Below are 72,089 nucleotides of genomic sequence, written 5' to 3' on the forward strand. Positions count from 1 at the left end.
TGGGAAGGGTAGATATGGATATGATGACCGATGCACTAATACCACGTGTAGCCCCTCTTTTGAGGAGTGATTACCGTGTATTGCATTGATGTGATCCATATTACAAACAAACCTAGGACCCCTTTACATTCATCAATATGCTTAGTTATAACTCTTTTCAAAACTTTTGCTTTATTTAATCGTTTTCAAACACTTGTGTATTCAAAATCCCCTATTATTTGAGACTTATTTGTTTACTTGAAATTGCACAAATTCACAAAAAATTATCTGGCCGGGAACCACCCTAGTGGATCTTGAGGGGTGCCTAACACCTTCCCCTTGGGATAATTTCAAGCCCTTACCCTATCTCTGGTTATCAAACGTAGTTGTAGTTGAACCCTATAGGTGCCCTAACGCACCTTAAAATCGTTAGGTGGAAACTCTTCAAAAATTCCAAAACCCCTTTCTAAAAGGAAAGAGTTATCCCAACCAAAATGTCATAAACCCGATTCCGCAGAAGGAAAAAGGGTGCGCGGCATCACGTACAGGTAGTGATGATGAACAAAGGGTTCTCCAAGAGTCGGAAATCAAATCAAGAAATGATTTTACCTTGCAAGCTATGCATTAATAATTCAAAAGGTGTAATTTGCAAAATTCCAAGAGATGAGGGACACCATTGCTGAGCAAAATGATACAGTAGCTGGGCTTAGGAAGAGAAATAATGTTAGGCCCCAAGCTTGGAGAAATGTACCCCTTGCTCCCATTGTAAATCAAGAAAACCCTATAGATGATTTTAATGATATTGATTTTGATGGGGTGAGAAGCGATAGGAGGGGACAAAGAGGTAGACTAGAAGATTATAATATAAGTGGTATAAAGATGTATATGCCATCTTTCAAGGGAACAAGGGATAAAGACTTGTACCTTGGTTGGGAGAGAAGGTTGAAGCCATCTTTGACTGCCACAACTACACTGAGTGTAAGAAGGTTAAACTTGTTGTTGAGTTTTCTGACTATGCTATTATTTGGAGGAAAAAGCTTACTAGGGACAAATTGCAAGAAGGATAAGCACCAATTTCTACTTGGGCTGAGATGAAGAGGGTTATGAGGAAGAGATTTGTGCCATCACACTTTCAAAGAGAGATATAACGACGTCTTCAAACATTGAAGCAAAGGTTCATGTTTGTGGATGAATACTTTATGTCTATGGATATGGCTATGATCCAAGCTAATTGTATGGAGGAAGAAAAGGCTGCAATGGCTAAGGTTTTAAAGGGTTTAAATAAGAAAATAAGTGATGTAGTAGAATTACAACAACATGTAACAATACAATGAGTTAGTTGACTTGTCTATAAAGTTAGAAAAGAAAAATAAAAGAAAACAGACTAGCTCGTGGAAAGGTCAGTCAAACACCATCTCCAAGAAGCCATGGCCGAATCAAGAGATGAATAATTCTTCTAGACCTTAAGAAGACAAGGGTAAAGGTAAATTTGAGAACAAGGAGGAAGGTTTAACCATAAGCCTTCTACACCTTCTAGTTCTATTCAATGTCATAAATATAAGGGAAGGGGACATTTGATGCATGAATGTCCAAGTAAAAGAAACATCATTCTTAGAGAAGATGGATGATATAAGAGTGAAAAAAGTGAGGGTGAAGAAGAAGAGGGAGATATGAGTGATCAAGGCGATATAAAAGATACCTCATACTGGTATGATTGGGTGGCTAGGAAGATTATGAGTGGAGAATACGAGAGTAAAAAAGTGAGGAAGAGGCGACAAATGTGAGTGATGATGAAGAAGAAGCAGAACTACCTTTTATTGATGGCATGATTGGGGTAGCTAGGAGGATTATGACTATCAATTTGGGAAGCAATAGTGAAGGAAAAAGGGAGAATATGTTTCATACTAGGTGTGGGATAAAGATGAAAACTTATTCTATGATCATTAATAGTGGTAGTTGTGCTAATGTTGTGAGTTCATACTTCGTGAAAAAAACTGGGACTTGCATGCATGAAACATCCTACTCCCTATAGACTCCAATGGTTAAATGATAGAGGTGAACTAAAGGTGAACAAATAATGCATGTTGTCATTCAATGTTGGTAGATATAAGGATGATATTTGTATACGGTGGAAATTGGAGCTACCCGATTTTGGTCTTTGATGGAAAAAGAGATACCACGTCGGAAAACCAGGACGTCGAGCTTGGGGTCGAAGTTCCTTCCCAAGGTCGTGGTCAATAACACTTACTGAGGTCAGAAGAAGGCATGCTTCGAGGTGACGCCGGTATGAGTCAGTAACGAAAAGAGCGAGATACCCGCAACAGGCCGGAGATCACGGCGTAAATTTTAGAATGGATTGATCTTCAGTGGTTAAACTGTTGTCAAATATGATTTCCTACTATAATTGGAGTGTACCTTATTTAGGACTCCCCTATAAAGGGGGGATCCCATCCATTTGTAACACATTGATTATTACTCATTGATAAGAAAATATACGCTGGTTATTTCTCTTGCTATTTCACTTACTGTTAATCAGAGTTGTTTTATCATTTCGTTATTCCCATTATCATACCTCGAGGTTATCACAATTCGATGTTGAGATTTAGCTTACACACTGGTTTGATCTATCTTATTCCCTAATTTATCTATTTAGTTCCTTGTTTATTAATTGGCATTGAATTAAATCACATATCCTTAAAACCACAATACAAATTTAATTGTTACTCGAGTTTTAGGATAAACAGTTTGGCACCCACCGTGGGGCTAAGGATAATAGTGATTGTTTCAGTGCTGATTCTGATAACACGCGTTATTTTCACACTTGTTCTTGTCAAGTATTTTTGCTCTCAGGTTAAAGTATGTCAAACTCACAAAACGCACCAGTACATGGTGATGATGGTCTCAGATTTCATGGGAGAAATGACAATGTAATTGCTCCAGGAGCCGGGGTGCTACCGTCTAATCTCGGGGGAGCGGTGGTCGCCAATCCAGTCGATATCAGTTCACACGTTGCTCTAAATGTGGACCTAGGTGCGAACCCCGAGGGGAGTGTATGCAGGGAAGGCCGATCTGGTAGACAAGGTACACAAGGCAGAGAAGACGAGGGAGTTAGCCTCCAGGTAAAATTCAAGATGCTACAGGCTCAGTAGGCTGCAATTGCTCAATTGCAAAATCAACATAGGGCTCAAAGTGTGGTCAAAGCCATAAATCACTCGCCGAACTGAGCCAGTGCCAGAAAGGTCGAATTGTAACAAATCAAGGGTTGATCCTGCAATAATGAAAATGCTCGAGGAGCTCACCAAAAGAATTGAGTCAGGAGAGAAGAAAATAGATGATAATGGTAAAAAAGTGGAAACATACAATTCCCGAGTTGATCAGATACCGGGGGCACCCCTGATCCTAAAGGGATTGGACTAAAGTTTGTGCAAAAGCCATTTCCTCAGAGTGCGGCTCCGAAGCCCATTCCTCAGAAGTTTCGTATGCCGGATATACCTAAATACAACAGGAACACAGATCCTAATAAACACATCACTTTGTACACATGTAGAATTAAAGGAAATGACTTAGATGGTGATGAGATTGAGTCCGTTTTGCTGAGAAAATTTGGGGAAACTTTGTCAAAGGGAGAAATGATTTGGTATCACAACCTGGCACCAAATTCCATCGACTCCTTTGCCATGTTAGCAGATTCTTTCGTGAAGGCACACACCGGGGCCATAAAGGTCGCAACAAGAAAATCGAACTCTTTTAAGATAAGACAAAGGGAAAACGAAATGCTAAGGGAGTTCGTATTCCGATTTCAAATGAAACGCATGGAGTTGCCACCGGTCACAGATGATTGGGCCGTTCAAGCTTTCACCCAAAGGATGAACGAGCGGAGTTCGATAGCATCACGACATTTGAAACAAAATTTGATCGAGTATCCAGCTGTAACTTGGGCAGATGTGCACAATCGATATCAATCGAAGATCAGGGTTGAGAACGACCAATTAGGAGCCCCTTCCGGTTCAGTACATCCAAATAGGTTGGCAGTTAAACCTCGGGAGACGTCAATAGAGAGCCAAGGTTGAACAGAGAACGATATCAACCATATACCACGGATAGAAGGACCAATGGTTAAAGACGCAATCCCTCCCGGAATGATCGAAGAATCAATCGAGGGCAGAATTCTCGGGGACTTATGAGCAAAAGTGGTTTTGATAAGCATGACGATCCCGTGGAGGCACCTCGTTTAACAGATTATAACTTCAGCATCAACGCATCGGGCATTCTATCGGCGATCGGCAGGATCAAAGATACTAGGTGGTCCAGACCCATACAAACCGACCCTTCCCAAAGAAACCCAAATTTGATGTTCAAGTATCATGGCACGCATGGTCACAAAACCGAGGATTGCATGCAACTGAGGGAAGAGGTAGCCCATCTATTCAACGAAGGTCACCTTCGAGAGTTCCTCAGCGATCGAGCTAAGAATCATTTCAGGGGAAGGAACGCCAACAGGAAAAATGAACAGGAGGAACCCCAGCATGTCATTCATATGATCGTCGGTGGGGTCGATGTCCCACAGGGACCCATATTCAAACTCACTAAGGTGTCAATCACTAGGGAAAAACGAACCTGAGATTATGTGCCCGAAGGCTCCTTATCATTCAACGACGAAGAAGCGGAAGGCATTTCTCAGCCACACAACGACGCTCTGGTAATTTCTATCTTATTAAATACAATTCAAGTTAAGCGTGTTTTAGTGGATCTAGGTAGCTCAGTAAATATCATCCGATCGAGGATCGTGGAGCAACTCGGTCTATAAAATCAAATCGTGCCCGCAGCTCGGGTCTTAAACGACTTCAACATGGCTAGTGAAACAAGTAAGGGGGAGATTATTTTACCAGTGAACGTAGTTGGAACCATTCAAGATACCAATTTCCACATGATCGAGGGCGATATGAGGTATAATGCCGTACTCGGAAGGCCTCTGATCCACAACATGAGGGTAGTCCCCTCGACTCTCCACCAAATGATGAAATTTCTTACGACGGACGATGTAAAAATAGTATACTGGGAGCAGCATGCCGCAAAGGAAATGTTTGCAATCGATGAGGTAACATCAATATAAACACTATCAACTTCAGACAGGTCGAGCATCAAAGGTAAATAGGAAGCCAAATAGCAATCACAGCCATCGGCCTCGACCGAATCGGGAAAACATGAGATAGAAGAAGAAGAAGAGGATTTTCTAACCCCTCAAACCTTTACTGTTCCCAAAGACTCCGACGCCACCAAACCAACAGTCGAAGAGCTGGAACAGGTTATATTGATCGAGCACCTGCCCAAGCCAAAGGTATAACTGGGAACGAGGTTAACCCCTGAACTCAGGAAAAAGCTTATTCACTTTAATATTGATAACATGGATTGTTTTTCTTGGTCCCATTTAGATATGCCAGGGATTCCACCGGAGATAACAACGCATCGGCTAAACCTTGACCCCAGGTTCAAATCGGTGAAACAAAAGAGAAGGCCCCAGTCCGTGGTAAAGCATGCATTCATAAAGGACGAGGTAACTAAACTTCTCAAAATAGGTCCATTAGGGAAGTAAAATATCCCGAATGGCTAGCCAATGTAGTTGTAGTCCCTAAATAAGGGAACAAACTTAGAATGTTAGTAGACTATAAGGAGTTAAACAAGGCATGATTCTTTTCCACTGCCTAACATCGATCGCATGATCGATACCACGGCTGGCAACAAGATCCTTACCTTTCTCAATGCCTATTCCGGGTATAACCATGTTTACCTTGAAAATGGTAATAACAATTAGATTTGATTTTGTGGTTCTAAAAATATGTGATCTATTTTTATGCCGGTTGTTAAACAATAGATGCTAAGCGAAGGATTGGAAATTAAAACGATAATTTGTAGACAGCTTGTTAACCAAACCGAATAGTTAGGAATCGGGGCCTCGAGCTTGCGTATACGGGGCCCCGAGGTCGAATTGGAAGCCCGATTAAGGGCAGTCGATGAAGGACTAACAGTTATGAGAGCTGTGATTGCGACACTTTATGACCAATAATGAGCAATAAATGAAGAATAATTAATAGAACATAATGAATACAAGCAATAAATGTAAATAAAGAAACCAAGAGAATATGTTCAAGCTAGAGAGCAGAGAATGTTATTGAATGTAGTGTATTGTCTCTTGAGTATCAGATCTTTCCTTTTTACAAAGTGGCAAGGGTCCCCGTTTATACATGAGGGGAAAATCTCAATATGACATATGCGTAATTATTACATAAAGTGACTGGGACAGCCACTTAATCAGCCTGATGCAGGCTGTCACTGTTAGTGTAGACATTGTCAGGAAAATACTGCTCCTAGGGAACTCCCCGCTTACTTGTGATAACCACTAGTTCATTCTGCCTTGACACCGGGCACGAATAACCCTCGAAGACTTCAAACCCCGAGCATTTTTTGTTGCTTCTTTGAGACCCTCTGACAAAAATGTCGAACACTTCCATCTCTATCCCCCAGGAAGATGAGCCTTTTTCCTCCGCGCTCCCCTCAGAGGGTAAAGCAGTGGCATTTCTTAGTGCCGGAGAATGCGTTCCGGAGGCCTTTGAGATGTCCTCTGATTTTAAGGTCGAAAGATCTTCCTCGAAGACGGGGCAATTTGAGCCCGCGTCTCGATATATCAGTTTCATAACGGACCTTGAAAGGGTGAAAATCGACTATCGTTAGGGGGATGCGGTATTAGTGGAGGTTCCTTCTCTGGGCGAGGATGTAGCGACGTATAAGGTTGACTTCCTCAGTGTGTATACCTACCCATTTACCCTTGGTCCGGCGGTGCCATCCATGCCTTCGATAGACACCGTGATCCTAGACTTCTGCGAACGATATCAAGTGACACTCGGCCAAATTCATCCGTCATTCTGGCGTATAGTTTACATGACCGAGTATTATACGAATATGATTAAGGGGATGCCCTTCACCCTTGATCATTTGATCAGAATGTATAGTCCCCAACTTTTTCGTGGGGGCCTGATTAAGCTCCGTTGCCGAGCCTCGGGGGCCCTCTTCGCTTGTAATGACAAGCTTAGGAACGGGGGGTGGATGAGCCGCTTTGTTCGAGTTAGGACTTCGGACATGATCCCCGCAGAGAGGATGTCGTTCCCCGAAAGATGGAACATGAAGCGTAAGTGGACATACTCAACTAACTGCACGTTTCTTTCTTTCAGATGCATGTCCTCACGAACTGACCTCCTTCGCTGATACAGCGGCTGCGGCATACCCTGATGCGGTTAGGAAACTTTCGGGCTGGGTAGCTAAACTGGACTCGATTTGCCCATATGCCGAGCGCGTGTGGCCCGATTTATCCAGGGCTCGATGGGAAGCCAAGGATCATGGTGGGACTTCATTTTCAGCTGTAGTTTCAATTTTACAAAGTTACTGCTAAATGCGTTCTCATTCTTCGTGCTTGTTTGTTTATTTGGGCAGGTCTGGGGGAGGTGTTCTTGATGAGAAAAACTCTGCCTGGTGAAGCGGATGCCTCGAAACCCGACGAAGAGAGGATGAAACGAGGGAGGTCGTCGACTTATCCTCCGAAATCCAAGAGAACTAGAGTGGAAGATCCTAAGGATGATCCAATAGCTTTAATTTCAGAAGCACCGGGGAGCCCTCGAGCTGAGGACGGAAAGAAATACGATCCCTTGATAGCACCCGAAGGGGGAGAGGATCTGACTGTTTCACATACAGTTGAATTGACGGCTTTCGAGTCGCGGCCTGGTTCCGATGTCGCCCTGCCTCGGGCTGAAGAGGCCTACAAGGGTGTATCGGGTGGTACTGCCGAGACGATTGACGGCCAAAATTACCCTCGAGCCGAGGTGAGCTCGGTAGGCGATCTGGGGGAGCCTAATCCCGAAGCTCCTCTGAAGCAAGGGATGACCCCGATTGATTCGGTCGAGGTCGTTAAAGTGAGTGATTCCCCTACGAAATCGGCTTTTCCTTCGAGGGAGACGCAAGACGCCCCCAATACGGAGTCTCGAGATGTGGGGACGTCCGTTGGTGATAGAATATGTTTTAAAAAACCTTCTCCTGTGCCCGAGGAAAAGCCTGGCCCTGACATTTTGCTCATATTCAATGAGATTGACAGGCTATGTGATCAGGTAATCTATTTATAAATTCTGCTTGGTGCCCCGCCCTTTGCCCTGCTAACCTTATTTCTTTTGTGGTTCCAGGCCAAGGTGCTCTATAATCGAACATTTTCCAATTTTGGAACCGAGCTCATTTGCCACGAGGACGAATATATGAAGGTTACCACAGAAGCTGATGAGCTCAGGGCTTTTTCTACCAAGAGGGAGGAAGAACTCCGTGGCCTTCGAGATTGCTTGGAGGCGGCATCCCGGGAAAAGGCTCGGCTTGCTGAACAGGTTACATAGCTCTCGTTTGTTTTTTGTCTACATGTCTAACGGACTTCAATGCTTTAATATCTTTTGGTCGATTTTTGCAGTTTAAGGAGAAAGATGTCCTTCTGGGGAAGAAGCTCCGAGCTAGGGACTCTAAAATCATCGAACTTAAGCGGCATTTGAGTGAGGCAGTCTCTAAGAAAGATGCCCTCCGGGGAGAGGTGATTTTGGTCGGGCATTGCCTCGAAGATGCGAGGGCCGAGAGCAGTAAGTATAAGGATCTCCATACTGAGTTGGCTACTACGCTATCCGAAGTCAGGGCTGATGCCGAGACGCTTGTGGCCTTGCATAAGGATGACGCTGCTACTGCAAATGCTCATGCACAGAAGGTGTTCAAAGAGGCTGAGCTACGCCTGACCCGAGCAGTGGAGCATGCCGGTTAGAATCTCGGAGATAGGCGCCCGAGGATATATATGCGGGGGGCATTGATTTAATTGCCGAAATTGAGAGGGTGAAGACCTTGGAAGTGGAAGCTGTATCCCTGCTTCCTTCCGAAGACGAGTCAAGCAGTGACTTGGGAGGCGATGAAGATGGAAGCGGAGTCCCTGAAGGGGAGGAGGCCGTTGGAAACCCGGAGGTTACGGCCGAGCTATTGAAAGTGTAGTTATTGAGGGGGCCGTCGGTCCATAGTCCCCGAGGAAGAAGTAGAGTAGGCTTTTTCCTTTTTGACTCTTTCTGTGGGGCTTTCAGAGAGCGTTTGCCAAAGTAGCCTTTGTATTCTTTCGCGTACACGCATAGAAGAAAACCTTTGGTTTCATCTTTAATGCATTTTCTTCTGCTTGTGCATATCTTTCTTTATTTTGAATTTATATGCCATTTGATGATTGGCCAGGTGAACTGGACTTCGGGTAATGACCCTTAGGTATATAATTCGGCCCTGAGGCTTGTTAAGCTGGCCCGTAGGCCTTTGCCCATTTGGTCGGCATGATCTTTTGACTTAAGCCAGCGATAGCGGTTCTCACGTATGTGCCCTTGGGCATTTTTTAGTTAACTATTTCGGGCTTAGTCTCCGAGTCAGATTTTGACTCGAGCTCATTGGCCCTCAAGTTTGCAAATTTTAAGCTAAACCTTAGGCTCTCACACGTTAGGTCGGTACGACCCTTTATATGGGCTGGCAGAAGTGGCTCTTGCACATTGGGTTGGTACGACCTTTATATGGGCTGGCGGCAATGGCTCTTACGTATTAGGGTCGGTACGACCTTTAATATAGGCTGGCGACGATGGCTCTTACGCATTTGGGTTGGCACGACCCTTTATATGGGCTGGCGACAGTGGCTCTTACACATTAGGGTCGGCACGACCCTTTATATGGGTTGGCGATAGTGGCTCTTATGCATTAGGGTTGGCACGACCCTTTATATAGGCTGGCGACAGTGGCTCGTACGCATTAGGGTCGGTACGACCTCTAATATAGGCTTTATTTTTCCGTCGTTATAGACTTTTTGAAATTTATGTTTGCCTGGCTCTTCGACGGTCTGATAAAAACCTTGATTTGTGAGTCGTTATATGCAATATAGGAGCAGCTCGGGTGGTTTTGCTCGGTGGCTGAGTGTTTCGAAGCCTGTAGTTTGGAGCTGACATGGTCGAAGCTCTTTTGACTATGTCGAGGGTAGCCTGTTTAACCGGTTCTTTTCAAAATACTTTCGAAGTAATTTAAGGCCCGTGATTTCATAGAGACGGTCGGGCATCCCTGAGTCGCATTAGTTTGGCTGGTACAGACTTGTGACCATAGTCATTGTGTTCGACCGGAGCCTTTCAGTCCGCGAGTGAAATAGTTTCAGCGTCTATATCGAGGGGATGCCTTTTTAAGGGTCTTACAAGTTCGATATATAGCCTTAACTTTAAGATCGGGTTTATGCCTTTTGTAAGGTCTTATAAATTTGAACATGCCTCACTTGAGGTCTTACAGTTTTGGCTACTTGGTATAAGTATGGTTCATGTCTTCCTTGAGGTCATATAGTTTTGTTACTTCGTATAAGTATAGTTCATGCCTTGCTTGAGGTCTTACAGATATTTTTGTTGTTGCCTTACATAGGTCTTACGAGACCGAGGTTGCCCGTATGGGATCTTATGGCCTCGGGTTTTTGATAAGCTGAAGTGATGGCGATTGGCGGCAGTCCCCAAGACATTGAGAGTTTTCTAGGCTTCAGAGCCATTTTTGTATACTTGATGTTGCCTCATTGAGGGCTTATAAGTTTGAAGCTTTCGCCCCGGAGGTTAGACGGCTCAAGTTCTCGACGCCAATCCCTGAGTGTTCGGGACGTTTTTGGCTTCTGGAGCCATTTTTGTAAACTTGATATTGCCTTGTTGAGGGCATACGAGTTCTAAGCTTTTGACCTGGAGGCTATATGGCTTTGAGTTTTGACGCTAGTCCCCGTGTGTTCGGGGCGTTTTTTGGCCCTGGGGTCATTTTTGTAAGAAATAGCGAACTTCTTTGAAACGCGAAATGCTTTGATTGAGGGGAAAGTATCCTTTGATTACTTAGTACAAGTATACACGTCTTCGTTGTCGAGGGCTTGATTGTTCTATACTGACATGGTTCGTTCGACCGTTTGGCCCGGTACATCATTTTCCTATCGATACCCTATCTAGCATATCTTTGGCTTCTCTGGCGAGGTGACCTTCCGGGGGGATGCCCCCCAGTATTCGAGGTTGATTGAAGAGAAGCCTTGAGTACTTTTTGGGTCTGCCTTAGGTGGCATATAGATGTTGCCTCGTTAAAACCCTTGTCGGTGAAAACCCTTTTTTGGGATGAAAAGAAAAACCCGATCGAAGGAAAAGAGTGCAACTTATGCCTTTGAAACCTAAGGCCTTTTGAGCTTTTAGCAGTAATAGCGTTTGAGCATTGATATATTCCAACTGCTTGGAAGTTGTTCGCCTTCTATGGTGTCGAGTTTATAGGGCCCTTTGCCGACTACCCGAGGACGCGGTACGGTCCTTCCCTGTTCTGACCCACCTTTCCTTTATTAGGATTTCGAGTATTCAAGGTGACTTTCCTTAGGACTATGTCCCGGATTCCAAAATATCAGATATTTGTTCTCCTGTTGTAGTATCTTTCGATTCTCTGTTTTTGTGCGGCCATTCTGACTAGTGAAGCTTCTCGCTTTTCATCTAATGGTTCGAGAGTAGTAGTCATGGCCTCATTGTTCGAGCTCTTGGTGGTGTGTCAAAATTTGGCTGTAGGTTCCCCGACCTTAACCGGTATCAAAGCCTCGGCGCTGTATACCTGGGAGAAAGGCGTTTCCCCCGTTCTTGATTCTGGAGTCGTTCGGTATGCCCAGAGTAGTTCGGGTAATATTTCTCTCCATCTTCCCTTTGCGCTTTCCAACTTCTTCTTTAAGTTTTGAATGATGGTTTTGTTTGTAGATTCGGCTTAGCCATTTGCACATGGGTACTAGGGCATCGACAGGATCCTTTTGATCTTGTAGTCCTCGAGGAACTGAGTCACTTTGCTTCCGATGAATTGCTTCCCGTTATCGCACGTTATCTCAGAAGGAATTCCGAATCGGCACATGATGTGGTCCCAGGTGAAATTAATGACTTCTTTTTCTCTTATTTTTTCAAAGGCCTGTGCCTCAACCCATTTCGAGAAGTAGTCAGTCAAAAATAAAATAAATCTAGCATTACCTGGTGCCGTCGGTAGAGGTCCGACGATGTCCATCCCCCACTTCATGAACGGCCATGGCGACAAAACAGAATGTAGTTGTTCACTAGGTTGGTGAATCATTGGGGAAAATCTTTGGCATTTGTCACACTTGCGGACGAATTCTTTGGTGTCCTTCTCCATGCCGTCCCAATAGTAGCCTGCCCTGATTATTTTTCGAACCAAGGGATTAGCACCAGAGTGGTTTCCGCAGGTGCCCTCGTGGATCTCTCGGAGCACATAGTCCGTTTCTCCTGGCCCCAAACATACTGCTAGTGGGCCATCAAAAGTTCTTCTGTAAAGAGCTCTGTTTTCGTCGATCGAGAATCGGGCCGCTTTGGTTCGCAGGTCCCTCGACTCTTTTGGGTCTGCGGGTAGCTTCCCGCTTTCCAGATAATCGATATATTTATTTTTCCAATCCCATGTTAGGCTAGTAGAGTTGATCTCGGCATGGACTTCCTCGATCATTGATTTGGATAGTTGAACAACAGATCCAGAGAGTATGCCATCTTCCTCGACAGATGACCCCAAGTTTGCGAGGGCATCGGCTTCGCTGTTTTCCTCTCGAGGTATGTGGACCAGAGTCCATTCTTTAAAGCGGTGCAATGTGACTTGAATCTAGTCTAAGTATTTTTGCATCCTATCTTCCCGAACTTCGAAGCTCCCATTTACCTGATTTACCACCAAGGGGGAATCGCATTTTGCTTCAATGACTTCAGCTCCTAGGCCCTTGGCCAATTCTAGACCTGCAATCATAGCGTCATACTCGGCCTCATTGTTAGTTAACTTTGCGGTTTTTATATATTGTCTAATCATGCCACCCGTAGGTGGCTTTAGAACTATGCTGAGACCGGATCTTCTTACGTTCGAGGCGCCGTCAGTGAACAGTGTCCATACCCCGGCAGATGTGCCCTTTTTTGGCAAAAGTTCTTTCTCGACCTCGGGTACGTGGGATGGAGTGAAGTCGGCTACAAAGTCTGCCAAAATTTGAGACTTGTGCCCGTTCGGGGCTGATACTTGATATCATATCCCCCGAGTTCGATGGCCCATTTGGCCAGCCGACCCGATAATTCGGGTTTATGCAGCATGCTTCGAAGGGGATACGTTGTTAAAACGCAAATATGATGACATTGGAAGTATGGTTTCAATTTTTTTGAGACGCACTTATTAATGCATGAGCTAGCTTTTCCAGATGCGGATATCTTGTTTCGGCATCACCCAGGGTCCGGCTTACATAATAAACAGGGAATTGCGTACCTTGTTCTTCTCGAACCAGTACACCGCTTACCGCTATCTCGGATATGGCCAGGTACAAATACAATGCTTCACCCTCTTTTGGGTGTGGAGCAAAGGCGGGCTCGTCAGGTATCCCTTCAACTCCTCTAAGGCGCGTAGGTATTCCGGAGTCCATTCATAGTTGTTTTTCTTTTTTAGCAAGGAGAAGAAATGGTGACTCCTGTCCGATGATCTTGATATGAACCAACCCAGGGCTGCTATCCGCTCGGTCAGCCGCTGCACGGCCTTTACGTTATTTACCGCCGTAATTGCTTTGATGGCTTTGATTTTGTCGGGGTTGATCTCGATTCCTCTGTTCGATACCATGAACCCTAAGAATTTTCCCGATCCAACCCCGAAGGCACACTTCTCGGGATTGAGCTTCATGTTGTAACTTCTGAGGATGTCGAACGTTTCCTGCAAATGAGTCAAATGGTCCTCTGCGCACAGGGACTTAACTAGCATGTCGTCAATATAAACTTCCATGGACTTGCCTATTTGATGTTCGAACATCTTGTTAACTAGGCGTTGGTATGTGGCACCTGCGTTTTTTAGCCCAAAGGGCATTACATTATAGCAGTACGTACCGAACATTGTGATGATTGAAGTCTTTTCTCTATCCTCGGGGTTCATCTGAATTTGATTATACCCCGAATATGCATCGAGGAAGGTGAGGGTTTCATGGTCGGTCGTGGCATTGATCAAACAATCGATGTTGGGCAGCGGGAATAAGTCCTTCGGGCACGCCCTATTTAGATCTTTATAATCTACACACATTCTTAGCTTATTCCCCTTTTTGGGAACTACCACCATATTGGCCAGCCATTCGGAATATTTTACTTCCCTAATAGACCCTATCCTGAGGAGCTTTGTTACCTCATCTTTGATGAATGCATGATTTAACTCGGACTGGGATCTCCTTTTTTGCTTCACAGGTTTGTACCTGGGATCGACACTTAGCCGATGGGTGGTTATCTCCGGTGGGATCTCTGTCATGTCTAAATGGGACCAAGCAAAGCAATCGATGTTATTAATAAGGAATAAAATGAGTTTTTTCCTGAGTTTGGGGGTTAATCCCGTCCCCAGGTATACCATCCGATCTGGGAGATGCTCGACCAATACGGCTTGCTCCAGCTCTTCAACAGTCGACTTTCTTGCATCCGATTCTTTGGGGGCAATGAAGGTTCTGGGAGTGAGGAAGTCCTCTTCATCATCCTCGGGGGTTTATAGGGTTTCCAATTCTTCCTAGGTGGATTGTATGGAATCCGGTACCTCTTCATGGACCGCGAACATTTCCTTCGCCGCATGTTGCTTGCCATATACTGTCTTTATTCCGTCCTTTTTTGGAAACTTTATCATCTCATACAAGGTCGATGGTACCGCCTTCATGTTATGTATCCATGGCCTACCGAGCAAGGCATTGTACCTTGTGTCACCTTTAATGACGTGGAATCTGGTATCTTGAACTGCATCAGATATGTTTACCGAGAGGGTGATCTCTCCTTCAGTTGCTTCGTCGGCTATGTTGAAGCCGTTGAGGATTCGGGAGGTAGGCATGACCCGATCGAGCAATCCGAGCTGTTCTACCACCGTCGACCTAATTATGTTGGCCGAGCTACCTGGGTCCACGAGCACATGTTTAATTTGGATGTTATTTAAGAGAAACTAGATTACCAGCGCATCATTGTGTGGATGAGATAGAGTCTCAAAGTCTTCTTCACTGAACGCGAGGGTGTCCTCGGGTATCCGGCCCTGGGTTTGTCCTTGCGTTGTCGCAGAAACCTTTATACGCTTGATTTTGGCCCCTGGGGAACGTCGGCCCCCCGATAATCTTATGAACGATGTGTTGAGGTTTTTTCACTTCGCTTCCCCTATTTGCCTCTTTTTCTTCCTGAGTGCCTTGTTGATTTCCTCGGCGTATATTCTTGTTGGCGTGGGAAATTATTTCGATGTATTGAGCGTTGCGCGAGACCACATCCACGGGAATTGGTTCTGGTGCATCCTCAGGGTTTCGTGGTGGTATGCCAACACCTGGAACAGCCACGCCATTTTCTCCGTGGCCCTCAAGATTGTTGTTTTCACGTGCGTATACTGAGTTAGACATTTTGACATGAAATAAAAAGATCTTGGACAAGAAAAAGTGTGAAAGATAACTTGCGTTATGTAGTAAACCAGCAAGAAAACAATCACTATTATTTTTAGCCCCACGGTGGGCGCCAAACTGTTTACCTTGAAAGTGGTAATAACAATTAGATTTGATTTTGTGGTTCTAAAAATATGTGATCTATTTGTATGCTGGTTGTTAAACAATGGATGCTAAGCGAAGGATTCGAAACTAAAACGATAGTTTGTAGACAGCTTGTTAACCAAACCGAATAGTTGGGAATCGGGGCCTCGAGCTTGCGTATACGGGGCCTCGAGGTGGAATCGGATGCCCGATTAAGGGCAGTCCATGAAGGACTAACAGTTATGAGAGCTGTGATTGCGGCTCTTTATGACCAATAATAAGCAATAAATGAAGAACAATTAATAGAACACAATGAAAACAAGCAATAAATGTAAATAAAGAAACCAAGAGAATATGTTCAAGCTAGAGAGCAGAGAATGTTCTTGAATGTAGTGTATTCTCTCTTGAGTATCACATCTCTCCTTTTTACAAAGTGGCAAGGGTCCGCTTTTATATATGAGGGGAAAATCTCAATATGACATATGCGTAATTATTACATAAAGTAACCGGTACAACCACTCAATCAGCCTGATGCAGGCTGTCACTGTTAGTGCAAACATTGTCAGGAAAATAATGCTCCTAGGGAACTCCCCGCATACTTGTGATAACCACTAGTTCGTTCTGCCTCGACACCGGGCACAAAGAACCCTCGAGGACTTCAAACCCCGAGCTATGCTTCGGACCTTTCGAGATTAAATTGTGCAATGCCTAGCCGACCGTGAAATTGGTTTATCTGATTTTAGCCGTATACAAACCAAATTCAAATGAACCCGGAAGACCAGGAAAAAACTTCATTTTTTTACTAATTATGGAAAATATTACTATAATGTGATGCCCTTTGGGCTGAAAAATGCGGGAGCTACTAACCAACCCCTAGTAAATAAAATGTTTGAAGAACAAATAGGTAAGTTAATGGAAGTTTACATCGATGACATGCTAGTTAAGTCCGTGCACGCAGAGGACCATTTGGCTCATTTGTAGGAAACGTTCGATATTTTAAGGAGACATAACATGAAGCTAAACCCCGAGAAATGTGCTTTCGGGGTCGGTTCGGGCAAACTCTTGGGCTTTATGGTGTTGAAACCGGGGGATCGAGATCAACCCTAATAAAACCAAGGCCATCGAAGACATCACCATCATGGATAGTGTATAGGCCGTGCAGAGGCTAACTAGACGGATAGCTACCTTAGGTTGATTCATCTCGAGGTCATCGGATCGAAGCCACAGATTCTTCTCTTTGCTCAAAAAGAAGAACAATTTTACTTGAACCCCAGAGTGCCAACAAGCATTAGAGGAATTAAAGTGGTACCTATCGAGCCCACCACTGCTTCACACTCCAATGGCAGATGAGAAACTTTACTTGTACTTGGCAGTATCGGAAATCGCGGTAAGTGGTGTCCTAGTTCAGGAAGAGCAAGGTACTCAATTTCCCGTTTAATAGGTAAGTCGAACCCTACGAGAAGCAGAAACTAGGTATCCACACTTAGATAAATTGGCACTTGCACTGATAAGCGCTTCTTGAAAGTTAAAACCATACTTTCCATGTCACCCCATATGCGTATTAACCACGTACCCACTTCGTAATATTTTACACAAGCCTGAACTATCGTGGCGACTAGCCAAATGGGCCGTCGAACTCAGTCGGTACGATATCGAGTATCAACATTGAACGGCCATCAAGTCCCAAATTTTGGCGGACTTCGTGGCCGATTTCACTCCAACCCTCGTACCCGAAGTTGAAAAAGAACTTTTGCAAAATGCAAGCACATCATCTAGGGTGTGGACCTTTTTCACAGACGGTGCTTTGAATGTGAAGGGGTCCGGGTTAGGCATCATTCTGAAGCCACCCACGGGTAGCACTATTAGGAAATCTATCAAAACTTCTAGGTTGACTAACAATGAGGCCTCGTACAAAGCCATGATTGTAGGTCTTGAGCTAGCTCAAAGCTTGGGAGCAGAAGTCATTGAAGCCAAGTGTGACTTTTTACTGGTGGTAAACAAAGTAAACAAAACTTTCGAAGTTCGAGAGGATAGAATGCAAAGGTATTTGGACAAGCTGCAGGTAACTTTGCACCGTTTCAAAGAATGGACTTTACGGCATGTACCTCGAGAACAAAACAGTGAGGCCGATGCACTTTCAAATCTAGGGTCATCGATCGAGGAAGATGAGATCAGCTTGGGGACTCTCGTTCAACTCTCAAGATCCGTGATCAAGGAAGGTCATGCCGAGATAAACTCTACAAGCTTGACTTGGTATTGGAGGAATAAATATATTGAATACTTGAAGAACAAAAAGCTCCTATCGGACCCTAAAGAGTCGAGGTCCCTATGAACCAAAGTCGCCCGATTCACATTAGATGAAGGTGGAACATTATATAGAAAGAGATTTGATGGACCATTGGCAGTATGTTTGGGACCAGGGGACACCGATTATGTTTTACGAGAGATTCATGAAGGCACTTGTGGGAACCACTCCGGTGCTGAATCGTTGATTCGCAAAATCATTAGAGCGGGATACTACAGGGATAGCATGGAAAAAGACACCAAGGAGTATGTTCGAAAATGTGATAAGTGTCAAAGGTTTTCACCGATGATCCATCAGCCCGTAGAGCAACTTCATTCAGTCATATCCCTATAGCCATTCATGAAATGGGGGATGGATATCGTTAGCCCTCTGCCAACGGCCCCAGGTAAAGCTAAGTACATTTTATTTATGACTGACTATTTTTCTAAATGGGTTGAAGAACAGACGTTCGAGAAAATAAGAGCGAACAAGGTTATAGACTTCCTCTGGGATCACATCGTATGTTGATTTGGGATACCCGCCGAAATAGTGCATGATAATGGAAAACAGTTTATCGACAGCAAGGTGACGAAGTTCCTCGAGGAGCACAAAATAAAAAGGAGATTATCAACATCGTACCATCCTAGTGGGAACGGACAAGCCGAATCGACGAACAAGACTATCATTCAAAACTTAAAGAAAAGGTTGAACGACACTAAGGGGAATTGGAGAGAAATGTTACCCAAAGTCCTTTGGGCATATCGAACAACATCAAAGTCCAGTATGGGGGCAACCCCGTTCTCCTTAGTGTATGGTTCCGAGGCCTTCATTCCGGTCGAAGTCGGGGAACCTAGTGCCAGATTTCCACATACAATGGAAGAATCGAATCACGAGGATATAAATACTAGCCTCGAGCTAGTGGATGAAAAATGAGAAGCTGCGCTCGTTCGGATGGTTGCACAAAAGAAAAGAATCGAGAGATATTATAATAGAAGAACTAACCATCGCCACTTCGGCATCGGGGACTTAGTTCTAAGGAAAGTCACCCTCAACACTCGAGACCCAAAGGAAAACTAGGCCCGAATTGGGAAGGACCATATCGGGTCCTCTATATCATCGAAAAAGGATCATACAAACTTGGCACAATGGAAGGCAAACAATATCCAAGCAATTGGAATGTATCACTCCTCAAATGGTATTATTGCTAAGGTATGACTTTCTCCCATTTCCATCTATATTCGATACTAACTTATTTTTAGTGTTCGATTGAGGACGTCGAGAAAACTTTTCAACACGAAGACCTTAGGTTTTAATGCACGCGTTGCACTCTTTTTCCCTTATATCGATTTTTATCCCAAATGGGTTTTTCCGGCGAGGTTTTTTACGAGGAAACAATTATGTGCTACCTGAGGAAAATTCAACGGCATCCAAGGCTTCTTTTCAATCAACCTCGAATACTAGGGGGCATCACCCTCGGAGGTTATATTCTCGAGGAAAATACTTCATTTCAATAGGTCTTGACAAGGAAACTTTGTAATGGGTCAAACGGTTGAATGAACCGTGTCCATATAGATTAGTCATGACCCGATGGCAAAGCATATATGCATGTATAAATTATTTCAAGAAGCATTCTTTCTATATCAAATATTTTGTGTCTCAAAGAAAACTTTCTACTATACGAGCTTCGTACTTATGATTTTGTGAGAAATGGCTCAAGGGCCAAGCACAAATATACCTCGAACACTTGGGGACTGCCATTATCTAAATCGAATTCACAAGACCTCAAAGAGGCATCCCTCAATCTATAGGCCAAGGCCATCATTCTCGGGGACTAACACTTCGAACAAGTTCGAAGTGTTATTGGGAAATAATCCCCAAGAGGCATACCCAAAGGCTACAGCCAAATTAATGCGGCTCGGAGACGTCCGAATCCCACAATCACAATAGGCCTTCAAATTCTTTGAAAAACCGGTTAAAAAAGGCTACCCTCGACAAATAATCAAAACGTCTTCGATAAAATCAGCCCTCGAAAAACCTTAAGAGGTATCAAACTACTTTAACACAAACGTGCTAAGGCATAAAAACCAGAGGGGTTTTAATCGACATTGAACCCTCAAAAAACCCAATGGGTGAAAAATACAAGCTAAGGCATAATGAAAAGTTTACTAAGTATTTTTAGACAAATGGGGGGAATAATAGCCATCTTTTAGAGGCCATATCGGCTCGATCTAAAAAGCCTAAGGGCCAATATACTTAGAGTTCGAGATCCTGTTCTTACTCCATCCGAACTCGAGGGTTCGATTATACCGATACCAAATAAAAAATAACTTGACTATGGCTCGGGGACTCACCATTATCCGACACTAACCCTAGAAGACCTATGCCTCGAGTTCGAACCTTGTTCGAACTCGACCGTGATAACTTCGAGGAAATCACCCAAAACCAAAGTCTCGAACTCACCATTCAAAGCACAAGGTTGTATTGAAAATTTTACAAGGAAAAAAACATGTTTGTAATAATTGAAAAGGCATTCAAGAGAAAAGACATTCAAGAGAAATTTTCTTTTATATACTGATGAAGAAGGATATGTAAAAGAGATCGACAGAGGTCGTACAAAACAAAAGGGGGGGGGGGGAGTAAAAATCCTAACTATGTCCGGGGCTGGTTTCTTCCTCGGGGGCAGATTCTCCTTCGGGACCCTCATCATTGTCGAACCCACCTTGCCTTCCTACAACATCATCGTCGCCATCGGAGGAGACAAGAAACCTGGCATCAGCTTCAAGCGCCTTAGCTTGAGCTATCTTTTCGGAGAGGTCAAAACCTCGAGCATGGATTTCCTCGAGGGTCTCTCTACGGGATTGGCACTACGCCAAGTCAATTCTCCGTCGCTCTCGAGCGGAAGCCTCCCTTAGCTGCGTTTGAGCAGCCTCGGCATCGGCCAAGTATAGGGCTATGGATTTATCAGCCGCGATCTTCGCCTCTCCGACCTCTGCCTTGGCCTCAGCAAGCTTAGCCTCGATCTCCTCGATCCTTTAGGCCTGGGCTGAACCTTTCTCTTTAGCACCCCGAAGTTGGACATCGGCTGATGCCAGTTTGGCCAAAGTAGCCTCTTTCTCCACAGCAAGGCGGTCCATGTTCTCCTTTCATCGATCACAGACGACTTTGACTTGATCGACCTCTCCTCAAAGCATCTTGACCATTCCAGCTTTTGCTGAAACTGAGATATTGAAGTATTAGCCTCCACATGTGGGTAGAGACTGTACTCTTTCAAAAGGTTAGTTACCTGCTCGTCAAGCTTGGCCTCTTCCTTACGAGCCTTGGCCAATTAAGCTCGGAGGTCTCTAAGCTCCTCTTATTTCTGCATGTAGAGGCATTTGAGGGTGTCTCATTCCTTCGTGAGCTTTTTGAGATCGGCCTCACACCGAATCAGCTCGGCTTCAGGAGACGATGGGCCTCGTCAAAAACTATCGGTGTGTCACACCTCCTTTTACACTACACCCCCGTAAAGGGGTATAATAAGGGAGTTATTTCCAACTTGAAGTGACAATCGAAACGGGATTTATTTTTAAAAATTCAGAGTCGCCACTTGGGAGATTTATGGTGTCCCAAGTCACCGGTTTAGAATCCCGAATCGAGGAAAGATTTGACTCTGTTTATGTCCGCGAAACACAGAAATCCGGGTAAGGAATTCTGTTAACCCGGGAGAAGGTGTTAGGCACTCCCGAGTTTAGTGGTTCTAGCACGGTCGCTTTGATAATACTTGGCTTATGAAATTATTTAGTTACTGATTTTAGAACCTACATATGTTTACTTCTCTTACCGCATTTAATTAAGGAAAGTTATCTTGAAACGGGTTATGCGTACGTATACCCGCTTGTTTGGCGCGTAAAAAATTATGTCGCGCGAACGTGTCCACAATTAATAACGCTTTATTAATATTAAGAAAATTTGGGCCGAAGTTGCGCGAACGCATACTCCGGTTTTGCTTTTAGAAGCGTAAATGTGTTACGCGGACGTATACACAATCACACTATGCGTTTTAAAATGGCCCTAAAGGATTTTCTACGAAATATTAGTCATTTTTAATATCTAGGTTATAAAGCTCATACGAGGGCCACACAATTATCATTTTTGTTCGGCATGGTACACCTCGAAATATTCTACTTAAAGGCTTCTACACTAACTCGTGAGGGTCATGGACTATGAGTTATCTAATTATGGCTCACCTCAAATTATTTGAAATGATCTAACTTAAATAAAGAGGAAGCCCAAAAGAACTCAAAAATGGCATGTTAAAACTAAAGCTTAAAACGAAATAAATAAACAATGGTCCATTTCCCTTTGGGTCTGAGTCCCATGACATGTTACAATTACAGAATTCACGAATTGAAATAATTTGGGCCAAATTCGACAACAGGCCCAGTTCGTACATGTGGGGCGGAAAAGTGGAGATTCAGGATCAGCCCTCTTGCATTCAGGCCCAGTAGAGCCCAAATTGAAACATGGTATCATCAACAAAAAGTGAGACGCAAGTTCGAATCCATATACCAAACAGAAGATTAACCTTTAGCATTTCACATTTTAAATCATCAAACAAATGGACAAAACTGTGGGTCATGACCGCTGAAGCACTAAATAAAGACGCACTTTACTGTTTCATCTTTCAAAAGACAAACTAACTTTCCCAACTTGTTGAATAATCCTCCAAGGCTAGTTCCAGCAGTTCGATCCAAGAACATTTGGGACTAATTGGCCATTATAAAGCCATAATCCCAAAGACAGCTCTATTGAGCCTTAATCATTATGAACATACACTAAACACTTGAAATGACCAAATAAAACACCACTTAACTGAATCCACAGCAACTCAAGTCACAATTTCAAGGAGACGATATTAACTACCTCTAATACAACTTTCATGAATCTGATATGCTAATAGATACCTGCTAGCACCTTATCCTTTACGTACTAAGTGGTGGGCTTAAAACCTGCTGATTTGGCCTACAGTTAACCAAATCCCCAAGCAAAGGCCAACACTCAATAAAAAGACACTCAGTAAATTTCAAATAAGCATAAAATTTAGCATGAACATTGACTATGCATGAACACACCCATTTGAAGCCTACTAGAGATAGTCATGAACCATATTTCAACACATGACGTTGATACATACTACAACAATGAAACCAGGTCATCAGATCTCTATCAATGAACAACAGGCATTCAAAATATGAGGAATCAGGAAGGGTGAACTGAAAGTCTAACTTATAAACCCATTACCATTTCTGCTAATAATTGCAAACCACTTATGTAAATCTAAATTAGACAAAAGGTCATAGCAAATAAGAAAACAAATCAGAAAAACAAAGTGAAAGAATTCTCATGCTTCAACTCTTCAAATCAGTTCATTCCTCGAAATCTCAAGTTTCTCAAGTTAACAAGGTTACAAAAGGGGTGTAACCTGGAAATTGAAAAGAAAGAAGCAGGATAATCAGAAACCCAGCAGCAGTAACAGGACAGTAGAATCAGCAGACTATTTTGAAACCAGCAGATAAGATGCAACAGTCCAGATTTTAATTTGAAACTCAATGAGTCGACAGACCCCAAACCAGTCTTGATTTGAACCAACCTTCAAGCCATCTCGACTCCAAATGAAGCAGTACAATTTTAAAAGATCAAAACCTCAAAGCTCAGGCAGAATTCTAATGGAACAGTAAACTAGCAATCCTTTTTTTCGTTTGAGTTTTTCTGATTTTTTTTATTAAGCTCTCTTTTCTCTCTTCAGGTCTTAATTCCTTAGGTCTATGAAACAGTAAAATTCCTGCAGCTTTTGTAAATTTTCTTTTGATTTTCAGCTCTTTTTCTCTCTCCGATTTTCAGAATGTTCAAAAGCTGCCCCCATATGAGGAGAAAGAGGTCCTTATATAGGCATATCTAAGGCAGCCCTATCCTGGCTAGCCATTTCCCATTTGGACGATTAGTTGTTCCTGGGAAGAACAACCAATTAGCCTCTAATTTTGGCTAAATCGGAGTTTGGTCACAAGCTGTAGACATGAGGATTTGTTTTGGGAAAGGGTTAGGTTTAGGTCTAATTTTCGCTTGAAGATTCGAGCATTTTGGTTGGGATTTGAGGGAAAAGGGGTGCAGATTTGGAAGGAGGGGAAGGAGAAGAAGATAGGTTGTAATTTTGGGGTTGATCGGAGCAACGCTGCTGGCGGATGCGATTTCCGGCAGGCGGCGCACGGCGGAGACGATAGGGGTTCTCTGAGGGGTCGGGTGAGGGAGACAGGCTTGGGGGGTAGGGTCATTAGGACAGTTATATATTAAATCACCCCAGCTTCCCAGCCGTTCAATCAAGGAACCTCAACGGCTGGGATTTGTTATAGGCAAAACGGGGTCGTTTGGTTATTAAGGGGGACCGGACCGGGTTGGGGTGACTGGGCTGCGGGTTAGAGGTAAAAAATTTGGGCCTGGGGGTTTAATTTGAAGGCTGGCCCAAAAATATCAAATCCTCGTTCATTTTTATTTCAAAACAAACTTAATTCAAAATTCCTTTTTGTTTTTCTTTTTTTTCCAAAATTTAATTAAAATCAAGATTAATTCCTAGAACTAAAAAAACTAATTAAACCTAAAATGATAATTCACACAATTAATTAAAAACAAATTAACAGAAAAACTACTCAAAATCAAAGCTAAAATTAAAAGTGCAAATTAAACTATTTTTTGTAATTTATCCATTTTATGAAACAATTAATTTTCTAATTAATCCTAAAATATAAAATTAAACCCTAAATGCAAATGCCAAGTATTTTTGTACTTTTTTGTTAGTAAAATAAAATAAACATGCACAGACAAATGCAAACAATTGACCAAAAAATGCCACAAAAATCCACAAGATTGTAAACACTGCAAGAAATTGTTTATGTTTTGAATGTATGGGAGTAATTCATATAGGGAAAAAATCAGGTGCTCACAGCTGCCCCTCTTTGCTCGGAAACACAAAGAGTTTTCGGGCAAAGATAAAGTGAGCGGATACGAGCGATTTTTGCCCGTTTGAATACTCCGTGTGAAGCATTTTTGAAATATTTGACCGCACCCTGCTTCTGAGGTTGCCTACATATCCTTGGCTAAAAAGGAATAAAGTCAGTGTAGTTCAGGAACGTCTGGTAGCTGGGACAACCGGGAGTTGTGATTTCACTGCTGATGTTGCTGCTACTGCTTGCTGACCCCCTTATTTACAGCATGTCAAAAATAAAAAGAAGCTAGACTAGACTATGATCTATGCTTTACAAAAATCCTATCTATGTCTTCAAACTTGTTCTCGTGGTTCTTGTTGCCTTGTTGACTTATATTCTCCCGACGACATCCTTTTGTTGCTGCTTTGAATTGTGATCTGCGATGTTTTGCCCTTTCTCCAGGTGGCTGCCTGACTGCTGACTACACTTTGAGATGTTTTCCTTTCTCCGGGTGATGCTTGACCGCTGAACTTTAATGTATTCCCTGCTCTCCAGGTGGGCTCCTGATTGCTGTATTGAAAGGTGTTCCTCTGTTCTCCAGGCGGGCTCCTGACTGCTAAAACTTGAAATGTATACCTATATTCTTCAGGCGGGCTCCTGACTTCAACAAAACAGATACAACAAAGAAAATCTCTTGTCCCCATTTGGTGGCTGGGCATCATACTACCAGATATTGTTAAGAATTTGAAAACTAAAACTTGAATTTCAGTACCTCTGTTCCTCAGGCGGGCTCCTGACTGCAAAAACTTGAATGTAGTCCTCTGTTCTCCAGGCGGTTTCCTGATTGCTAAAAACTTGAAATGCATACCTCTGTTCTCCAGGCGGGCTCCGGAATGCTAAAACTTGAAATGTATACCTCTGTTCTCCAGGCGGGCTCCTGACTTCTAAAACTTGAAATGTATACCTCTATTCTCCAGGCGGGCTCCTGACTGCTAAAAATTGAAATGTATACCTCTGTTCTCCAGGCGGGATCCTGACTACTAAAATTTGAAATATATACCTCTGTTCTCCAGGCGGGCTCCTGACTGCTAAAATTTGAAATGTATACCTCTGTTCTCCAGGCGGGCTCCTGATGCAAAAAACTTGAAATATACCTGTGTTCTCCAGGCGGGCTCCTGACTGCTAAAACTTGAATGTATACCTCTGTTCTCTAGGCGGGTCTCCTGACTGCTAAACATTGTGATACCTCTGTTCTCCAGGCGGGTCGGACTGCTAAAATCTGAAATGTTACCTCTGTTCTCCAGGCGGGCTCCTAACTCTAAAATTTGAAATGTATACCCTGCTTCTCCAGGCGGGCTCCTGACTGCTAAAACTTGAAATATATTCCTCTGTTCTCAGGCGGGCTCCTGATTGGCTTACATTTGAAATTATATCCTCTGTTCTCCAGGCGAGCTCCTGGACTGTGACTTGGAATGTATTCTGCTGTTTCTTCAGGGGGCTCCTTGACTTCAACAAATAGGACAAAAACAAAGAAATTTCTCTGCCCCAGTTTGGTGCCCGGGGTCATTCATTACCAGATATTATAAGAATTTGAAAGCTAAAACATTTTGAATCTGGTACTCCCTCTGTTCTTCAGGCGGGGGTTTCCTTGACTGCTAAACTTGAAATAATATACCTCTATTCTCCGCAGGCTTCCTGACTGCTAAAACTTGGCAATGATATCTCATGTTTTCCCAGCGGCTCTGATCTACAATCCTGACTGCTAAAATTAATTGAAAATGTATACCTCTGTTCTCCAGGGCATGGCTCCTGATTGCTAAAACCTGAAAGTATAACCATCTATTCTCCGCAGGCGGGCTCCTGACTGCTAACTTGAAAAGTATTCCTCTGTTCTTCAGGCGGGCTCCTGACTGCTAAAACTTGACTGTATTCCTCTGTTCTCCAGGCGGGCTCCTGACTGCTAAAACATGAAATGTATTCCTCTGTTCTTCAGGCGGGCTCCTGACTGTTGACTTGGAATGTATGCCTCTGTTCTTCAGGCGGGCTCCTGACTGCTGCATTTGAAATGTATGCCTCTGTTCTTCAGGTGGGCTCCTGACTGCTGCATTTGAAATGTATGCCTCTGTTCTTCAGGCGGGCTCCTGACTGCTGCATTTGAAATGTATTCCTCTGTTCTTCAGGCGGGCTCCTGACTTCAACAAAATAGACAAAACAAAGAAAATTTTCTGCCCCAGTTTGGTGGCTGGGCATCATATTACCAGATAGTAATAAGAATTTGAAAGCTAAAACTTGAATTGTACTCCCTCTTTTCTTCAGGCAGGGTCCTGACTGCTAAAACTTGAAATGTATTCCTCTGTTCTTCAGGCGGGCTCCTGACTGCTGCATTTGAAATGTATTCCTCTGTTCTCCAGGCGGGCTCCTGACTTCAACAAAATAGACAAAACCAAGAAAATTTCCTGCCCCAGTTTGGTAGCCGGGCACATGGGTGAGTGTTAAACTGAATTATTCTACCAACTATTATAAGAATTTGAAAGCTAAATCCTATTACCCAGGGAGGTCCTGACAACTCTTAATTAAACAACAATTATAAATCAAAGGTATTACTTCCGCTAAGTCTTGTTATCTAAGAGGGTCTTAAAACTACATCCTATTATCCAGGAAGGTCCTGACAGTTCCTAATTAAACAACAATTTTAAATCTAAGTTATATCTTCTAAAGGTATCATTTTCGCTACATCTTGTTATCTAACAGCAATCTTGAAGCTAGGCCCCTTTATTCGGGGGGGGGGGGGGGGGGATCCTGACAACTCCTAATTGAATCCTATCTTAAACATGCAAACTTTGAAACCGACTTACATTCCTTTATGCTAAACTATGCTATTCATGATTGTTTGATTTTAACTAACACACACTTTCCAAGAGGGTCCTGAAAGTTTACGATCAAACCTGTTTGGTGCTTGCTCTTCCCCTACGGAGAGTTCCTCCGAAACAAACGAAATTTCCTGCCCCTGTTTCAATCAAAGGAAAATCTTGTCAGTTTGAAATGGTGGTTAGTTGATGGCATTCTTGTTGAAGGCCTTTCCACTGCCGTGCTTTGTTTTGACCTGCTTCCCCTGAACTGGCCCTGGACCGCTTGACTTTCTGGCTGACCTCAAACCTCATGACCCTCGATGACCCGAGTGTTCCATACCCATACTGTTGTTTTACACCTCTGACCCCTTTATCTGAACTTTTGCATCTCCCATGACATTACCAAATCATTCCACCGATGAAACTTCCGGTGATTCCTTGTATCCCACTTTACGTCATGCTATCTTTAGTATGTTCTGGCCATACTGTGCTTTGCAATTTTGGAAATTGGTAGTGAGGTTTGAAATCCTTTCTTATTCGCTTTGAGCGAGACTAACATTGGAACATCTTAGAGAAACAAAACCCCAAAAGAAATGAAATGCAATGACCTTGAGAGTTAAAGATAAAGAAAATCCAAAACCAGACGACTTGCTAAAAAGAAAAAGAGACTTATCTGAGTGGAACAGCTGGTACCATTTATCATGACATGCATTTCGGACTAATCGACCCAATCTGTCCAACCAATCAACTTTCAATTGCCATACTTTGTTGCCCCGGAATTCCATATCCTGATTTCTTCACCCAAACCTTAACATGTTCATCCTGCCGTGCCCTGAAAGGTTTTCACCAATAGACCTCTCTCATTTGTTCATCTCTCAACTCACTTTCGCCTCAAGGTGCCCGTGAGGGTTTTCACCAATAAGACTCTCTCATTTTTCATTTCTCTCATCTCCTGTTGCCTTACGGTGCCCGTGAGGGTTTTCACCAATAAGACTCTCTCATTTTCATTATCTTCCTGCTTGACCAGAGTGTTGCCCCTGAAATGAATCACCTCTTCTTGCTCGACTTGGCATTTCTTGAAGATTGATCGGAAGGTCTTTCTTTGGACCGTAACGTGGGTTTTTGGATGGGGTTATAAAGAAAGGGTATCAAGGCTCAAAATAATTCAACATGGGTTCAAAAATTACAACTTTCAGAATCAAATTTCATACGACAACCACAACTTCTGCCCCAGTTTCTTGCTTGGGGACTTTTGGACATTTATTTGATAGGACCGAACCGTGAGGCTGCCTACGTATCCTTAAAAGGAATCAGGTCGAACGTAGTTCATATCATAAAAATTACTTTGTTGTTGTGATTTCTCTTTTCTTTTTCTTCCTCTTTCTCTTCTTTTCTTTTCTTTCTTCCTTTCTTTTTTTGTTGTTTGTTTTTTCTTTTTCTCTTTTTTTTCTTTTTCTTTTTCTTTTTCTTTTTCTTCTCTTTTCTCTTCCTTTTTTCTTTCTTTTTTTCTTCCTTTTTCCTTCTCTCTCTTTTCATTCTTTTCTTTTCTCTTTTTCCTTGACTTATCTTTCACGCTTGTGTTTCTGATCTTTGCTACTGATTCCGAAAGAGGGGGTATGAAAGAAAATGAATAAGGCTCAATGGAGGTAATAAAGGATAAAGTATTTGGATAGCAGAACAAAATGCCTTCGTCATTCCAATCGTCAAAACATGCCAATTACAAACAACAATTAAAACAAAGAAGATCATACATAATATCTCTTGACCGCATCGGAATTGATGGCCATTTCAACACACTTGCCTTCTATGTCTGTCAAATATAAAGCACCATTGGACAACACTCTCGTCACGATGAACGGTCACTGCCAGTTTGGGGCGAACTTGCCTTTGGCCTCAGCCTGATGTGGAAGAACACATCTCAACACTTGCTGACCCACTTCGGACTTTCGTGGACGCACCTTCTTATTATATGCTCTTGCCATTCTCTGTTGATACAACTGACCATGACACACTACTGCCAATCTTTTCTCATCGATCAAACTCAATTGCTCAAGCGGGTTCTGACCCACTCATCATCATCAATTCCGGCTTCAGCGACAATCCGAAGGGATGGGATTTCAACTTTTCAGAATTAGCTTGGCTTTTAAAACTGGGCCGAAAATTCCTCATGCATGTCATGTCATTGAAACCAGCATAAAAAGAACTATGTAAGGAAGAAAATAAAAACAAAAATATAATTATAAGAAATGATGAAAAAAAGGAAATTGCATTTCATTGAAATCAAAAGACAACAAGGTTTATGCATCCAAATGGACGGAACATAGAATCTGAATTACACCCTTGGAATAATCCTGATAAACTGAAAGAAAATCAAAGCAAACTATCAAAACTCCTTTCGGGTAGGGAGAGGAGTAGCTTCCCAATTGTTAATCTTTGCTCTTGGCCCGACAAAAATGCACCTCTTCATCACCAGAACCTTCCCTAATTTCTACCGTGTTCACTTCATCAAACAGACTTTGGACCCTCTCAAATCAACTCCTCATCAAAGACAACCACAGGCATTGGAACTGCTGACAGCGGATGCTTCACTGCCCTTGACTTGCCAAAAGTCCCGAAGAGGTGTGGGATAGGCCTAGAGAGCTGCCATGCTTCCTTTTCCAACTTTGTAGCCATCTTCACATCATCCCCTATAGGCTTGAACCCCAGACCAAATGTACCCGGATTTTTACGTAGAGATACTGGCTGCACCATACCTTGCAAAGATGCGCCCAGACCTTTACCCGGCACAAAACCATACTTCAACATCTCGTTAGCTACCATGCAATCGAAGGTGATAGCCTCGGCCTTGGAATGCATTTTCCTCCAGGAATCTTTTCGATAGTCATTGTTTCGGAAGTTTGATAAGCTAAAGGTCCTTGATCATCTCCAGCCTTAATAAATGGAACAGATGAATCTTCATGAAAGGATAAATCCTCTTCCCCACGCACAACTATCTCTTGTTTTTCCCACTCAAATTTCACCATTTGATGTAACGGTAATGGCACTGCCTTAGCCGCATGTATCCAAGGCCTACCCAATAACAAATTATACGGGGCAACCACGTCTAGCACTTGAAATTCCTCACTGAAACCAACTGGCCCTATCACCAATTCAAGCGTTATATATCCAACGGAACCTTTTCCTTTCCCATCAAGACCTCGAACACCTATAATGTTCATGTGGATTCTTTCGGTGCCGATCTTCAACTTTTGCAAAGTGGACAGAGGGCAAATATTTGCACTGGATCCATTATCCACCAGCACTCTGGTGACAAAATAATTCTCGCACTTCACCGTGATACAAAGAGCTCGATTGTGTTCCGTACCCTCTATAGGAAGCTCATCGTCCGCAAACGTGGTCCTATTTACTTCGAAGATCCTGCTAGCAATCTTTACTAACTGAGTCACTGTGATATCATCAGGAACAAGTGCCTCGTTCAGAATCGTCATTATGGCCCCACGGTGTTCATCCGAATATGTCAACAAAGATAACAGAGAAGTATTGGCTGGAGTTTTCCTTAATTGTTCAATAATGGAATAATCTTGCACTTTCATCTTTCTCAAATTTCCTTACTGGCATTTGGCTACCCTTGAAGAGCTTGGCCTTCCTTAGTTCTTTGGAGGTAAGACATCCTCCGAAATGAGTCGATCCTCCGATCTCAACAAATTCTTCCTCCACTTCCTTTCCTTTGTGTGCCATTATTGTTCTTTTGCAGTTTCCCGGGACATCCTTTGTCTCAACCGCTAGCAACTGAGTCATCGACTTAATAGCAATAGGGGTAATGGGAGATCCTTTCACAACTACAACAGGCTTGCTTGGCACCCCTAGTACCACCAACTTTGGCTTTTTCCAGCTTACCCCGACATCATTCGAAGACCCTTTTGCAAACATCAAACGTTTTCTAGATACTTCATCTTGCTCCACAATCTTAGCGGGTTTTTCAATTTCAACGGGAGGCCCGAAATGAGGAGTGCAACAGTATGGTTCCGAGGTCTTGAAAGTTGGTTTTGGGGGATAATAATGATTGTCTTGAGTCTGGAACAGGGGCTCGCTGGAAGATCGGTGCAATGCAGCAGGTGGAGGTGCCACAAACACAAGAGTGGTTGGTGGGGAAGGGTATGGGACTGGTTTAGGTGGTGGGGCTGGTGGTGTTTGGGAAGTGGTGCCATAGCATTGTTGGTAGGTAGGAAAGGCCGGGGATGAATTCACAATGGGAGGATCTTGAGGTTGAGCTAACGGCGGGATATAAGCAGGGTTGCCGGGATAAACCAGTGGTGGATGCCCCTTTACCCAGGCTTGATACATTTCGGCCATTTGTTGCTTCAACTTATACATCTCTTCTTTCATCGCATTAACATCAACTTCTTCCACTTCTTTTGATGGGTCAACAATACTCGCCTCCAATTCTTGGTTATTCATGTTCAACCTGCCTTTTGACCGGGTATTGTAGGAACGGGTTGCCAGAATGCCAGAGCAACTAACCACCTGCCTGGACTCAACATTAACAACAATTCCATTAGCAGTTAGAGCTTTAACGGATTGGTAGCCGCACATTTGGGGAATGAATGCACCTAAGCAGTTAGTCGTATGCATTTGCTCGACTGCTTGCGTCATCCCGGCTTTTTCTTTATTTCTATTTTGCAACTTCCTTTTCTTTTCTTCCCTCTCTTTTCATTCTTGTTTTCTCTTTCGTTTCAACCTTCCCATGCCTCTCTCTTGATTTTCTGCTCTTACTTTTCTTTTTCTTTACTTCTCCTCTCGTGTTTTTCATTTTCGTTTTTCCTCTCTTTCTTTTCTCCTTTTTTCTCTTCTTTTATTTTATTAGTTATGGTCGAATCCTATGGAGATTGCCTATGTATCATGACCCCGCATGAATTAGACCGAGCGTAGTTCTTGCAAAATAAATGTAAAAGAAAAGCAAAATGTTTTGGGAATTTCAATTTCCATAGATAGCAAATACTTTGATTAAAGAGACTCAAAACTGACAGATTAAAACAACTAACAGACTCTGACAAAAAAGAAGAAATACAGACTCCAGAATCAACTATCATATTTCATCAAAAGAAAATACAGACTCAAACAACTGACAGACTTTAGTGAAAAAGGAAATACGGACTCAATTACTGAAAAATAAAGAATACATTAAAGCTTCAACTACTGGGCCCGCGAGGCAACATTCGGCCTCGCCGCGGGCCTATGTGCGAGATCCCCTTGTAGTTGCTCCAAATCGTTCATAACCTGGCGGACGAAAGTCATCACTGCAGCATAGAAGGTGGTACAAGTCATGTTCTTGCATACTTGGCACTTCATGATAATGTAGTCAGCGATGGTTCTGATCCTTTCTCTAATTTGGCCTTTTTCCTGAAGTAATCGCCCTGTCTGCTGGTTTTGGGCCTCCAACACTTGGGAGTCATGAGAGTGCTGATTTTGCAATTGCTGTATGTCTTTCTCCATTTGGGCCATCAGCTTATAACAATGCTCCCTATCAACCTTGAAATCTTTAACCCGTTGGGCCGCCTCATCCTCAAGAGTAGTCACCTTTCTTCTCAGGCTGGTGATGGTCCCTTCATAATTTCTCTTCATTTGCTGCACAAATCGTGCTTGTTCTTCTGCTTTCTTTGTCCACTGTGCCCGGATTTTCGCTAGATTATCTTCAGACTTTTCCAGGTCTTCTTGGCACTCGAGAACTTTCTTTTTTAGACCACTTATAAGTCATTCATCAGCCCGACTTCTCTCCGGGTTATTGGCAGCTGTTTTCATCTTTCTAATCTGAGCTTTAAGGGCCTCATTTTCCTGGGTCAGCTTCTTCTTTTCTCCCTCGTTTGCGGCGGATTGAACACCATTTTCAAATTGAAGCTCCATGACTTGCCTTTCCAATTGGCTTATTTTGGATCTGTACTCATTCTCCTTAGTTGACCAATCCCACTGCACCTGGGCCCCATTGGTAAATTATTGGACGTGTGGCCTCTTTGTGGGCCTTTCAGGAATCTGGAATCTTTTGCCGAACCAAATCATGTACTTAGGGTCCACTTCACCTCTAGCCCGGTCTCGCACTATGGTCTAGGTTCAAGAAACCTACACTCATTCCATATTTGGCGAATTTTCCCTTCTGGAAATGCGGCTTTTGGGCCTAGTTCAATGACATGTTTACTCAATCTTCATCATTCTGGACATTTTGAAATCTTCCCAGTTGTCGCAATACCCTATAGGGAGCATAGGGTTGGATGCTCCGGATGCCCATCAAGAGGATATAAGACACTTCAGCTGACATATACACTGCTTCGGTGGTAGGGAGCCATCCGAATGCCCACTCGATCTTATCAGCAGTCAAGGACCTCAGATGTGCGAGCCAAGCTTCAGTACCCATAGGGAATTCAATAACTGCTAACCGGGTTTCAAATTCCTCAATGCAGCTCGATCCGGTCAAACCATAATTCATGTACCCAACCCGGTGACAGAGGTGTTCTTGCATCCATAACTGTAGTAACAAATTGCAACCCTGGAAGAACTTTCCCCCTTCCCGGCAGATAGTCAAAGCTCGATAGATTTCAGATATGATCAGAGGGACCACAATGTTGTTGGCTTTCTTGATTGCAACATCGATCATTCCCACAAGACCTATCTCTATGTTCCCATCTTTCCGGGGACAGACCACAACTCCCAAGAAGGCTACCATAAAAGCTAAACCCCGCCTTGCCTCCTATTTGTCTTTGTTTCCGGCATGTGTTAGGCCAGTGTTTGGCTCTTCAAAACCTCGGGGGTTGCCATATCAATGATACAAGAAATGGAGTGTGCAATACCCTTCCGATAGATTTCCGTCCTAAACATCCCGACTAATACTCAGCAAGTCCAGGAACCTGTGGGGAGATACCGGTCTTGGTGCCAACGGATATCGGCTTCTAAGATTTCCATTAAGGCCCGCATAACCTGCAAATTCCTCCAATGTAGATGTGAGCTCAAAGTCAGAGAAACGGAACACATTGCGAGTTGGGTTCCAAAAAGGTATTAAAGCTTCAATTATGTCCAACCTTGGCTTGACGTTCAATAATCCGACGAGGCCTCCCAGAACTTTTACCACTGTTTCTCTACTGCCCTTTTCTAGATCATTCCACCACATATGGAGCTTCAAGGGGATCCCCTTAAGGACTGTGAAGGGTTCAATTTCATTCGTGCTCATCCTGCACATTTATTAAGGTGATTTAAAGACTTATTTGAGCCTAAAAGAAGAAAAAGCAACATCTTTTTTTTCTCAAGATTTTCATTTCAAAAACAAAACCTCGGCTTTGCGGATACGGCCTTTTATCACTTCGGGAAAGAAGATTTTAAGGTTGTGCCTGCTAACCGTTGAAAATGACCCAAGGTGGCTGTTCTTGCAAAAATAGCCTTCTGGCGCCCTTTTGGGGACATTCGGCTTATTTTAAGCAAAAAATGGCATCACCCGACTTATTTGTGGCAAAAATTAAATTTTTTATTGTTTTTGGGCTATTTTTGAAAAAGGGAAGTTGGACTCGATGAGGGTTGCCTACGTATCCCACATCCGGTGGGAATCAAACTGGCGTAGTTCGGGTAGATTTGACCAAACCAACTATTTTTGAAAACAAAAAACCTTTCTTTTCTCTTTTTCAAAAATCCGGCAGAGTTTCAGTACTATTTGTATATTGGTTTTTCAAAACAGGTGACTACCCTCACTTAACCCTGGCGTTGCTATTTTCTTTTCAACTCTCTCCCATTATTTACAAGCCGGTCAACATGCAAGTCCGAAGCAAATAAATGCACAAGTAGCACGTAAGATGCATCAGGATGGTCCTTTCATTTCAGGTCACCTGTCCTAGACGGACCCAACCCCTGTGTTGAGTCCCCTAAGTCAAATGCACATGATGCAAACAAACGTTCCTACTAGGGATCCGGCATGAGGTTTTGTTATTCTAGGTTTAAAACCTGGGTTTATTGTTCTAGACCTGGCTTACCTGAGTGGACAACTCGAGCCGAGGGGGGCAGCGTACCGGGGATACAGAAGCTCCGCCGGCTTAGCAACTTGTCCGAACCTCGTTCTAAATGGGATAAGACTCTAAACAGAAGAGAAGTCACACGAAGTGCACCCTTCTCCATGATGTAGAAGACTCAGAGAGAGGAAGGGTTTCGTAGCAGTTTATATATACAATTCACCAAATATCAAAGCGGTAAAGCATTTAGCACATTTAGCATGAAACATGTAGAAAAATCAGATAAAACCAAATATAACAATTATTCTAAGCTCGAATTCTGAACCCTGAACCAAAAGTTCTGGGTTCTGTCCCCAGCAGAGTCGCTAGAGCTGTTACACCTCCTTTTTCACTACACCCCCGTAAAGGGGTATAATAAGGGAGTTATTTTCAACTTGAAGTGACAATCAAAACGGGATTTATTTTTAAAATTTCAGAGTCGCCACTTGGGAGATTTATGGTGTCCCAAGTCACCGGTTTGGAATCCCGAATCGAGGAAAGATTTGACTCTATTTATGTCCGCGAAACACAGAAATCCGGGTAAGGAATTCTGTTAACCCGGGAGAAGGTGTTAGGCACTCCCGAGTTCTGTAGTTCTAGAACGGTCGCTTTGATAATACTTGGCTTATGAAATTATTTAATTACTGATTTTAGAACCTACATGCGTTTACTTCTCTTACCGCTTTTAATTAAGGAAAGTTATCTTGAAACGGGTTACGCGTACGTATACCCGCTTGTTTGGCACGTCAAAAATCATGTCACGTGAATGTGTCCACAATTAATAACGCTTTATTAATATTAAGAAAATTTGGGCCGAAGTTGTGCGAACGCATACTCCGGTTTTGTTTTTAGAAGCGTAATTGTGTTACGCGGACGTATACACAATCACACTATGTGTTTTAAAACGGCCCTAAAGGATTTTCTACGAAATTTTAGTCATTTTTAATATCTAGGTTATAAAGCTCATACGAGGGCCACGCAATTATCATTTTTGTTCGGCACGGCACACCTCGAAATATTCCACTTAAAGGCTTCTACACTAACTCGTGAGGGTCATGGACTATGAGTTATCTAATTATGGCTCACCTCAAATTATTTGAAATGATCTAACTTAAATAAAGAGGAAGCCCAAAAGAACTCAAATATGGCATGTTAAAACTAAAGCTTAAAACAAAATAAATAAACAATTGTCCATTTCCCTTTGGGTCTAAGCCCCATGACATGTTGCAATTACAGAATTCACGAATTGAAATAATTTGGGCCAAATTTGACAACAGGCCCAGTTCGTACATGTGGGGCGGAAAAGTGGAGATTCAGGATCAGCCCTCTTGCGTTCAGGCCCAGTAGAGCCCAAATTGAAACATGGTATCATCAACAAAAAGTGAGACGCAAGTTCGAATCCATATACCAAACAGAAGATTAACCTTTAGCATTTCACATTTTAAATCATCAAACAAATGGACAAAACTTTGGGTCATGACCGCTGAAGCACTAAATAAAGACGCACTTTACTGTTTCATCTTTCAAAAGACAAACTAACTTTCCCAAATTGCTGAATAATCCTCTAGTTCCAACGGTTCGAGCCATGAACATTTGGGACTAATTGGCCATTATAAAGCCATAATCCCAAAGACAGCTCTATTGAGCCTTAATCATTATGAACAGACACTAAACACTTGAAATGACCAAATAAAACACCACTTAACTGAATCCAAAGCAACTCAAGTCACAATTTCAAGGAGACAATATGAACTACCTCTAATACAACTTTCATGAACCTGATATGCTAATAGATACCTGCTAGCACCTTATCCTTTACGGACTAAGTGGTGGGCTTAAAACCTGTTGATTTGGCCCACAGTTAATCAAATCCCCAAGCAAAGGCCAACACTTAATAAAAAGACTTTCAGTAAATTTCAAATAAGCATAAAATTTAGCATGAACACTGACTATGCATGAACACACCCATTTGAAGCCTACTAGAGATAGTTATGAACCATATTTCAACACATGAAGCTGATACATACTGCAACAATGAAACCAGGTCATCAGATCTCTATCAATGAACAACAGGCAATCAAAATATGAGGAATCAGGAAGGGTGAACTGAAAGTCTAACTTATAAACCCATTACCATTTCTGCTAATAATTACAAACCACTTTTGTAAATCTAAATTAGACAAAAGGTCATAGCAAATCAGAAAACAAATCAGAAAAACAAAGTGAAAGAATTCTCATGCTTCAACTCTTCAAATTAGTTCATTCCTCGAAATCTCATTTCTCAATTAACAGGGTTACAAAGGGGTGTACCTGGAAATTGAAAAGAAAGAAGCAGGATAATCAGAAACCCAACAGCAGTAACAGGACAGCAGAATCAGCAGACTATTTTGAAACCAGCAGATGAGATGCAACAGTCCAGATTTTAATTTGAAACTCAATGAGTCGACAGACCCCAAACCAGTCTTGATTTGAACCAACCTTCAAGCCATCTCGACTCCAAATGAAGCAGTACAATTTTAAAAGATCAAAACCTCAAAGCTCAGGCAGAATTCTAATGGAACAGTAAACTAGCAATCCTTTTTTTCGTTTGAGTTTTTCTGATTTTTTTTATTAAGCTCTCTTTTCTCTCTTCAGGTCTTAATTCCTTAGGTCTATGAAACAGTAAAATTCCTGCAGCTTTTGTAAATTTTCTTTTGATTTTCAGCTCTTTTTCTCTCTCCGATTTTCAGAATGTTCAAAAGCTGCCCCCATATGAGGAGAAAGAGGTCCTTATATAGGCATATCTAAGGCAGCCCTATCCTGGCTAGCCATTTCCCATTTTACCCCTCTCAAACCAGATTATTTTACCCTCCTACCCCTCTAAAGAATCTAAAAAATCATGCTCCCTAAGAAACTCACGCTCCTCTTATCCCCTGGAAACTTCTTCCCAACAGAAATGATTCTCCCATAACCTGGAATCCCTGAATTACCCTTTGCCCAATCAGTTATTACAAACCCTACCTCTTCCTTTGAGACCCCTAGAGTTTTTAGACTAACAATTGACTCCCCTAAGACCCCTTGAAGTGTGACAAATGGGAATAATCAAATGCTAAGGGCTTCAAACAAATCAAAGATGCAATTCTCAAAAGAAATGCAAAACTCTTGATAATTGAAACAAACAGAGCATGAATCAATCACACAGCACTTACAGGATCATTTAAACTAACAATTAAACAGAAATATAATCCCTAAACTCACTGCAATTTAGACCTAATGAACTTAAACAAACTCAAACTGGTAATTCAGGCAAAACAACACAAAAGAAGAAACGGAACGAAAATACTTGAGACCAGACCCAAAGTGAAACCAACGGGTGAATCTAAATGCCAAGAACCATTCTGAGATAGACAAAATTTTAGGCCGATTAGTTGTTCCTGGGAAGAACAACCAATTAGCCTCTAATTTCGGCTAAATCGGAGTTTGGTCACAAGCTGTAGACATGAGGATTTGTTTTGGGGAAGGGTTAGGTTTAGGTCTAATTTTCGCTTGAAGATTCGAGCATTTTGGTTGGGATTTGAGGGAAAAGGGGTGCAGATTTGGAAGGAGGGGAAAGAGAAGAAGCTAGGGTGTAATTTTGGGGTTGATCGGAGCAACGCCGCCGGCGGAGGCGATTTCCGGCAGGCGGCGCACGGCGGAGACGATGTGGGTTCTCTGAGGGGTGGGGTGAGGGAGACGGGCTCGGGGGGGTAGGGTCATTAGGATAGTTATATATTAAATCAACCCAGCTTCCCAGCCGTTCGATCAAAGAACCTCGACGGCTGGGATTTGTTATAGGCAAAACGGGGTTGTTTGGTTATTAAGGGGGATCGGACCGGGTTGGGGTGACTGGCTGCGGGTTAGAGGTGGAAAATTTGGGCCTGGGCGTTTAATTTGAAGGCTGGCCCAAAAATATCAAATCCTCTTTCATTTTTATTTCAAAACAAACTTAATTCAAAATTCCTTTTTCTTTTTCTTTTTTTCCAGAATTTAATTAAAATAAAGATTAATTCCTAGAACTAAAAAAACTAATTAAACCTAAAATGATAATTCACACAATTAATTAAAACAAATTAACAGAAAAACTACTCAAAATCAAAGCTAAAATTAAAAGTGCAAATTAAACTATTTTTTGTAATTTTTCCATTTTATGAAACAATTAATTTTCTAATTAATCCTAAAATGTAAAATTAAACCCTTAATGGAAATGCCAAGTAATTTTGTACTTTTTTGTTAGTAAAATAAAATAAACATGCACAGACAAATGCAAACAATTGACCAAAAAATGCCACAAAAATCCACAAGATTGTAAACACTGCAAGAAATTTTTTTTGTTTTGAATTTATGGGAGTAATTCATATAGGGCAAAAATCACGTGCTCACATGTGCATCTAGGTCGGAGACATCGTCGACCCCCGCAAGGCACCCGCGAAATATATCCTTCCCATCGTGGGTCGTTCCCATGTTGGGGGTCTCCAAAGATCGAGCCTCCTGAAACTGCCCTTTAGAGAATTAAGGGTTGGGAGGCGAATCATCAATATTAATTGCCCCAAGCAAGTCATTTAGGGCGCTCTCTCCCTTCCGAAGAGCCCTAGAACCGGACCCTTTGGGCACACTCGCCATTTGTTGATCACGACAGGAAGTATCTTTTACCCCCAATTGCTCAGGGACTTTGCTCGGAGTACCTTTCGAGATCTCTTCGGCTCGAAAGTGAATCTCCTCGGCCATAACCGACCCACCCGCCGTTGAAGCTTCTATGCTCCCCCTCTTCGAGGAACCAGCTCACAACCGGCATCCTACCCCTCTTCATCTCATAGCTTTTGGGCTATGCCAACAAAAAGAGCAGCAGAGTCACCTTTTGGATTACGAGCCCTACTCTTCTTAGGCTCCGGGGTATAAGAAGGCGAGGCCCTTCTTCTTTTATTGTCCTTGACCGGTTTGGGAACCACCTCTTCCCCAAGCGGGGCCGGCCTTAATTCAGCAACAACCCCGAGGCCTGCGTAAAAGGAAGTCAAGTATGTGAGAAAGAAAGTGTTTCAGAAAATGATGTCGTACGCACACATGATAAACTTACCAGGATTTTTAGCCTCCCATCTGCCCCTTGCCAAGTCACGCCAGCAGCGCTCCGCATAAGAAGAGGTTGCAACCAGCTTCCGAACCCAGTCTTCATGGTCGGGGACTGTCGCGCCCCTTTTTTCTCGCGAAATCAGGTTTCGACATTTGATGAATCCTCTGAGAGAGTAGGAAAAAGGAATTGGTTAGAGTCGCCACCTAACGGATTAAAATGTGTTAGGGCACCTAGAGCAGATAACTCATGTTATACCAGTTTGCATCACCAGAGATCGGGTAAGGGCTCGAAATTACCTTGAGGGGAAGGTGTTAGGCACCCCCTCCCCCCGAGGTCCACAACGGTGGGTCCCGGCTGAACTTAACATATGAATTAGTTTAATAAAGAAGCGATAGGAATATTTAATAGGGATGGGGGTCCTAAGTTTTTTAGCCTAAAGGAACACCCGTGCAACATAAATAATACTTCGTAACTCCCTTGAGTCAGGGTGTTACTCATATTATTCACCGGGCATGGACTATCATCTCCTACTACCCGATTACTATCTTAAAGTTGTTACTTACAGCGCTCTAGTTGATTCTAGTGTGTTTCCTATGCGTGTACTACCCGTCCCTTACCTATAGTCCTGGAGGCATTAGGACTTCTATTTGGGATAGTTCTAGACTAAACCTAGGTTGCTCAAAATGTAAAAGACTAGGCGACAAACAAAACATGTTAGGAATAGCAAATACAAAGCAAATATGGGCTCATGTTAACCTCCGCACATAAACAGCAAATGCACGCAATTAATTGACAATCTTTATCGATCTTAAAATCCTATAGGCAGGATATCTATGTGAGAAATAGGCAAGCAGTGCTATATAGAAGCAATTTCATTGAGGTGAGTATTAGGACCTAATATTTGCCTACTGATTTTAATGAATATCGTCTGGGTACTTCAAACAGTAATGCATCATGCTTACAGAATCGAGAATTATTAGTCTTATAGGCATATTGTCTAGCTGATTGACAGTGGCGATTGTATTCAGAACCAATTAGTAAAATCCTATAGGCATGATATCTAATGTCGAAATAGTTTTAACCCTATAGGCATGATTTCCTGATGCACACTGATTTTAGCTTCATAGACATGTTTCACAGCCTTGTATTTCCCTTTAATCCTATAGGTATGCTTTCTAATTACTGAACCGACTTAAATTTTATAGGCATGATCTCTAGGTTTGAAACGGATTTCAATTCTATAGGCATGATATCTACTACTAAATTGGTTTAAATCCTATAGGCAGGATATCTATCAAGCAGCACAAGGGCAAAAATTGCACACACTAATAATTGAATCAAAGATTGGGGTCCTATAGGCATGATTTCTAACACATATTGATGTGTCCAATAGGCAAACACATTGTACAAAACTCATACAGGTTGAAGCTGAATTGACATCGCCAATGAAAGTCCTATAGGCAGGATTTCTAAAACACATTGTAGAACTTAACAGTTTGACAAATGACAAGAATTAATAGCATAGATGAATCACTATTGGCATATTTCTACCCAGTTTAACAAAAGGAAATAAGAAATCCCCCCCCCCCCCCCCGATTTTACTAAATACCCTATAATCTGTTTATTACAAAGTTATTACAGACCAAATAATGAATGAATTACATAAAAGTAATAAAATACACTATAGGGAGCCTTTGTTAGGCCCAAATAAACCTGGGAACCTGGCTGTGAAACCAATCAACGTCGAAGTTTATTTCATAGGTACAGCATAGCCAAATAAGAATATCTCACCCATAACATATATAGAACCAGATTTCCAATGTGTCAAAGTTCCCAAGGGCCTCAAGGACCCAGGGCAATGCTCACACCAGAACCACACACTCAGAAATGTTTTAAAAGAGATCAGGAACCAGTTCCCAGTGCGTCAGAGTTCATAGGAGTCTCACATGGACCCTGAGTAGTGCTCACACTGGGGTAGTTGAGGATAGAACCTAAGGGACTAAGAGTGGAAAATTTTAAAAGAGCAACAGCATATAAAGAGAGACAAATTTAAACAGTTTTGATTTCAGAAGAAAACAAAGTTTAAGACATGGAACTTGTAGACAGAATTGCACCCAGAAAACAAGCAAGGTTCATGCTCAAACACACAGTTCAAATGAGTTGAAGTCTGGTTAACAGTCTAGTTAAGTTAGGTATTCAATGCTAGCATTTAGGACGGCCAAACATTTAGAACACTAACATGAATTTAAGAAATGTTAGAAAGCAAATCATCAAACATATAAACGACAGAACAAAAAGCCTAGTGACAATACAAGTTCAAAGGCTTAAGACTGATTGACTATTTAACCTTCTAACATTGTCCTAAAGGTGCTCAAATTCAGAATAGGATCAGAACATACAGGAGGCAGATTGAGCATATTTTCTTAAGAGGATTCATATTATTCAAAACAACTAATCTAAATTAACAGTGTTAACAATAGGATTGAAAGAAAAAGCTTGTAGACAGGTAGAATCATGCTTAGACAGGAATTTTAGACATGCTGAATTATAAACACAGATCAGGAACACATAAAAATGGTATGAAAAAGGATAGTCACTCACCAGTTAAGCGAGGAAAACTAGAATAATACCACAAAGTTGAGAGTCTAGAATGTTTGGCCTTGGCTTTCAGCCGGCCAAGACCAGTAGTAAGCGAGAGAACAGAGAGAGTATAGAACCAGAAACTATAAATTTTAGTGAGAGTCTATAGAGTTAGAGTTTGTCTAAAGGGGAGAGGGAGAAGGTTTTAAATAGTAGTCAATTAGGTGAGCAAATACGGAAAGAAATCAAACACACATAAGTAAGGAAAGAAATTAATCACAGAATCAATTGAAGTCTAGTTTTAGGTAAACCACAAAATCGATAAAGAAAAATAAAGGCAAAGAATCATATATTTTAATAGAAAGAACATAGACAGGAGGCTATGCAGAAGAAATATAAAATCGAACTAGATTTGGTTCAATTAAAGAAGATCTGAAACCCTAATTTGGGTAAGTAAAGGAATTAACGTAAATAGGCAGATTCATGCTTATTGGAGTGAATATAGACGAGATAATGCTAAAAATCAAAGTTTGAACCAGTTTAAGTTCAAATCAAAGAGAATCTGAAATCCTAACCTTTAGGGCTGAGTAAGAATCCACAAAAGATACGTAAAACAACCGTACTCACAAAGAACACGGGATGAACACAGACAGAATACACAACAGGTTAAGGATTTTGAACCAGATTTGGTTCGGATCTCTTAAGATTTGCTTGCCAATTTAAGCAATCCATTAGGAAATACCAAAATCGGTAGCCAGTAAGGAGAAGGGGTCAAATAAGGTAAGGAATCATGAATTGATTCCATTTTTGGGTTTAGAATCAGGGAGGTTTGCCTGACGGCGCTAGGGTTTTAAGAGGAAGAAGATGAAGAAGAGGGAGTGCATAGAGACGGCGGGTTGGGGTAAAATGATTAACGTTTGGGCGGATGGGTATAATTAAAAAGGGGGGAGGTGATATGAGTCGTTGATCTTCAGAGATCAACGGCTGTGATTTAAAAAGGGAATTGGGTCGGGGTTTTAAACGGGTATGGGTCTGGGTATTGGGTGTTTGATGTGTGCTGGTGCATTGGGCTGGGGTAATTGGGTAGTGTAGGTAATTGGGCTAGGTCAGAAATTGGGGTTTTAGGGGACTATATTTTAAATACCCAATTTAACAAATAAATAATTTATAAAAATAATTAATAAATAACAAAAATATCACTTGTGCTTGAAAATGATTTAAAATAATTACTTAACATTATAAAAATATAAAATGTCATTTTTTATGCAAAATAATGTAATTATGCATATATATGGGCTATTATTGCAAAAATATGCAATTTTAGCCTAAGGATGCAAAATAAGTATATATAAAAATATTTAAAGCTTAATATGGATATAAATGAGGAAAAATTAAATAATGAATCATTATAAAATTATTTGTGATGCAATTAATAATAATTTATATAAACATGCAGGAATAAATTGATTAAAAGCCTTTAAAAATTATAGAAAATTATGGAAAAAATACTTGGTGACACTCATGCGCTATTTTGAAGGTATATATGTGTATTTCAGAGATATGAGGGAAAAATTGGGTATCAACAGGGACTGCGTGAGGCATCCAGGCAACCGCTGCATAACAGATAAGAGTGTTACACAAAGCAAAAAATAAAGTACGAAGATTAATGGCTAATACTTACAATTGGGGTTCAACTTCTCAACGGTAGTTTCTCCTCGGGGATGAGGTCGCAGGTCCTTACCCGCACGAACCGGCTCATCCAACCTCGGTCTTTGTCTTCATCAATACTTGCAAGGAAGGACTTCGATGATCAGCATTGAAGCTTGATTAATCCTCGATAAAGCTTTGGTCGATATAGCCATATATGGTGGCTGAGAGTTAATTCTAACCCATTGGCCTTACCGAAGAAGAAGCGGAGCATAATTACTATGCGCCATAAGGAGGGATGCACCTGGCCGAGGGTAACCTGGTACATCTTGCCAAAGTCGATGATAACTGGGTCAAGAGGAACCAATGTGAAGGGGTAAGTGTAAACACTTAGAAACCGCTCCACATGAGTGGTGATACTTTCTTCAGGGGTATGGATCTGTACCACGACCTCGGGCCCCCAGTTGCATTTTTCCTTCACGGCTTTGAGCTCTTTCACCGCTATTGAGCAAATATACCTCGATGCCGCAGACTGACGGAGCATTCTCCACATTGAAGTCATTTTTTAGGACACAAGGGCTGGGAACAATCTCGTGAAGGGGGCGGCTCCACCTGTGTTTTGTCACCGGTCGGCCAGGAAGAAGAGGAGGAGACTTTCTCCTTTTGAGGTACGGTATTGGAGGTTTTCTCCATTGATTCACATGAAATAAAGCGGAAAGAGGTAGAGTTTGGTATTTTTTGGTCCTAAAATATCGAATCAACGGGCGGTGGAAGAGAAGAGATAGAGAGAGGAAGAGACTTAGAGAAATTCGTGAAGATAAAAGTAAAGTTTTGATTCAAATGGGAAACATGTATTTATAGGTTCACGGCGATAGTTCGGCGGCGCTACTAGCTGACCATCACTGGCAAACATTTAATGTTTTTGGGAACCGAACCGACGGGACGTTTGGATCACCTCGAACGCTTATGTCACGAGGACAACGTCATTATCAGGGTCTTCGGAAAATCGAGGCTCAAGTCGTTTCTTATCATTTTATTCTATGAAATGAGGGGACTATCTGTATACGGTGGAAATCGGAGCTACCCGATTCCGGTCTCCGATGGAAAAAGCGATACCACGTCGGAAAACCAGGACGTCGAGCTCGGGGTGATGCCGGTATGAGTCAATAACGGAAAGAGCGAGATACCCCCAACAGGACAGACATCACGGCGTAAAATTCGGAATGGATTGATCTTCTGCGGTTAAACAGTTGTCAAATATGATTTCCTACTATAATTAGAAGTGTAACCTATTTAGGACTCCCCTATTATATAAAGGGGGGATCCCATCCATTTTTAACACATTGATCATTACTCATTGATAAGAAAATATACGCTGGTTATTTCTCTTGCTATCTCACTTACTGTTCATCGGAGTTGTTTTATCATTTTGTTATTCCCATTATCATAACTTGAGATTATCACAGTTCGAGGTCGAGATTTAGCTTACACACTGGTTTGATCTATCTTATTCTCTAATTTATCTATTTAGTTCCTTATTTATCAATTGGCGTTAAATTAAATAACATATCCTTAAAGCCGCAATACAAGTTTAATTGTTACTCAAATTTTTGGGTAAACAATATTCTTTGGGACATAATCCTTATGCCAGACTGACATATCTTATTGGGTCGTCCTTGCAGTATGACAGGAATGTTTTTCATGATGGAAGGAAGAATAGATATTCTCTTGATATTAATGGCATGAAATATTTTCATGCACCTTTATCTCCTTCTCAAGTATTTGAAGATCAAAAGAGATTAGGGAAAGAATGGGAAAACCAAAGGGAGGGATAAAAGTGAGCTTGAGGGAAAAGAAAGGAAAGGATGCCAAGAATTAGAAAAAAAGAGAGATGGCCGAGAGAAAGAGAGAGAGGGCAGCAATTCGAGAGAAGAGATAAAAAGAGGTTTGACTGAAAAAATAGAAAGTCCTGGTGAGAGGAAAGAGGCTAAGGAAAGGAAAAAAAGAGTTTCTATATAAAAGCCAAAGAGTGTTTAAATGAAAGAAAGAGGGGTTGCCCATAATACTACTTACTTACAAAGAAGTTTTGATTAATTCTGAGTTACTAACTTCTTCTCTGCCAAGTAGTATTTCTTCTCTTTTGAAGGATTTTGAAGATGTCTTTCCTGAAGATATTCTTAACGGATTGCCACCTTTACGTGGAATTGAGCATCAAATTGATTTTGTTACTGGATCACAAATCCCAAGTAGGCCTGCTTATATGAGTAATCCAGAAAAGATAAAAGAGTTTCAAAGGCATGTTGAGGAGTTGCTTGAGAAAGGCTTTGTGTGAGAGAGCATGAGCCCTTGCTATGTTCCCGTCCAATTGATACCCAAAAAGGATAGAACTTGGAGGATGTGCGTGGATTGTAGAGTAATCAACAAGATAATGGTAAAGTATCGCCAACCTATTCCTCGTCTTGATGACATGTTGGATCAATTACATGGATCCAAAATCTTTTTTAAAATTGATCTAAAAAGTGATTACCAACATATTCGAATGAATCCTGGAGATGAATAAAAAACTGCATTTAAGACCAAATATGGGATTTATGAGTTGTTAGTTATGCCTTTCGGCTTAACTAATGCACCTAGCACTTTCATTAGATTAATAAATCATATCTTTAAGGATTTTCATGGAAAATTTGTGGTGGTGTACTTTGATGATATGTTGATCTTTTCTAACACTTTAGAAGAGCATGTAGAACACCTAGAACAAGATTTTGAAGTTCTTAGAAAGCAATTTTTATTTGCTAATCTTAAAAAGTGTACCTTTTGTGTGTATCATGTGATTTTTTTGGGTTTTGTAGTTAGTTCTAAAGGAGTTGAGGTTGATGAAGAGAAAATCAAAGCAATAAAGGAATGGAGTAAACCTAAGAGTAAAACTGAAGTTTGGATTTTTCATGGACTTGCTAGTTTTTAAAGGAGGTTTGTGAGAGACTTTATCCATGGAGATGCTGATAGGGAGACAGCTTTCTTCGAGGTGAAGGATGACAATGCAGGATTTAATCTAACCGGGCTCCACTAAAACGGGTTGGAATGCCTGTATGCCTAATCTATGCAGAGTGGGTGCTCTATTCAGCAATACAGGATGTCCCTGCATAACTTCTTGAAGGATTTCCCAAACAATCGGCTCTTGAGCTAATTTTCTCGCTAAACCCGTCTCTGATCTTCTCTACTGTTTTGGCTGCTTTCTTGGGTGTAAGGTTCCTAATGTTCTAACTCAGAAAGTATAGTCGTTCTCTCTTCCTGACCCTTCGGCCAAGACGCTTTGTCTGTTCATTGGATTGATGTCTGATTGCTTTTCCTTCTCCCCAACCGCATGGTAGACATCCCAAGCTTCGACAACTCCAGCATTAGTGGCGTGGAAATGACTCTTTGACATAGCTAAAAAGATGGTGCCAATTCAGTCCCTTAGTCCGGAACCTAATCCAGATGCCTTAACCTCTTTTAGCGCCATTTCTTCTCCTATAACTGAAGTTATTAAAAAGGATAAGAATTTTACGTGGGGAAAAGAACAAGATGATGTTTTTAACTTGTTGAAAGAAAAGTTACGTTCTACTCCTTTGTTACAATTGCCTGATTTTTCTAAATCTCTTGAAATTGAATGCGATGCTTCTGGCAAAGGAGTAGGTGCTGTTTTGATGCAAGATTCTAAACCTATTGCCTACATTATTGAGAATTCGAGTGGAGCCACAGTGAACTATTCCACTTATGTCAAAGAGCTATATACTTTGGTAAGGTCTTTAGCCACATGGCAAAATTACTTGTGGCCAAGAGAGTTTGTCATTAAAACTGACCATGAATCCTTGAAATACTTGAAGAGTAAAGGTAATCTTAGTAGGAGGCATGCTAAGTGGGTTGAATTTATTGAAACTTTTCCTTATGTAATTTCTTACAAACAAGGGAAAGAGAAAGTTGTTGCTGATGCGCTTTCAAGAAGGTATATCTTAGTTTTTCTCTGACTTTTCAATTGATGGGTTTTGATCAAATCAAGGGGCTCTATGCTAATGATATTGGTTTTGGCAAGATTTTTTTAGATTGTAAGTTGTGTCCTTTTGAGCGGTTTAATCTTGAATACGGGTTTATTTTTAAGAAAAATAAGTTATGTATCTCTAATTGCTCTTTACGTGAAGTATTTGTAAGGGAAGTACATCGTGGTGGGCTTATGGGTCACTTTCAAGTTCCAAAGACGCTAGACATACTTGCTAAAAAAATTTTGGCCAGGCATGAGAAAGGATGTTCAAAGAGTGTGTGCACAATGTTTGGAATGTAAATAAGCTAAGTGTAAAGTGTTACCACATGGTCTTTCCATGCCATTACCTGTTCCTACTCCACCTTGGATTGATTTTTATATGGATTTTGTGTTATTTCCTAGAACAAGGAATTGTAAGGATATTATATTTGTTGTGGTAGATAGGTTCTCCAAAATTGTTTGTTTTATTCCTTTCTTAAAGACTAATGATGCTTCACATGTTGCTAGCCTATTTGTAAAAGAAGTTGTTAAATTGAATGGTATACCTAGAACTATTGTTCGTGATACAGATGCTATGTTTTTTAGCCACTTTTGGCATGTATTTTGGAGGAAGTTAGGCACTAGATTGTTGTTTTCTGCTTCTCGTCACCCACAAACTGATGGACAAAATGAAGTGGTTAATAGAACCTTAGAAAACATGTTGAGGGCTATTTTGAAAGATAAATCAATTTCTTAAGAAGATCACGTACCTACAATTGAATTTGCTTACAGTAGAACAATCCATTCTTCTACGGGTATGTCTCCTTTTGAGGTTGCTTATGGTTTTAATCTCATTGCTCCCCTTAATTTATTAGTATTACCTACTAGTGATATTGATAATCTTGATGGTAGGACAAAGGCTGAGATGATCAAAAATGATCATGAGCAAATAAGGCTTGCAATTGAGAAGAAAAATGAGCAAACTGCGTTAAGAAAGAATAAGGGTTGAAAACAAGTTATTTTTAAACCTGGAGATTTAGTTTGGGTTTACTTTAGAAAAGAGAGATTTTCTTCCAAAAGGAAGTCAAAGTTGGATCCTAGAGGAGATGGCCTATTTCAAGTCCTTGAAAGGATTGGAGACAATTCTTACAAGCTGGACCTTCCCAGTGAGTTTCAAGTAAGTGCTACATTCAGTGTTGCTGACTTGTCTTTGTTTGATGTAGGATCGAATTCAGGGACGAATGCTTTTCAAGAAGAGGAGAATAATAGCATCAAGGACAAGGATAGAGTTTTAGAAGCTCCACGAAGGCCATTTTTAAGATCTCAACCTAAAGCATTGTATACTAAGGTTGCTGGACTTTAATGGCAAATAAAGAAACTTTTAACTGTAGAGGAAGAGCTCAAACCCAAAGGAGATAAATTGTCTAAGTTTTATAATTATTTGGTGGCCCAAATTGATATCTAAGAAGAGGAATATTGGGCCTCAAAATCAGCCCTTCAAGTCCACCAAAAGGGCACCAAGTAGAGCTCAAAATGAGCTTAAAAGAGGTCCAAAAGGGTTGTTTCAAAAGGAGCCCCATTAGAGTCCAAAGTAATGGCCCAATCTGGTAGTTTTAAGCCCCAAATCGGCCAACCTCCCACACTCTTATTTTTATTGGTTTTTATTATGTTTTCTAGTCTTTAGCTAAGCCTCCAAGTTTTTCACGACCTAAATCTCACATGTCGTGTGGCGCCTATTGCAATACTAGTCAAGCCGACAATCACAATAAACCACGCATCATTAAATTTCAAAACATAACAAAATAAGTTTAAGAGTAAAACCTGATAAATACTTATAAGAAAATACCGCGACTCAATACAATATCCCCCAAAATTCGGATGTCACTAAGTACATGGGCATCTAAATAATAACATAGTCGACTACTAAAAATGTTGTCTAGAAAGATAGAACAGTACAAGTAAATGAAAAGAAGGAGAGTCAAGGTCTGCGGACGCCAAGGAAGCTACCTCAATAGTCTCCAATAGATAAAGCTCCAAAAGCTAGCAGCCGTCGTACCCGGAAGTACCTGGATATGCACACAAAGTGCAGAGTGTAGTATGAGTACAACCGACCCAATGTACTCAATAAGTAACAAGACTAACCTTGGGCTAAAAGCAGTGACGAGCTCAACAGGTACAATCCAAATGTAAAATTTAACAGTACAGAAATGTAGACATGGTTTCAAGTTCAACAATTAAGCTCAAAATAGATAAAATATGCCAAGTGTGACTGAAATGAGGAATGATACATCTTTATATCAACATGTCAATTATGCATGCCAACTATAATGCAACATAATGAATAAAATCTTATGCATACTCTCGGAGTATCAATTTACTCAGCCCTCCAATTCACTCAATCCTCACAGTCACTCAGTCCTTCCAATCGCTCGGTACTCGCACTCAGTAGGTACTTGCGCTCACTGCTGATAAGTTAGACTCCGGAGGGGAGGATCCTTCCTAAGCGCTAAAATAAGCCAATCATGGCATCAATAAAGCTTGTTGCGGCGTGCAACCCGATCACATAAATATCCTCACAATCAGGACCTCGGCCTCACATAGTCATCAATCTCTCCAGTCTCTCGCTCTCACGAAAATCATGATAATCGGCCCAAATAATGATTATATGATATATCAATATATGGCAACAAAGAGTGAGATATGATATGCAAATGATAAATGTGACTGAGTACATAATTGCAAATTAAGCAACTAATTAAACAGTAGCTCGACCTTTATGGGTCCCAATAGTACCGGCATATAGCCTAAGCATGATTTCTAACATGAATCACAACTCAATTTCTCTAACACATGGAGAATATATGGATAATAACAAGATTATTTGACTACACAGTTCCACGGGATCGATTGAGTCACAATTCCAATGGTGCACACCCATACGCCCGTCACCTAGCATGTGCGTCACCTCAACACCAACCACATAACACGTAATTCAGGGATTCATACCCTTAGAACAAAATCTAGAAATGTTACTTACCTCAAACCGGCAAATCTCTACTCCAACAAGCCCTTGCCTTACGAATCGGCCTTCGAACGACTTGAATCTAGCCAACAAACAACTCGATACAATCAACACAAGCTGTAGGAATCAATTCACAATGATAAAGCTAAGTTCTTAAGAAAAAGTCAAAAAGTCAACTCGAGCCCACGTGTCGGAATCTGACAAATTTAACCGAATTCGAACACCAGTTAACCACGAGCCCAACCAAACCAACATTACTCAATTCCAACCATAACTCGACCTTCAAATCCTCAAATATAATCCTAAGAAGTTCCTATAATCTTCCCCAATTTTTCCAACCCAAAACACTAATTAAATGATGAAAACCATGATATATTAACATGTATATTAACCAAATCCGAGTTAGAATCAATTATCCCAGTAAATCCCTCCAAGAATCGCCTCAATCCGAGCTCCTAAAATAAAATTATGAAATATAACTCAAGCCCTTGTTTTTTAAAACTTATATTCTGCCCTGGGATTACACATCGCGATCGCGGAATTTCCTTCGCAATCGTAAAGAACAAAATCTACAGTAACCCAAAAGCCATATACGCGAACGTACATACCATGTCGCGAATGCAGTAACCAATTATCCCTGACCTACAGGATCGCTGACAGCCTCGCGCGATCGCAATAAGCAACGCGTGGAGCCCGGGCGTCCTCTTCCTCCTTCGCGAATGCGCCCCCTGCCACGCGATCGCATAGCATTGCCTTCCCAAGCTACACGATCGCGAATACCTTCACGCGAACTCATAGCACAAAAATCCAGCCGCCCAAAATACTCTTCGCGATCGCATATTAGGAAATTAGAAGCACAAGCATCAAAAACACGAATCGCACCCTAATTCAAGCACATCAAACAACATCAAAAACATATGATACGAACTTAGTCAAGGCCTTAAATTACATCAAACAACATCAAAAACACATGATACGAACTTAGTCGAGGCCTTAAATCACATCAAACAACATCAAAAAACACGAATCGCACCCTAATTCAAGCGTAATGAAACTAATGAATTTCCAACTTCTACAATCGATGCCGAAACCTATCAAATCAACTTCGATTGACCTCAAATTTTGCACACAAGTTAAAGACACAACTTTCGGAACCAAAATCCGAGCCTAGTAACCACAAAGTCAACTCTTGATCAAACTTCTCAACTCTCCAAACTTCTATTTTTCCAACTTTCGCCAATTCAAGCCAAAATCATCTACGGACCTCCAAGTCAATATCTGGACACACTCCTAAATCCAAAATCACCATACATAGCTATCATAACCATCACAACTGTATTCCGGAGCTATTTACTCAAAAGTCAATATCCGGTCAACTCTTTCAACTTAGGCTTCCAACATTGGGATTAAGTATCCCAACTCATTCCGAAACATCCCAGAACCAAACCAACCATCTCGGCAAGTTACATAACAATAAACAAATATAGAATAGGAAATAAATGGGGGAACCGGGATACAACACTCAAAATGACCGACCGGGTTGTTACATCCTCTCCCTCTTAAACAAATGTTCGTCCTCGAACGGGTCTAGAATCATAAGTGGAGTCTCAAGTAGGTGTGGATATCTACTCTGCATCTCCCGCTCGGTCTCCCAAGTAGCCTCCTCGACTGGATGATTTCTCCACTGCATGTTCACTGAAACTATGTTTGTTGACCTCAACATTCAAACTTGCCAATCTAAAATGGCCACCGACTCCATATCATAAGTCAAATCACCATCCAAATGAACCGTGCTGAAGCCCAAAACATGAGACGGATCGGCGACATACTTTCGGAGCATGGAAACCTAAAACATTGGATTAATACTCGACAGACTAGGCGGCAATGCAAGCTTATAAGCCACATCTCCAATCCTCTGAAGCACCTCAAAAGGCCCAATATACCTAGGGCTCAATTTTCCCTTCTTCCCGAACCTCATAACACCCTTCATGGGTGAAACTCTGAGCAGTACCTTCTCTCCCACCATGTAAGAAACATCACAAACCTTCCGATCGGTGTAGCTCTTCTGTCTAGACTGTGCCGTGCAAAGTCGATCCTGAATCAACTTAACCTTATCCAAAGCATCCTAAACCAAGTCAGTACCTAATTGCCTAGCCTCACCCAACCCAAACCAACCCACTGGAGACCGACACCGCCTCCCATATACAAAACCTCATATGGAGCCATTTGAATGCTCGATTGGTAGCTGTTGTTGTAGGCAAACTCTGTAAGCGGCAAAAACTGATCCCAAGAACCCCCGAAATACATGACACAAATGCGTAGCATATCCTCCAATATCTAAACAGTGTGCTCGAACTAACTGTCCGTCTGAGAGTGGAATGTTGTACTCAACTCAACACGTGTGTCTAACTTTCGTTGCACTGCTCTCCAAAACTACAAGGTAAACTGTGTGCCCCTATCTGAAATGATGGACACTGAAACACCGTGAAGGCAAACAATTTTGCGGATGTAGATCTCAGCCAACCGCTCCAAAGAATCAGTAGTCCCAACCAGAATGAAATGCGCGGACTTGGTCAATCGATCCATAATCACCCAAATAGCATCAAACCTCTTCGTACTCCGTGGGAGCCCAACTACAAAATCCATGGTGATACGCTCCCATTTCCATTCTGAAATCTCAAGCCTCTGAAGCAATCCACCAGGTCTTTGATGCTCGTACTTCACCTGCTGACAATTTAGGCACCGAGCTACAAACCCCACTATATCTTTCATCATCTTCCTCCACCAATAGTGTTGCCTCAAGTCCTGATACATCTTTGCGGCACCGGATGAATGGAATACCGCGAATCGTCGGCCTCCTCCAGAATCAACTCATATAGCCCATCTATATTGGGCACACAAATCCGACCCTACATCCTCAACACCCCCATCATCTCCAATAGTAACCTCCTCGGCATTACCGTGCTGAACCGTGTCCTTGAGGACAAGCAAATCAGGGTCATCATAGTGACGCTCTCTGATGCAATCATATAAGGAAGACCGAGAAACCACACAAGCTAGAACCTGAATGGGCTCCAAAACATCTAACCTCACAAACCGATTGGCCAAGGCCTGAACATCAGATGCAAGCAGTCTCGCACCAACAGGAATAAATGCAAGGCTACCCATACTCACAGCCTTTCTACTCAAGGCATCGGCCACCACATTGGTCTTCCCAGGATGAGACAAAATGGTAATATCATAGTCCTTTAGTAGCTCCAACTATCTCCGCCGCCTCAAATTTAGATCCTTTTGTTTGAACAAGTTCTGGAGACTCCAATGATCCGTAAATACCTTATAAGACACAACATAGAGATAATGCCTCCAGATCTTCAATGCATGAACGATGGCCGTCAACTCCAAATCATGAACAGGGTAGTTCTTCTCATAGGCTTCAACTGGCGCGAAGCATAAGCAATCATTCTACCCTCTTGCATCAAGACTGTTACACCCCGTAAATTTAACAACATTGACACCGTTATATATGTTGATGTGGTGTTTCGAGTGGAACATTTTTGTAAAATTTAAATTTACATATATATATATATATATATATATATATATATATATATATATATATATGGGTCACCCAAAACCCGATACGGGCATACGCCCAAGTCCGAAATCATCATACAAACCTGCTGGAACCTTCGAGTCCCGATTCCGATGTCGTTTACTCTGAGATCCCATCCTAGTCAATTTTCTCGACTTAAAGCTTCCGAAATGAGAATTTCCTCTCCAAGTCAACTCCGAACTTCCCGAAATTTAATTCCGACCACGCGTACAAGTCATAATGCCTGAATTGAAGTTGCTCATGGCCTCGAACTGCTGAACGACGCGCTAGGGCTCAAAACGACCGGTCGGGTCGTTACATCCTCTCCGACTTAATCATACGTTCGTCCTCGAACGTGCTAGGAACTGTGATGGGGTTGTCTGGAATCACTGCTTAATACCTCATGCACCTACCCCTGCTACCACAACTCAGTTGGGCACATCAGCTCGATCAAATCTAAAGATAACCTCTTTCATTTAGGCAAATAAGCGTTGGAGCACAGTTTCAACATCCGAAATTCTCTGCCAGGCCTGCTTTCGACATATGAACACCGTATCAATCACTACACAATGTACCAGAACATGACTTCACACCCTTGCTGAATTCACACCATGCACCCCATCATTCACAAGACTATAATAACACTCTTTGATCATAGTAGTCGACATTTCCCGAATCTGTTGCTCACAATGCACCCCATGACATATATAAGTCCTGTTCTAACTCTCGCAGTGCTGCCACGATGGAAGAGATGTGTAGAAATTCATAACCACTGCCGAATCAAAGATTCATAGGATCTATACCCCTGTCAAGAACCATCACCTCTTTCTGAACCAAATAATGGCCTTTGCCTCTTAATTTACTTCATATATTCATATTGCGCTGATCCTAAGTCCAATGATCTCGTCTCACCCAGTACGAACTGCCCAGGTAATAAGCCACCCCGGACATGGTCAAAAGTCTCATATGATGTCGCAATGTGCCAATAGGCTACCAATTCGAACGCGATACAAAAGGAAAACGAAGTCTGAAAAGGAATTCCAGTTACCCCGCTCGGGAATCATACATGCAACGTGGTCAACATATTTGAACAGACACCCCGCTCGCGAATCATGCATGCGACGCGGGCACACAGCTAATATAAGTTCCTCTCAGGAAAAGAGGAAACAAAACACATAAAAATAGATACGGGGAACTGTACTCAACATCCCACTGTTGCGGCGTGCAACCCGATCCAAATAACATACCCATGGCGGCGTGCCACCCGATCCAGTCATAGAATTCACATAAGGAGATATACATCGAGCTAAATTTCACATTACAACAAAATACCGAATATCGGTCACAAGCACGCTAAATGCATAATACCATCCCTGGGGAGACATATATAGCATGTTTGGCCAAGCTTCTTTTTGGCCAAAAGTGCTTTTTTGGCCAAAAGCAGTTTTGGCCAAAAATTGAGCTGTTTGGCCAAGCTTTTGGAAGGAAAAAAAGTGCTTTTGAGGAGAAGCAGAAGCGGTTTTGGAGAAGCAGAAAAAAGTAGCTTCTCTCCAAAAGCACTTTTTTGAGAAGCACTTTTGAGAAAAATACGCTTAGAAGCAGTTTTTTAAAGCTTGGCCAAACACTAATTGCTGCTAAGAAGTGCTTTTCAAACTAATTAGTCAAACACAAACTGCTTCTCACCAAAAGTACTTTTGAGAAAAGCGCTTTTGAAAAAAAGCATTTCTCAAAATAAACTGATTTTTGCAGCTTGGCCAAACGGGCTAATAGTGCCATAGGCTACAAAACTCAAGCAAAACTGAGGTGTGATATACGATCTGAATCTCGAGAGCCATCCTGCTAATATAACATCATCTCTACGCGGAACCTCAACACATAAGAAATTCACCAAGCCGTCTCACAACTCATACGGCGCAATATATCATTACATAAAATAGCTAACAACGAAATAGTACCCCGACTACTTGCCCAAAGGAGTGCATTGCTGAAATGAACAAATCTTGCCTGATATAGAGCCCATATTCACATTTAGATCCATTCACAGACCTCAAGCTGATTTTGGTCATACTAAACTAGGCTAATAACCTTTCGAAGGTCCATAATAACTCCCTTTTTCTCATAACACACGAGAACTACCATCATAACCGGGGCAATCCTCCACAGTCCACAACACAATAAGTCGAGTGCCCTCCAAGCATAAATTCACAAATTAATGATATCAGCACCGTCTTCATACTTGGTTTAAATCCTCCATCAATCAAGTGACTACATGCCACACTTATTTAATCTTCCTATGGGGCACGCTCCCACGACCTTCCGTAACAGACAACAAGTATGCGTATCCATACCACCAGTCGCACTAACGCTGAGAAAGCGTTCAAGAATACATACCCAGGATGCAATGCCTTTTTCACGAAACACCGATCTTAGGTGACGCTGAAGATGATACCCACTTACTATAAACATCGAAACTCCTTTACTGCTCATCCGAGCTCGTGACATCCTTGTCAACACCAAACGGAAACCTTGATCCTCACTTCAAATTCCATACCACTCACTGCACCTAGCATGCCAATTTACGATAGAACACGATTTTCATCATAACTCCGTAACCACTAATAGATTAACACTTTATCATATAAAACTTTTCACTTAACTCACTTCAGGAGAACCATAGCAACACACAGGTGAATCCTCATAACCGTAGAATATGCAAATCTCTAAGTAGCGGTCTAAGCCACCATAGCCTTTCCGGGATCCGCCTACACATGACAGGCCATAACAGTGGAATACTCCTGAAAAACATCAATTACGGTGGTCGACAAGCCTCACACGTACCATCACAAATCACTTGCATAACTTAATCACGCTGAAGGAATTGATCACTACCACAAATATGCCATTTCAACCATGGTTATCCAATCCAACCTCTTCCAATTCATCCTTAACTGTCTTAGAATAATAATAACTTCATTCAACACATAATGCACTCCACTCGAGTGGCCTTGAAACACGAGACCATGCTGTCCCAAATCCCACGAACCCTTTCATACCTTCCTTGTGCGCATATTCGCATCTCGACTGGCACATCTATTCTGATAATTCCTCTACGAATCCGAAGTCTTTTTCTCCTTTTCTTCTCAATGCTACACTGCAAGTCAAAACACCATAGAACATTCTGAGCCTCTTATCATAAGCTGCTTCAGAAGCCGGATTACTAAACACATTGCGGGCTTGATTCCTTAGGCATCGCACTTTTAACCTTTGAATATACTAGGACCGTTGTTGAGAGCCACCCGCTCTGACTTGGCCCCGAATATAGTCAACTCCATAAATCTTCTAGCACATGAATACCCTCTCGGTGTAGCACCCGGTAGAATCACTTCCCTTGGAACCCACATCTATACAAGGCATAAATCCTGAATCCTTCCCCAAGTCTGAACATGGGCCAATAAGGCCAACCATAGCACACCTTTAACAATTCTTTTGCTCAATTTACCATTTATGTTCCTTTCTTGTAGCTGAAATAACCAATCAATATGCTAATAATCAGAAACCTCGCAAGTAGTTAACCAGGCAATCCTTAATCATAGGCGGTGGGACTCTCCCACTTAGCCTGAAGCCATTATTACATAAATTCGTGAATTCACCGGGATCCTTTATCTCTTGTTCACATAGCCCTGCGCAATCAACCGCCAAAATTCTCGAAATCTTTCTGTAAAACCCTCTTGTTATACTCTGAATCATCAACCACGTTTACACGATCGATCTCCTTGCTGTATAGCCAATAGAACCCTTTGCAGAAGCCTCGCCAACCATGCGACCGCCAACCTGCTCAGTGGAGATATCCCGCCTGTGGAATCTATGTGCCGACGTCCTCCAACGCTGCTACGCGGGGCGCAATCACCACGACATTAACGACCCATCCCGAGTCCCAGCTCACTCTCTAGCTGCACAAGTCCATTCACCTCTCGTGGACATCAATTAAGTGCGCGACAACATCCTTCCAATTCAAAGTTAGGTCGTATCCTTCTTCATCTCAAGCAGCTCCTTTCCGTTAGATCAAATCCCCTACCGCATAATATCCCACACGTCAAATAAATCCGTAGGCCCAAATCACCAATCATAAAAGTTCCCAAATCACCCCAAACTCTCCCACTTTGGTGACTACTCGACCTTTGCTTCTTATACTTGGCCTTCTAGAAATTTTAACTACCGCCTGACACTCCCCACATGTCCTTCCTTATCCTTTGCTGCTCAGTTGTTGCCTTAAATAAATCTATCTTCATGGCACTAGGGCCCACAACTGCTGCTAACTTTAAACCTTTCCGAAGATCATCTTTCTCAAACCTCGACATTAGAAACACTGATTCAATCCTGAACTACCGCACCCTGCGATATCTGACAGCCGCATCTTCTATACTATTTCATAATAGCTTACCCCGAAGGCGAATTGTCGAAGATCATAATACCGGCGAACTTAGAACGTTTAATTAGGACAACGACACCTCATCATAGAAGAAAACTCCACCACGCTCGCAAATACCAAGTCTCATTACTCCACCAGCCCACATCTGACCATTCTCAGTCTGATTGCATTTCCCCTGCCGGGAATAAAATACCGAATTTCTAGATCATGCACTGAGTAAACCTCCCTTCAAGTCATTCACTGCCCTGACATGTAGGCAAACATCCTACCATCATATCAATACCGCGGAACAATCGTTCATAGCATCATGGAAATTGTGCCTAGGCTCAGAGCTCTCAGAAGTACCGCCACTAAGCTGAAACGACAGAATATCCTTCCACAAGACGACGATAATAGCTCAAGCAACTATGCAGGGAGAAACACCTCGCACTACATCGGTAGTACCATTACAATTCTTCAATCCTCGATTCATAACAAGCGGTTCGCGTCACATAAGATTGAATAGGAAGGAATTAAAGGCGTAGCCTCCAGGGGTCAAATCACACGATGGGAAATCAAGAAGGGAAGTACTCCTAACAGTCCTGCAGCCTCCCGAGGATAAGTACAAACGTCTCCGTACCGATCCGCGAGACTCTACTAGACTTGCTCATGACTCGTGAGACCCTAGGAACCTAGTGCTCTGATACCATGTTGTCACGATCCAAAATCCACTAAGGGTCATGATGGCGCCGAACACCGTTGTCAGGCAAGCCAACCCAAATACTTAATTAAATTCTCATTTCAAAATATTTCCAAGGTCACATCTTTTATACGGTTAGACAACACATAGTAAATTTCACTAAATAAGAAATGAAACATTTAACAACTTTTAAAATTCTGAACAATCCCATAGTCATCCCCAAAACCCGGTGTCACAAGTGCATGAGCTATTTCTAAGAAACAATACAATACAACATCCGTCCGAAATACAAATTGGACAGAGAGTAAATACAATACACTGAAAGAGACTATACTAGATGCGGGTCGCCTCGAGTAATGCAGCTCACCTAGTCCCCGTATCATCCATGCTGCTACGCCCAGTAGGCCGCTAGAAGTACATGTGCTTGTACAACAAAAATGCACAGCAAGTGTAGCATGAGTACGAAAACAACGTGTACTCAGTAAGTATCCCATCTAATCTCGAATAAGTAGAGACGAGAGGTCGACTTCGACACTTACTAACGGTCCAATAATAATATTATTAAAGTAATGACTCACGAATTTATTAAGGACAGCAGTAGATTCAAGTGAATTACTAAACAGGTAAAAGTTCCTCTTTATTAAAAGTCTCCGGATTCATAATCCATTAATTAACAATTTTCTCAAATCGGGGAGAGCAGATAGCAATATCAATAAATCTCAAGGCAAGCAATACAAGCATGCGCAACTCATGCCGAGGTCGTACGGCCCGATCCAACATAAATATAAAATGCGCACTGCCGAGGGTCGAGCGGAACGAACCATAGATGCATCTATTACCCCGCTTGCGAATCATACAAGCGATGCGGGTACACATAGAAATACATGCTCAAACAGCAAATTAAGAATTTTACGGGGAACATTTATCCCATTAGAAGCCAATTCTCTTTTAATGATTTAAGGAATAAAGTTTAATCCTCTTAGAAATTTATTTACCAATTCGATAGGATTTAGGAAATTCAACTGTCAATAAGATTGCAATTATTCCAAGTATAGCATGCTTTTGGGTCCTAGACTACCCGGACTTACACATATTAGTAGCTACGCACGAACTCTCGTCACCTCGTGCGTACGTAGCCCCCAAAAATAGGAGCACATAACTAATTATTTTACCAATGGGGACAATTCCCTCTTACAGGGTTAGAAAGGAGACTCACCTCGCTCCGGAGATCCATAACCGGCATTCCACGCTATTCCGAAGACTTGAATTGATGCTAAATACTCCAAAACTAGCCAATTATGCAAATTCATTAATATATGATAAACTACTCATATTAATCCAATTTATAACAACTCCTAACCCCGATCGAAAAGTTGACAAAATTGCCCTCAGGTCCACGTGCCCGGATTCCGAAAATTTTCGAACATTAAGCTTACCCATGACTCCATAAACTCAAATATATAATTTACTCTCAATTTTATACCCAAAACCGTGGTCAAATTCCATGAATATCAATTTTTAAGGTTTTCCTCACCCCCAAATTTCTACCAATTTACATGCAAAAATCCATACATAATCGATATATTTAACTCAAGATAGGTGCGATTAGATTACCTTGTCGTTGATGATGAAAAATCCCATTTGAAGCTCTCCAAAATCGCCCACACCCAATGAAAAAGGGGGGAAAATGATAAAACCCCCGATTTTTAAAAGAACCATTCTGTCTCCAGCAGTTCCGCACCTGCGGTTCCGCAAGTGCGAGCTTCCATCCGCATCTGCGATCCTCCTCCTAGGCTCCGCTTGCGCATCTGCGCTTCCTCTTCCGCAGGTGCGGTCAGTGCGGCGCAGAAGCGGAAAGGGGACACACACACACACACAAACACACACACACACACACAAACACACACACACACACACACACACACACACATATATATATATATATATATATATATATATATATATATATATATATATATGTTTTAAATTATACACATAATATGAGAAAGTTTATGAGATTTTCTTTATTGTAAAGCTATGAATTATTGTTTTTCACAAATTAGGAAGATTATTATTTCTTTTACCATTTTAAGAAATAAGTGTACGAAAATTTGTACTCTTTATATGAGATTAGGAAAATTAGAAGTTGAGAAAATATATGTATTTTTACATGGATATTTTAAATAATAATAAATGTATGAATTTATTTTACATGGTACCACATGACCATGATAGTAAGTTATATAAAGTGTATTAAAAGTGAGTAGTATTTTAAGTAATTTGAGATAATTTTTAATTATGCGGGTAATTGGTTAATTACCGGATAACGGGACATTAACTAATAAGTTGGATAAGATTAATTTCCCACCCCGACCCCATAACGCGGCAGCATGTGTGGACATTTAAAGTGATTAATTATGTTGTAAGGCTAGGTGTCACCTTAGAGGGAATCTTGGTTAAACCCTTTTTACCTGAAACGTTTGCTCTTTTGGATATATCTCTAAACTATCTTTCCACCTTATTTGTACATGTACATAATCAAACTTGATCCACTGTTTTGCTTCCTTTTTATCATCTGAGCTCAAGAAATGGTAGTTTGCTTTCTTGGAGTCTCTTGCTCTGTTCTTTATACTGTGGTATCAGAGCCAGTTGGAGTGGGGCTCGGATAATATGGAAAGATGTGGAAGCACTGTTGCTTGCTAAATAAGAAAGTTCTTACTCATCTATCAAAAGAGTGACAATATCAGAAGGAAACTCTTCTTGATTAGCAAACCAGTCAATTCCTATCTGCTATACTTAGTGAATTCTACTTTAAGTCCTTTTTTTTGGAAAAGGCGACTCTATCAATCAGGTATGTTAAGGCTAATCCTTCATTCTTTTGGCATGATCCAAGTAACGATACGTATACATAATGCTATTCCATAAGTGATTCTACTCTTAGCAGTTAAGAATTTATCCTTTCAAGTCTTTCCATCCTTCTAATAGTTTTATTGAATTATAATTGTGTGCTGTAAATATCTTATGCTCCAGTTATCAAGAAGAGGTAATTAAGAAATGAAGGAGATTTCCTTTTATAGGTTGCAGGTATTTAAGTGTATGATTAGCATTTATGAGCCATCACAAATGGAAGCTAAGTAATTTTTAAATATAGGATATGGTTCTGGACAGTTTTGGAAATATAAAACATGAATTATTAACAAACAAAGGAAGTGTAATATATTAATACGTTTTTTATCTTCGTAGAATTCCTTTATGCCTCTTAGAGAAATGGAGAAGTATGCAAAGATAATGTACGAATGTGTGTAGTATTGTCACTAAGGTAATAGGAAAAACAAATAGATCTTTGCACATAAACATCAAATAACCCTTTGTAAACTAAACTGTTTTGATTGACCTGTTAAGCTATTATGTCGCATAGCAATTGTGTCTTTGTGGCCGTGTGTGTGTATTTCGAGAAACATGACCACAACTTTATGACCCAGTGAATATTGAAATAATGTTTTTGAATTATCAGAAGTAAGTTGTATAACTTTTAAGATAATGCAAATAAGCACGTTGGATTTATTGTTATTCAAGCATGTCTAAGTATGCTCCTAAGTCTCTATTGAGGTATTTGATAAAGATGTTAATGTTCATAATGTACTAATACATGCATCGTCATGCATATGCATTTACAACCGAGCTACGGCCGGTTGGGCAGTTACATATTTACCACCGTGCTACGGCCGGTTGGGCAGTCATGCATCTTCATTTACCACCGTGCTACGGCCGGTTGGGCAGACACGCATTTATCACCGGGCTACGTCCGGTCGGGCAGTTACCACCGGTTGGGCAGTTATGTATCATTATTTACCACCAGTTGGGCAGTCATATATTTACCACCGTGCGACGGCTGGTCGGGCAGTTACCACTGATCAGTTGGGCAGTCATGCATTATAAGATATGGATAACAGTCTCAAAGAGATGCACTGTATATATATGAGTATGATAAGTATGCAAACTAGGTGGCACTTCAGAGATTCAGGTTGATTTTTATATGTCGTTAATTAGTGTTGACTTACTGCTATGTTACAGTTCTGACTTACATACTCAGTACATTATTCGTACTGACGTTCTTTTGTTAGGGACGCTGTGTTTCATTCCCGCAGGTATAGATAATTAGTTTGACGATCCCTCATAGTAGACGAGATTGACATTCAGCGAAGGATCGGTAAGACTCCACCTCATTCGGAGTGCAGCCGAGTCTATGAGTCATCGTGTCAGAGTTTTGCTACAGACTTATGGGTAGGCCGGTACCCTGACCCAATTGATGCCAAACAATCTTAGAGGCTTTGTAGACGCAGGTTTATTATGTACATTATGTCAGAGGCCTTGACAGCCCATATGTATTCATGTTTTATGAACGATGGTTCATTGATATAACATTTGCCCACTTATACGAGTTGTGGGCATGTTGGCCCATGATAGTTACAAAAGGAATGAATGAGTTACAGAGTGGTTCGCTCCGGCCAATGCGGCACCGGGTGCCAGCCACGCTTCCCCAGGTTCGGGACGTGACAAAGTGGTATCAGAGCGAGTCGTGTCCTAAGGAATCTACAAAGCCGTGCCTAGTAGAGTCTCACTTATAGATGTGTTGCGCGCCACATTTATAATTGAGAGGCTATAGGGCATTTAGGAATTGTTACCCTTCTTTTGTTTCCAGACAGTGCCATAGAGCTAAGTCGTAAGAAGTGAGTATAAAGCTTCCACCGAATTTTGTATGCACCAGGGTGCAATCACAATAGAACTTTCAGGCGTAGATGTAATTTCTATCTATGATGTAGGGAGGTTATGAAAGGAACAGAAGATACGATGCAAGATTGAAAAGTAAGTAAAGTAAAAGTGAAGAAGATACGAGATATTCAAGTAGAAAAGGTTGTGAATAGTCGAGACTTCAAAGAGAGATTGGGTTTAGTTTAGTTACAGAGAAGACCCCAGTGAAAATTTTGAAAATCTCTAAGAGTTAACATTCGAGGACGAATGTTTTAAAGGGGGGAAGGATGTTACACCCCGTAAATTTAACAACATTGAAACCGTTATATATGTTGATGTGGTATTTCGAGTGAAACATTTTTGTAATATATATATATATATATATATATATATATATATATATATATATATATATATATATATATATATATATATATATATATTACTATTATATTACTATTTTCGAATATGTTTTAAATTATACATATAATATGAGAAAGTTTATGAGATTTTCTTTATTGTAAAGCTATGAATTATTTTTTTCACAAGAAAAGAAGATTATTTTTTTTTACCATTTTAAGAAATAAGTTTACGAAAATTTTTACTCTTTATATGAGATTAGGAAAATTAGAAGTTGAGAAAATATATGTATTTTTACATGGATGTTTTAAATAATAATATTATGTATGAAGTTATTTTACATGGTACCACATGACCATGATAGTAAGTTATATAAAGTGTATTAAAAGTGAGTAGTATTTTAAGTAATTTGAGACAATTCTTAATTATGCGGGTAATTTGTTAATTACCGGGTAACGGGACATTACCTAATTAACTAATAAGTTGGATAAGATTAGTTTTCCACACCGACCCCATAACGCGGCAGCATGTGTGGACATTTAAAGTGACTAATTATGTTGTAAGGCTAGGTGTCACCTTAGAGGGAATCTTGGTTAAACCCTTTTTACCTGAAACGTTTGCTCTTTTGGATATATCTCTAAACTATCTTTCCACCTTATTTGTACATGTACATAATCAAACTTGATCCACTATTTTGCTTCCTTTTTATCATCTGAGCTCAAGAAATGGTATCGATAGTCATATCATGAATGTTCTTTTTCACCATTTTGATAATATTAAGTCCTTGCATAAGCCAAGCTTACAAATTTGGCATTACCGTGTGGTCGAGATAATGAGGAGTGAGCTATTTCTTTTCCTCAAGCATTGTTGCTTGCTAAATAACAAAGTTCTTACTCATCTATCAAAAAAGTGACAATATCAGAAGGAAACTCTTCTTGATTAGCAAACCAGTCAATTCCTACCTGCTATACTTAGTGAATTCTACTTTAAGTCCTTTTTTTGGAAAAGGCAACTCTATCAATCAGGTATGTTAAGGCTAATTATTCTTTCTTTTGGCACGATCCAAGTAACGATACGTAAACATAATGTTATTCCATAAGGGATTCTACTCTTAGCAGTTAAGGATTTATCTTTTCAAGTCTTTCCATCCTTCCAATAGTTTGATTGAAGTATAACTGTGTGTTGTAAATATCTTATGCTCCAGTTATCAAGAAGAGGTAATTAAGAAATGAAGGAGATTTCCTTTTATAGGTTGCAGGTATTTAAGTATATGATTAGCATTTATGAGCCGTCACAAATGGAAGCTAAGTAATTTTTAAATATAGGATATGGTTCTGGACAGTTTTTAAAATTTAAAACATGAATTATTAATAAACAAAGGAAGTGTAATATATTAATAATTTTTTTATCTTCGTAGAATTCCTTTATGCCTCTTAGAGAAATGGAGAAGTATGCAAAGATAATGCATGAATGTGTGTCACTAAGGTAATAGGAAAAACAAATAGATCTTTGCACATAAACATCAAATAACTCTTTGTAAACTAAACTGTTTTGATTGACCACTTAAGCTATTATGTCACATAGCAATTGTGTCTTTATGGCCGTGTGTGTGTGTATTTCGGGAAACATGACCACAACTTTATGACCCAGTGAATATTGAAATAATGTTTTTGAATTATCAGAAGTAAGTTGCATAACTTTTAAGATAATGCAAATAAGCACGTTGGATTTATTGTTATTCAAGCATGTCTAAGTATGCTCCTAAGTCTCTACTGAGGTATTTGATAAAGATGTTAATGTTCATAATGTATTAATACATGCATCTTCATGCATATGCATTTATCACCGAGCTACGGCCGGTTGGGCAGTTACATATTTACCACCGTGCTACGGCCGGTTGGGCAGACACGCATTTACCACTAGGCTACGTCCGGTCGGGCAGTTACAACCGGTTGGGCAGTTATGTATCATTATTTATCACCGGTTGGGCAGTCATATATTTACCACCATGCGACGGCCGGTCGGGCAGTTACCACTGATCAGTTGGGCAGCCATGCATTATAAGATATGGATAACAGTCTCAAAGAGATGCACTGTATATATATGAGTATGATAAGTATGCAGACAAGGTGGCACTTCAGAGATTCAGGTTGATTTTTATATGTCGTTAATTAATGTTCACTTACTGCTATGTTTCAGTTCTGACTTACATACTCAGTACATTATTTGTACTAACGTCCTTTTGTTGGGGACGCTGCATTTCATGCCCGCAGGTATAGATTATCAGCTTGACGATCCCTCATAGTAGACGAGATTGGCATTCAGCGAAGGATCGGTAAGACTCTACCTCATTCGGAGTGCAGCCGAGTCTATGAGTCATCGTGTCAGAGTTTTGCTACAGACTTATGGGTAGGGCGGTACCCTGACCCATTTGATGTAAAACAATCTTAGAGGCTTTGTAGACGCAGGTTTATAATGTACAGTATGTCAGAGGCCTTGACAGCCCATATGTATTCATATTTTATGAACGATGGTTCATTGATATATTATTTGCCCACTTACACGAGTTGTGGCCATGTTGGCCCATGATAGTTACAAAAGGAATGAATGAGTTACAGAGTGTTTCGCTCGGGCCAATACGGCACCGGGTGCCAGCCACGCCTCCCCAGGTTCGGGGCGTGACAAAGACACACCCAATATCAATCCGAGAAGCATCACAATACACTGTACAAGAGCATGACACAGAAGACAAAACTAGAACTAGAGTTGTGGTCAAGGCAGTCTTGAGCTTCTGAAAGCTCTCCTGACATTCATCCGACCATCTGAATGGAGCACCCTTCTGGGTCAACCTCGTCAATGGCGCTGCAATGGAAGAGAAACCCTCCACAAAGCAGCGATAATATCTGTCCAAGCCAAGAAAACTCTGAATCTCAATAGCTAAAGACGGTCAGGGTCAACTTTGAACTAACTCTATCTTCTTTAGATCCACTTTAATCCCCTTACTGGACACCACGTGTCCAAGAACGACACCAAACTGAGCCAACACTCACACTTGGAGAACTTTGCAAAAAGCTTCTCCTCCCTCAACCTCTGTAGTACAATCCTCAAATATTGTGCATACTCCTCCTGGCTACATGAGTACACCAGGATATCATCAATAAAGACTATGACTAACAAATCAAGATATGGCCGGAATACACTGTTCATCAAATGCATGAATGTTGCTGGGGCGTTGGTCAGCCCAAACGACATCACAGAGAACTCATAGTAACCATAGCGGGTCCTAAAAGCCATCTTCAAAATATCCGAGTCCCGAATCTTCAACTGGTGATACCCAGACCTCAAATCAATTTTAGAGAACACCCTCGCTGCCTGAAGCTTGTCAAATAAATCATCAATGTGCAGCAAAGGATACTTGTTCTTGATTGTAGCTTTGTTCAACTGCCTATAGTCTATGCATATCCGCATAGTACCATCCTTCTTCTTTACAAACAGGACCGGTGCACCCTAAGGCGACACACTAGGCCTAATAAACCCCTTATCAAGAAGCTCCTAAAGATGCTCTTTCAATTCCTTCTGTGATGGTGTCATACGATACGGAGAGATATAAATGGGCTGAGTTCCCGGCACCAAGTCAATACCAAAATCAATATCCCTATCGGGTAGCATGCCCGGCAGGTCCGCAGGAAACATATCCTGAATGTCTTACACTACCGGAACAGAATAAATAGTAGGAGTACCAACACTAACATCCCTCACAAAAGTAAATATGACAAGCACCCCTTTCCAATCATCCGTTGTGCCTTCAGATAAGAAATCCACCTATTGGGAACATAATCTAGAGAATCTCTCCACTCGATTTTTAGCAACCCCGGCCTCGCCAACGTCATAGTCTTAGCGTGACAATCTAGAATATCATGACATGGAGACAACCAATCCATACCCAAAATCACGTCGAAATCAATCATACTAAGTACTAAGAAATGAACTCTAGTCTCCAATCTTTCAATGGCCACCAGACACAACCAATACACATGGTCCACAACAATAGCATCGCCTACCAGCATAGATACATGAACATGTGAAACTAAGGAGTCACGAATCATATCCAAATAACGAGTAAAATAGGATGATACATAAGAATAAGTAGAACTAGGGTCAAATAATGTGGAAGCATCTCTATGGCACACTGAAACAATACATGTGATCACTGCATCTGAAGCAACAGCCTCTGGCCTGGCAGGAATAGCATCGAATCAAGCCTGACCACCACCTGATCGGCCTCCCTCTTTAGGGTGACCTCAAGTTTCCTGAGCCCCACCCTGAGCTGGCTGGGCAGGTGGTGAAGTAATTGCTATGGAAGTCACCGCTTGACCCCTCTGCTGAACTAGACCTCCAAAGCGATGGGGATATTGTCTCCACACATGACCAAACTCCCCGCACTCGAAGCAACTCCCCGCTGGTGATCGAGACTGAATCAAGCCCCGAGAACCAGAATAACTACTGGAAGGACCTGGCACAGATGAACCCTGAACCGATAGAGCACGAGATGATCTCTAAGCTGGGAGAGCACTGAGAGATGAATGACCTAGATAGTCACTGTATGAACCGTGGCTAGCTAATACGCCGCGATGAACCGTACGAGCCATCTAAGTGGGCCTATAAGGACGACCCCCGTAGTAGTAGGACTGTCCCCCAGAAGGAACATCGCTGAAATCTCTCGAACCACGATGCCTCTTGGCCTCCCTCTCCTCACGTTCCTGACTACAAACCAGCTCTAGCCTCCGCTCAATATCAACCAACTTGTCAAACCGAGCACCTGATGTATTCTCTCGAGTCATAACAAAACGCAATCCATAGCTGAGGCCATTAATGAACCTCCTAATCCTCTCCCTCTCTATGGGAACTAACCAGATTGCGTGACGAGCCAACTCTGAAAATCTCATCTCGTACTAGATCACGGACATAACCCCCTTTGCGTAGCTGCTCAAACTGCCTATGTAGCTCCTCCCTGCGGGTTGGTGGCACAAACTTCTTCAAGAAGAGAACGGAGAAATCGTGTCATGAAGGCCTGGAATCACAATGGGCACAAATGGTGCCTGAGCTGGTCCTACCGGCTCAACCACATCTGTAATCTACACCTGAGTTAGAGCAACTGGTGGATCTGCAAATGGTACTCTATCTACTGTACAAGCTGCACCTCGGCCTCTACCGCAGCCCCGACCTCTCATGGCCCTAGCTGGTGGTACTTGTGGTTATCCTCCCAGTCCAGTAGCACGTGTCCTCACCATGTGCGAGAGAATAGAATAACAGAAGTTTTTAGTTTCTGGAATCAACACAATTGCACGACAAGAATACAAGAAAGTGATGCTTTCCTAATGTTTCGGCAGCCTCTCGAAGATAAGTACAGACATCTCCGTACTGATTCAAAGACTCTACTAAACCTGCTCATGACTCGTGAGACCTAGGTAACTTAGGCTCAGATACAAACTTGTCACGACCCAAATCTCACATGTCAAGATGGCGCCTATCGCAATACTAAGAAAATCGACAATCACAATAAACCACGCACCTTTAAATTTGAAAACATAAAAAAAAATAAGTTTAAGAGTAAAACCTCATAAATTTTGATAAGAAAATACTGCAACTCAATACAATATCCCTCAAAATCCGGATGTCACTGAGTATATGAGCATCTAAATAATAACATAGTCGGACTTCTAAAAACACTATCTAGAAAGATAGAACAGTACAAGTAAATGAAAAGAAGGAGAGTCAAGGTCTGCGGATTCCAAGGCAACTACCTCAATAGTCTTCGATAGATAAAGCTCCAAAATATAGAAGCCACCGTACCCGAAAGTACATGGATCTGCACACGAAGTGTAGAGTGTAGTATGAGTACAACCGACCCAATGTATTCAATAAGTAACAAGACTAACCTTGGGCTGAAAGCAGTGACGAGCTCAACAAGTATAGTCCAAATGAAGAATTTAATAGTACAGAAATGTAGACATACTTTCAAGTTCAACTAAGCTCAAAATAGATAAAATATGCCAAGTGTGACTGAAATGAGGAATGATGCATCTTTATATCTACATGTCAATTATGCATGCTAACTGTAATGTAACGTAGTGAAAAACAATCATATGCATACTCTCGGAGTATCAATTTACTCGGTCCTCCCATTCACTCAATCCTCATAGTAACTCACTCCTCACAGTCACTCAGTCCTTACAATCACTCAGTCCTCCGAATCGCTCGGCA

Source organism: Nicotiana attenuata, unplaced genomic scaffold (assembly GCF_001879085.1).
Source record: "Nicotiana attenuata strain UT unplaced genomic scaffold, NIATTr2, whole genome shotgun sequence".
Taxonomy (NCBI): Eukaryota; Viridiplantae; Streptophyta; class Magnoliopsida; order Solanales; family Solanaceae; genus Nicotiana; species Nicotiana attenuata.